This window comes from Phalacrocorax aristotelis, chromosome Z (assembly GCF_949628215.1).
Source record: "Phalacrocorax aristotelis chromosome Z, bGulAri2.1, whole genome shotgun sequence".
In the NCBI taxonomy this organism is placed as follows: Eukaryota; Metazoa; Chordata; class Aves; order Suliformes; family Phalacrocoracidae; genus Phalacrocorax; species Phalacrocorax aristotelis.
In genome coordinates, this window is record NC_134311.1 from 4,288,231 (window position 1) to 4,360,319 (window position 72,089).

General features: G+C 39.8%; 1 long non-coding RNA gene across 1 annotated transcript; it reads left to right on the forward strand.

Annotated features, from left to right (window-relative positions):
- Positions 1-46,231: 46,231 nt before the first annotated feature.
- On the forward strand, positions 46,232-53,064 carry LOC142050432 (uncharacterized). Its single transcript, XR_012658035.1, has 3 exons — positions 46,232-46,356; positions 51,682-51,950; positions 52,339-53,064. It is a non-coding gene; the product is annotated as an uncharacterized LOC142050432 (long non-coding RNA).
- Positions 53,065-72,089: the final 19,025 nt, after the last annotated feature.

A 72,089-nucleotide genomic window follows, 5' to 3' on the forward strand; every position in this document is an offset into this window, starting at 1 on the left:
TCTGTGTTGTTTCTACACAGCTGCAGCTGTTTCTAGGGTAAGGTGCAATCGGACGTGAGCAAGACTGGCAGAATTGGGCCCTCGGTGGAGAGAGCTAAAGCGAAAGTTGCAGGCTCCATGCCACTAATCTGTCCAGACAGGGAGGCAAACACACAGAGCCAGAGTTCAGCCCTTCTATATTTAGCTCCAGGGTGGCCATGCAATCTGCATGCCACTGCTGAGCAGTGGGATTGCATCCGTCCAGCCTGCTTTGTGTGGCTTCTTACCTCATCCGCGTTTGTAAGAGCATCTGAGGTAAATAAGTAGGAAAACTGGCAATAAACACTCACCCCCAGGGATCCTCTGGTGTTGGCTGCAGCTTTGCCCATCCGAGGGGCATATCTCCTGCTCACAAACACGATGACAGATCCTGGCTTGTTTTCTGCCCAGCTTGCTTTTGGAGGCTAAAGAGCACATGGCAGAGAGACCCTAAGTAAAACGGGCTGAGACACACCAGCTGGGAGCAACCCTTGCTTCAGGAGCAGCTCAGGAGCCTCTGAACACCCACAAAGCCCAAGGGCTGCAGCTGTGGGCAGATCTTTACGTGGGATTTGCGAAGAGAAAAAAAGGGTTTCTGGCTTCTCCCCCCATCCTGGCCACTCCAGGGCTGGAAACCAGCCAAGCGGAGCTTCCCGAGGAGCAAGGGGGCTGCTCTTGCCACTTCAGTCCTAAGCAGCAATACCCACGTGAATGAATTAAAAAGTAATAAGTTCAACGAGTTTGACACAATCTATGGATTCAGAAGTAATTAACATGGATAATTAACTTTAAAAGGGAAACCAGATGATTTGTAAGGGAAGAGTGAAGAAGAGAATCAGTGTTATTTATCCAGCTAATTCCCTTAAATAGATTAGCTTAAACTCCTGTTACCAAGATACTGTACCACCATCAAGCACATCTGCTTTTTCCCTGTCCCTGCCTGCCTGGTTTTAGATCGTGGTTGTATCTACACGATCTTGGGAAAGCACCTGAGCTTTTCCCAAAAATCAATCATTCATCAAACAAATATTAACTGGACCTGTAACTGAAGTAACTGATGTATAGGCTCATTAAAGAAATCATTTAACATTGTGATTGTTGGTCCAGTCATTACATTAACTTTATACTGTTACCACAGCTGGCAGGATGTTAGTATCTGAAATCCATGATCAGGCAGAGGTTTTGCCTTCTTTTCATAGTACTTTTATTTGCATGATGGCTGCATGGATGGGTCCCTGTTACGGACCAGCATTCGTCTGGGTTTGCTTTTACATCCCACCTTCAAGTTTCTGGAAAGGTAAAATTCTCCTTTGTGGCTTTTATCCCATGCAAGGAATCCTGTGAAGTTCCTCATAGGAGTCCTAGCAGTTTTCTAACCGAATGCTAAGAACATCTAGAAGCACAAAAAAAAAAATTTTAAAAATCCAGAATCTCTTTTTCTAACAATCTCCTGCCTGTTTCCATATCCAGCATTTTCTGATTGAGTTACAGTCCTCTAATCATGACTGAAATGATGAAATTTTGAGCAGCCTATCTGCCAGCATTGCCAGAACCCTTATTTCCTTGATTTCTCCTCCCCTCAAAATGTGTTTCAGATTCAGCGTGTCTCTGTCCCTCTTCCACTCCATTTTGCTGCTATCTGCAGCCACTGTGGGACCTTCAAAAGCTAACACTAAAACGTTACATAAAAACACTATTTTCTCCAATTTTCATCTCTACTCCATTTCATTTAAGTATTATTATTTTGGTGAAAAGTGGCTTTTTGAAAATTTCTGCCTCAGTGTTGGTTCTTTTTTTTTTTCCATAGCTGCTTTTAGTTAATCCAGTGTGTGGATGCTATGTAGGCTGATTATGGCCTCAGAAATATTCAAAAGAAATTTTCCTGAAATTAATGGGAATTGTGGAGGAGGCAAAATTTGATGATTTCCTTTTCTTAGGCTGTGCTCCTCAGGGCAGTTCACATTTTTTATAGTGTACAGCCAGTGCAGGAGACAATATCAGATGGAAAATGAAGCGATTGCCAGATACTTTCCATCCCAGTTAATAAGCCCCCTGTTCTGTGTCAGACTGAAGCTTACACCAAGGGCAGGCAAGGATTTTATTTTATGCTGGAAATATATTTCTAGTGTTCTTTTTAAAAAAGAATTTTATGAGCAATTCAGTCTTCATATTTTTAATCCTTAAGTTCTTTCAAAGGCTACCGGGGGTTCAGGGCCAAAAGTTGCGTGATTGCATAATACAAAAACAAGTCCAGCCTGGAAAAAGTACAGAAGAGCAAAACCATTTGGCTTTGGACCTTCTGTCACTACTTGGTACAGGGACACTGAGGTACTGAAAGATAGCCAGTGCAACAATTCAAGATTTGAATAAGCACGTTACTTGTTAGGTGAAACTGTGGGTATTTCATGGTGCTTTACAAGGCTGTTTTACATACAAAATAATGATATATATGCAAAACCTAAATCCCATGACAAAGTTTCTGACTCACTGAGTTTTACACTGTTTCCTGTTAAGAAATGCTTCCTTTATGCATGTCAACAGTGCTTTCAGTTATTATGTTCAGCTTGCTTTTACAGGCTTCAAAAATAACTTCCCATTTTTTTTCCCTTTGCTTTCCCCGCACTTTCTTAATTTATTGATATGGTAGTTATCTACTTTTGGAAACAATATGTAATAATATAAATTATATTTTTAATTTTTCAAAGGTATCAGACATTTGCTTTATTGTCGATTTGTCCAATTTGACACCCGTCATACGGTATGTCAATAAAAATCATATTTCACAGGGTGGTGTAAGTGCCCTTTATTCTTGCTTGTTATAGACATTAGAGGGAAAAGCACCGCAAGCCTCAGATAAAAATTTCAACAAGCCTTTGGTTTTCTAATGGTTTCTCTTCGTTACTGCTGACTTTTTTGGATTTGGGGTTGTTGTTTATTTTTTCTTTCTTTCTGTATTTGTTGTGCATTTACTACTTGTGGAAAGTGCTGGATTAAGAGCTCCAGTGTATCTATCTACTCCTGTTTTCAGTGTCACCACAGGAAAATACAGGAATCTGACTTAGGAGATGCTAAAGCCAGGTGTGAGCCCTTTTTCCCAACAACTGTGAGTAGGTCCCTGCCTAGTTCTTGACAAGACCAGGGATGGCTCTGGGTAGTTTGTAGCAGACAGTGGACAAACCATTGCTTTTTTTTAATGCAGACTGGCCCAACTCTGCTCAAGACAGTTGGATTATTCACATTTTCAGTTTGGCTTGAAGAGATGATTTCAAGAGAAACAGCATATTTCATGATAGCCCATTGGCTGTAATGACTCACACATTACATTGCAAGTGCTGCTGGAAACCTCCAAATATATGGTGCATTTCTAGAGAGAATAGAGATCTTGTCAGTGAAAAACTCCTCTGACCTATTAAGATGAACAAGGTCCTTTGATCTTCCCAGCTCCTTGGGTCTGAATCTCTAATATGTAGACTTTTGCTGTTTGTGGAGGTCTTTTTTTTTTTACTTTACACCAGTATCAAGTGTAAGAATGACAGTACTTGAATATCCTTAGTTACAACAGGAAATGTTAGGGCTTTTCACTAATACAAGTCCCCAGATATGTATGCTTCCTTTCTGTGTGTGTTTTTAAAGGCTTCGATAGCTGAGATTTGTCTGCCCAGAATTTTGGGCATGGGGCATGAAGGCCAGCTACTAAAACCAGGTCCAAGATGCAGGCAGGTTAACGTTCAGTTTAAATTAATTTACAGTCCATATCAGATGGGAAAAATTTAGAAAGCATCATTGTGCAGATGAATGTTTGACTTATTGTACAAAGTACTTAGTGTAACAAAGGTGGGATCGACAAATATTTGAAAATTAATATTATTACAGAGGTAACATAACGTAACCAAACAAATACAGGTTGTAATCCTCATAGCCAAGATCACTAATTTTCCAGTACCCAAACAGTTTTGAGATTGCAGCTAAGAGTATACAGGGTATTTTCTCTGCCTGTTCACCAAAGTTCACACTACTCAGCAGTCTGGCTTAGCCTGCGGCATTGTAGTAGCTGATGATGGTATGGATGAATGAATTCGTTAAACTCTCCATTGCCTTTCTGAGTAACTTTGCCTACGAGGCTTTAACATGGATTCATCAAATACATATTACAAAAGCAGCATGGGACTTGAATGCTCAATCGTAGCTGATCTGATACAGATGAATCTTATACACGAGGAAACCTTAGTGCTCTTTCATTTTTCATGCATTAACTTTAAAGGAAGCAGTAGGAAAATGTCAAAGAAAATAAAGGAAGCAAAGTAAGGTACTTAAGGCTTAAGAAGGTAGCTTTTTTCAAAGTGATGCATGGGTGGTACTGTATAAACTCCTGTTTGTGAATAAGATTTGTGTATGCCTCCCATGCACCATTTTGAAAAGATACTCTCTGTCTTAGAACATTTTTATTCGTCTTTCACTAAGAAAATGTAACCCAGTGAGTCACCTATTGAAAAGAGGCCTACAGAACCACTACTGTCAGAGCCCAGGGCTGTTGAAAAGAGGGACTATACATGTGAAATATCACAATTGCAAACTGCAGAATAATGTCTCTTGCTTCCTCTCTCAATTCAAAATATAGATATCTGTGCTTAAACTCTCATCGCATTATTGATATTATTATTATCAGTCTTATTATTGTCATTTATTTATTTGTACAGCTCTGCAGCTTACTAGGTACTTTACATGTGGGTGAAATGCACATTATCTGCACTAGATAACATGCTATTTTTCTTCTCTGTTATTGTATTTCAAATTATTCCACAAGTCACAGTCTGTAGTTGCTGTATGCCATTAGCTAAAATTTCAAACATTGTAAACATGGAATTAAGATTTCAGTCAGGAAGAAGAAAAAGGTGAGGAATGGTTGAGTCAGAAACTGTTTGTCTCTTTGCAGATAAACACCTTAATAATTAGCATTTAGAGGAAAGAACAAAGTGCTCAGAACTAGACTGTAATGTTTAATCACTTGTTATACACAAAATGTATTGTTTCAACTGAATTTTAAAAACTGTTGGTGTTTAAGGGTGAGGCGGATACTTGCTTAACTCAGTTGCAGGCAAACTTGGCTACAGGTGCAGGTCCCAAAGGCAAAAAAAGAGAACCAGCAAAGGGAGGTGAGAAGAGAGCAAAGCATTGATTCTGCTGCCTAAAGCACCACTAAGAAACCTGATTTGTTGCAGGATGACACACAGTTTGTGGTCTGCTGCAATCGTCTTCCTATCAGTCCCAAATGCCATCCAAATTACATCTTGCTAGTTGCAGGCTGGCTCTTACTGCGTCCTTCAGCAGCAGGATCAGGTAGAGCCCCTTGCCTGAGACCCACAGCACCGACACAGTTCTCAGCCTGAGGGACAGGGAGAAGCTCAACCACCAAATGGTTGTTATCTCCTTGAGAAGGTACAAAAGCACAGGTGCACGCCCACTCAGCAGGCTTGCTGTTAGTACCTGTTTGTTAGGATCTATAGGAGCTAACCTATAGATTCTAATGATTTTTTTCTCTATTAGAGATTTGGTAGTTTTGTTCTATTTTGTTTTGCTTTTCTGTGCATCATCAACATTGTTTGTGACACTTAAGTCATAATCAGTTGTTCTTGTGCAACATATTTAAAAGACACCATAGTCACAGCACAATGCTATTATTACTTTTCCTTTCTTACTGCTCCAGAATGGGACTGCCTCACACATAAAAAATGCCAAACCTTTATCTTCTGCATCTCGGATGTGATTTTCTGGCTGACAGTTTAAATTACCACCATTTTGTGTCTTATCTACATATATACCTCTTAGCTGTATACACTTGATACTGGAATCTATATGCAAAGAATGTTACTATTGTAAAAATGTTGCTATTAACTATTATGCTAAGTTGGAATTTAAATTGCAGTAGGAAAAATATGTAGCAAGCCTAAACCAATATCATCTTAGGAAACAAATAAAAAAAAAATAAAAGCTGGTTTATGGCAGGCAATGTCTGGAAAGACAAAAGCTGTACCAAAGTGACACCACAGTAACTTATTTTCTAAGCTAAGACTTCTATGAGAGTTTTCAGAGCTACAACGCAGCTACATCACTTGCAGGGCATGGTAAGAGCATTGCCTTTTAGTATCTTTGGTACACGATCTCACCTCACACCACAGCTCCCATGAAGACCTGCCCCATGGCTGGGCAGTAAGGATACACCTTTGTAACTCTTGCACCTGCTGAGCGCCCCTAACCCTATTTGACTTGGGACAGTCTTCAAAGAGAAGCAGCACAAGTCCCATCCTAAAAGCTGAAGAGGTGCACAGGCCTGTAACCACTGCTAGAGACACTCCCTGTCTGCCTGCTTTGCAGTACCCACATGGGGGGGACAGAATGTCATCCATAACAAAGGTACACAAACCATACCTCCCTGCTTAGGGTCTTCTACACAAGCATGGGGACTCTACAGGCCAGTACAGGCAGACATTTTCAGTCTTTTCCCTAACGAAGAGCTGCACAAAAAACAGTGGGAAATAACGTCAAGTGTTTGGCAATAGTAATCTCCTGGAACGTCTCATTACTGTATGGCAGAACAGATGTAAATCTCTTATATTTCATAGGTATGGAGCTTTTCTGTACCCTAGAATATTTCTTTGTGGTGTCTGGAAATAGAATATTTGCCTCTTGTACCGGAAGGTTCTCATCAGTAGACTTGAGAAGTCAATGCAAAGACCCTTTGGGGCCTAACTTAGTTCTAGCACATGGTTGTCCACCATCTCATCAGTCTGTGAGTCAGTCCTTTCAGCAGTACAAGATAATACCCATACAGAGAAACAGTATTTAAAAATAAGTAAATATAGTCCATAATAAAGCCCAAATTATGATATAAAATTAAGCTGAGGCAATAAAAGATTAGTTTGTCCCCACATACTCACCAAAAGAACATTACTGCATTCTATTTAAAAGCATGAGATATGGAATAAATATTGTCAAATATTTATGTCAAATGTTTAAAGAAGGAAAACCTCTTCTAATACTTTTTAATTTATATGTTTTCTTTTCACTAGTCCTTTAAAAATAGTAACCACAGATTTTGTAGTCTGTCTGGACGCAGAAGATTTATTAGAACTTACAAATGTGAAGAGGTTTCTATTACTGTATTCACTATTGCATTCAGTTTTTTAGGTCAGCTACTCTGCAGGTCAGATTTCAGGAAAGGCAAATATCTTTGCCCACAGTTTCTCTGTTTTCAATAGTCATTGCAGTTTTTGTAGGGTGGGGGAATAGCAACTTCACAAGACCTTCCCCACGGCTCAGTAGGTAGTTTCCCATGCACAGTGTCATAGTTCAGAGCAGCTTTTTCAGACTGCCTGTGAAGTGTGCTTCAAGATGTTAGTCTTGAAGGAGAGTGGAAGACATGCTAAAGAGACAATTTTCTTATAGGAAATATAGCAGTTCATCATAGGGTGATATAACATAGGCTACCCAAACTTACTTCATTATATATTTACTTGTAAGTTACGTCCTTTCAATCAATAAGTACATACACATACTGTATTACCCAATCTTCAATTATGTGTAGTAGTATTTCTGAAAATTGTCATAGTAGAGGCCTATTCTGTAAGCAGTCATCTATACCATGAGGAGAGAAACCCTAAATCCTTTTACTGACTTTTATAGGGGTTGGATTCAAATTGGTGGTGTAGTTGCAGCTAAATTGCTCTCATAGGATAGAAATATTCTGCCGGAGGACTTTGAAATTGCTGTGTTCATACAGATGTCAAAGCCATAATAAGGTAGGTCCCTTTGACCAGATGTCAGAAATACCTTTTTACCAGGCGGCTGTGTCATCTATTCTCCAAAAGTGTAATTTGTTTTAGAGAAAAGTTATTTCTAAAAGTTTTATTGGCATAATAAAGGCAGTTTATCACATAATTCTGTAATTCATCACAGCACAGCACAGCACTGTTTGATGAATATATATTTTCTTGCCAAATACTTGTATACTTGCCAAAGTTTTACAGTTAATTAGATATTTGGCTTTATTCATTGGCTTCAATAAAGTTACCCCAAAGATGAAATTGGCCCAATGTTTATGAAATGCTAAATAAGAGCTAAGTAAAATGTTTCCTAATTAGGTGGGGGGGAGGGTCTTGTGGGCTAAGTTCTACTATTAATTAGACAGAAAATATCAAACTCACTTTTATATTATGAACCTGTCTTAGATTAGAACCAGGGCTTGATAGCATTCCTTGATTTTCTGTCAGCTGCGTCCATTTCATTTTCATTTTCCAAACCAGAACACATCACTCCCCAATCATATTTATTTTTGCTCCTAATTCCCTATTTTTTAAATCTAATTTAAATCCCATTTAAGAAAGGAAAATGTTTGGGAAATTTTAGAGGCAAAGAATTGAAATGGAATAACTTGAACTGACTGTTCTGAAAAAAAGCTGAATTAGAAAAGCAGATTCTGTTTCTGGCATGGAGTGGGCATAATGTTATTTGAGCAGAGCTTTGGAATAAGGAAATAAAATGGCAAAGAGCAGGAGAAGAAGAATCAAAAGTCTTTGTACAACAACCATTGTTTACTTTAAATGCAAAGGATATTCTTTTGAACTGAATATTTTGTTAAGTGTTAAGCCAAAACCAAAACTATATGAATGGAAAGAAAGTAAAGACTTTGACTCCCTGATGAATTTTTTAAATTCCTGTGGAAAGTTTGATGGCCTGTCTTTCCTCTTATAAACAAACTATAGCGGTTTTTGACATGTGTTGAGTCTTGGTTTATTTAATTCAGAATAGCCAGAAAAAAGGGACCCAGTAGGTACTACACAATATATTGACAGTTAAAGTAAACTGTGGCCAGCATAGTACAGCTAGCTGCTTATGCCAGAGAGATAGAGATATTTACATATATCTACAAAGGAAGCTTGTGTGTACGGCATTTTTTTCAGCAACTCAGGTGGGGATATGCCCTATGTTGCTTGGAGCCCCTGCATCGCAATGATGGCTCCCCATGAGGAAAGATGATCAAGTGGTGGTTGGTTGTAGGGTTCTTTTCTTGTCCCTTGGTGCCTTTTATCTTTAAATCATGAGGCCATTGAAGAAAAAGGGAAAACTTTTCTTCATTTCAACATGGTCAGATTGCTGTGTTGGTGTCACCAGCTTTGGGGTCAGTGCAGAGTGAGCTGTGTGCTTTGTAACATAGAGATGACTCAGAAATGCAGGTTCCCTGTTTTTTCAGTTCTTTTAGCAGTTAAATGATATTTACATACCTAACATTCCACTAACCGCTATTTTTATTCTTAATTTTCTCAATGTGTGTCCTTGCTTTTTAGATTTCCTATGCCTCTCCTGGCTGGTTGAAAGTATTCTTTGAAGCTTTTAGTGGGCTGCTGCTTGAGGATTTTGGGGAGTGTGTCAGAAAATGAATTGAAGAGGAAGGACTGTGTACGCCTCCTGTGGGAGTGAGGACTATAAGGTCAAGGACAGCTTTGACTCCATTTCCCACAGTTCCAGTGAAACATCTTCTAGCAATGCTGCTCAACCCAATTCAAATCATCCTACCCCCAGCCTCCGAGTCTCCAGATGTGCCCACCCGGCCCCCGCCGCCCCGCTGCCGTACGGCTCTGTGCAGCCACGCAGTCATGCAGCTGAACAAGTTCCTCAATACGGCTCCCCACACAGCTGCGCAAACAGCTGCACGGCCCTGGGGGAGGCAGTGGTGCAGGTCAGCGTGGGATGGTGGCCGGCACCACCAGAAGAAAGGTACATCCTTCTTTGGGAGGCAGGGTGTTTGATGCAACGTGCAACCTGCGGTGAAGCAGGCAGGGCAAAACAGTGTGACATGAGGGATGAGCGTGATCTAACGTCCCCGGCACAGGCACAGCTTGTCAGCAAATGTCATTCTGAGGAGTTTTACACATAAGTCTTTGCTAAGGCTGTATGTTTAATCCCAACCGAGATCTTGGTTCTTACTGGCTTCCTCCTAATAAATCTTGGCACCTTTGGTGTTGCTTCTTAAGCACAGTTACCACTGACCAAAATATTTCTCCATCACACACTTTCTTGGAGAATTGGATAGAATAATGTTGGAAATGTTGTGTGGAAATTAAAAGGCCATTGAAGTCATCCATTCACCCCAGGTGAATGGGACACAAGGGTCGGCCTCACTAGCAGAAGAAAGGCAGTGACAGAGAGACCCTAGCTATTCACTGTTGGCTGGGTTATTCATAGCATGCCTATAAACTTTGCCTTCATTGAACTAGTTCTTTGGAGGGACAGCTTTGCTTTGATTATCTAGTGTGTACTGGCTCCCCTCCCCTTGCTTTTCCATTGGATTTTCTGTCCACCTCATCATGGGATGACCTTATCTGCTTGTCCCACCACCTGTGGTGTTTTGAAGGTCTATTTCACAGTTTTGCCAAGGGTGATGCACTTTTTCAATGATGCAGTGGCCTTACGGAGTCTTGGATTGTGCAAAGTGTATCTCCCCACTTGTGTACCAAAACAGGGATCCTCCCTTGTTAATCATGTACCACTGAACACCATCCAAGGCTGCTTCATGGAGAAGGCTCCTTTCCCAACAGCTTGCCAGGAGAAAATATCATTAAGATTCGCGGGATTGGGTTTGACTTCCTACAGAGGGACAATATGACCTGTACCACATGGATGGCCCGTAGGAGTGACTGCAGCTCCAGGGCCACAGCATTGGCTGCAGGGTGCCTCTGGAGGAAGATTCTTCTTCCTCACCTTTCCCTGCAGAGCAGACAGAGGAGCAAACAGCCTGTGCCCGTGGATTTGTCCCTAAAAGCATCTAGCTCCTTTGTGATTGACAGTGATAGCACACGTACTTTGAAAGCTCTAATGTTGATGATTAAGCCTTAATAAAAGCAAATAAGGTGGTGTCTGTGTGTACCCCAGTCAGCCAAGCAGATATCTACCTGGCATCTTGTAAATTAATCTGGGTGTTTATGCTGTAGATCATGATGAACGTGTTGCTATAGCAACCTACATTTCTTCAATTTTTTTGCTGCTAATTATCCTAACATCACCACCAGCTACTAAATCTTTGAATTCCTAATGAACGCGTGTGGAAGGCAGTGTCTTGATATATCTCTCTTACTCTATCAGCAGGATGAGATAATTAAAGATTAATGGATATTGATTATTTAGGGTTTATTGGAGCCTGTCATTTTAATACACATGTGCTTGCGCACCCAGAGGGTCTGCCTGATTGTGCTTGGCTCGTTTTGCCAATCTGCTCTAATTGTTGGCAAAATCATGATAGAAGAGTGCACTTTCTGTCAGATGCTCCACGTACTGCTCCCACAGACTTCAAGCCTTTGCCAGCTTGGGATTTGGGCCCCTGCATTCAGCTCTCCTCACTGGCAGAGTTGTCATAGCACCTATGAGAACGATTTGTTTTTCTGTTGGGGTTTCTTTTTGGTTTGGGTTTTGGGTTGGTTGGGTTTGGGGTTTTTTTGGGGGGGCAGGGGTACATGGGGGACTTTTTTGTTAGTTTTGTTTTTTTCCTGAACTGATCCGATACAAAAGAAAAGTGTTACCTTCCTGGAAGAGTGAAATGTTCTCAGTCATTGCTGAGGTACTGGATGCTGTTGAGGCTGTGAATGTTGGAGAAGACGCTGACCAATAGACGTCTCTCAGAGGTTATTGCTTCATGCTGTTAGCAGACTCAAACACATCCGATGATGTTACCAGCAGAGCTTCAAGCTTTCTTTGTAAGGTATTACGACTAGATATTCTTTGTTCATAGACTGCTACAGTTTTGTTTTAGTGTTTTAATCTCAGGACCAAAGCTCCTCAGGATGAGTCTTTAGTATGTGATTCTTCATCTGATTTTCATGAAATCCCCTTTCCTCTGGAAATCCAGTATTTCTCCATGAGTTGCCATCTGTGCCTAATATTGCCCAGATATTTCAGAGTTGCTAAAATCATTTAGGGAAGAGAGGAAGCATTAATTGAAACCAGAAAATGTACATAGAAACACATCAACTTTGATCTTGTCCCAAGAACACAGTAAAGGAAGAAAATGTTCTTTTTTGCCTTTGTATCTGACTTTTGAATACTGTTTAGTCTATAATTTTTACTTCTTTTTATACTTAGAAACAAGCTGAGATACAGCTATGAAACATGCCCCTTAAAGGTTTTTTTATATAAGAATCTAACTGATTGGAGGAATGTGAAGAGCTAGAAAAAGTGGTGTGAACCAGGAAGCCATAAATGCATCAGTCTCTGGTTTAGGGTTTTTCCCTGTGTTTACACCATAATTAAAGCTATACTATGTATTGCTTTTATTCCCCAGTTAATATCTGTTTGGCTCCAATGCATACACACGATGGCCTGGATGTCGATTCTCACTGAATTTTGCATTGGTGTAAAGAGTAATTCCACTGAGAGCACTGAGGTTTAGATCAGAATCCAGAGTAGTAATTCTATATACTAAAAAGCTTTACAATTTCTATAAAATAGTGGTAAAGGAAAAATATAGCTGAAGAAAAAAGTACTGAAGAGAACTGTTTACTAGCCAAGATCTTCAATACCAGTTTCAGCAAAAAGGAAAGTTTGAATGTTGCATTATATGCTCCTGTAAATGGAATTTTAATATACAGATGCTAGCAGTCCCTTAATTAGTGTTTGCAGTGGTGCAAGTTGGAGTACACTGGTGTTAGGATATATATCATTTCCACCTAATATAATTACTTTCTATTATATTTGGTGCAGTAAGTGATAAAACAATCAGGCAGCTTTTCAGATTTATCAAGGTAGCAGTAGCAGAGAAACCTTTTGTTCCATTTTTACTCTGTGGATCCTGAAGGCTGGCAGCACAACAGTGATTCATGCCACAATCATGGCTTAAAAATCCTTTTTGCACAATGAGCCGATGAAATTTGATGTACCTTCTGGATTTTCTCATATGGAGATGTGGAGCAGAGGTCAGAACAAAGGAAAAAGCCCAGTTCCTCAAAGCAAACAAAGCAAGCTAGAGCCAATACATTTACGATAGACATGGTTTTTTCTCGATGTACAAGAAAAATCTCTCACATATCTATTGTTTTGCTTAACAGCTATATTAGAGAAATATTATGAAGCTATGCAAGAGAATTTTAGCCTTATATGGATTTTACAAGGTCATCAATTGAGTGCCCTCAGCTTAAAAAAAAACAGGAAAATCAAATTAGAGTCACTGAAAAGCTACATTGAACCTGAGTGCTAGGTTTTGATCTAAGCTAAATTTATTTCAAACATGGAACAAGTTAGGTTTGAGTGGAAATGATGTCTGTCTCTGTTTTTGCATACCTTCCACCATAAACCAAGAAAAGAGTGTTCCAGCTGAGTTTTGCTTTGAGTTTCTTAGTTCATATGAAACTCAAAATGAAACTCATGATTGTGTGAACCGAAACTGGAAAAAAATGCACACAGCTTTAGACAGCATGTTGCTTGCAGAACGACTGTGTCATCACAAACATTAAGGGCAATGCTTCGTTTTTCCTTGCATGCATACAACAAAGAAGGGAGGGAAATATTCTGATCCCCTTATATTTTTGGTGAGCTCCTGTGCAAAATTTGGGTAGGATTCTATTCACCTCCCAGGTGTAAGCTCAGGACACCTCGTAAATACATCCGTGGGATTTATGCATAAGGGAAGCAACTCTGCCATGCTGTGAAGCTAACAGTTTCACAAGCTTGGAAGTGATATGCTACTTAAAAGTGCAAGCCTGTTTTCCTCACATACACTTCGAAGTACATTTAGAAGCAATTTGTCTGATATATTTTTAGTGGACATGTGAAAATGATGAGAGAGAATGAAAGTTTGTAATAATAATTTCTCTTGCCACTCCTTCCACCTCCATATACATCCCTAATTTCTCTCACTGGTTAAGGCACTAGCTATTCTTACTCCTCCCACTGATTTCCTGTTTTATTATAATTTCTATTATAATAGCGCTAAGAAGCCCATAAGGGTTTGTATTTGGCTATGTCATACATCAATTGAAAGCCTGTCTGCCTTTAATATTGGTGAAGCATAAGGTGAGGGGTGGGCTAAAGAGAGAGGAAAAGCACTGCCTAAGGCTATTAAAGCCAGAGGATAACAGAGTTCCTTATGTGATGGCCTGTGGTAGTACATGTATCTCTTATATAAACCTATAGGAGTGATGAGACACTCCCCAAACTTTTGCAGAGCCAAGATGTCTCCAGTAAGTCAACCCTGTGCAGCATCTGTCTCTGCTCTCCCAAATGCTCATCTCCTGAGACCAGTGCTAGGCATCCAATAATTGTATTTGCCAGAAAACATGCCAAATAAAGCAGATCCACCACGGGAAAAACAGAAAAAAAGAAAAAATGAAAAAAAAGAAAAAAGAAAAAACAATAAGAAAGAAGAAAGGAAAAAGAAAAAGAAAAAGAAAATAAAGAAAAGAGAAAAAGAAAAGGAAAAGAAAACAAAGGCCCATCCTAATGTTATTTATAGGTTCAAGACTTTGTGCTGATTTTAATTGAAGAAACATTTTAAACATTTATCCAGGCTTTCAAAAGCACGTATTAGTCATTGACTTATATATTCTTCTACATGTGCTCAATATTTAGGCAATTTACTATTTTTATCTTAATTAAGATAGATCTTCTCAGCCAGCAACAAGCTAAGTCATCTGTACTGTCATAGCAGTCAAGCCGCCGAGGCGCTGAATTTTGAGATGTGTCTGCCTCAGTGGGAGGGTTCCTAGAAGAAACATTCATTTCTGCGCCGCTGTCATTTAGAAACAAACATACGTAAACCTGCCTCGCAATGAAAGGCTGAAGAAGCTCGGTGTACCCAGTTTAACAAACAGAAGGTTAAGGAGCAAAGTCTATTAAAAAAAAAAATGTCAGGAAGGACTTTTCAATCTAGCAAAGACATGACAAGACCCCTGTCACTAAAGTCTGCTCAGGGTAGAAGATGCATTTTTTTTTCCACATACTTAACCATAGATACAACCAATGAGATGTTCACTGTCATATGATGTTTCTGAGTCAAAATGGATATGTTTCCAAAGGTATTCACCAGGTCTTTTGTATGCTTTGGGGCTGGATTCTGTGGTGAAAGTCCATCATGTCTAGGCAGACTGGATGGTCAGAGTGGTTGTCTCTAGCTGAAATATCTATATATCCATGCCTATTTGCAGTGTCATCTGTGTTGTCTATTTAATATACAAATATTCTGACACTTAAGGAAGCAGTCCATCTGAAATATTTTCATATTTTAGATATAATCTTGGTAATATAATATGGAGAAACAAATTTGATAGCTCATCTTTTAAGATAATTTTTGGGTCTTCAGTGATGAAACAGGGAACTTAAATTATGCTTATCCATGTATTACTTGTTTATGGTAACATAAAATCAGCAGCCTAATAAAAGTTATAAATTTATCTGATATTTTTTTCCAAATTTACCGGAGTGTACTTTACAAAATTAACTTCATGGTAACACCTCCATAGACTTTTGTAGCGGAGCATAAACTAGTGTTAAATCTAAAACTGTTTACCTGGCTCTGGCAAGCAAATTTCACAAGTTCTAGGAACCGATTTCCTCAGATAAATGCTTTGGGATCAGTCAGAACTGGTGGAGTTTGAAAGGAACCTGGCCAGGCTGGAGAGCTGGGCCCAGGGGAACCTCAGGGAATTCAGCCAGAGCCAGTGCAGGGTCCTGCCCCTGGGGAGGAACAACCCCCCCGCACCAGCACAGGCTGGGGGGGACCTGCTGGAGAGCGGCTCTGCTGAGAGGCCCTGGGGGTGCTGGGGGGCAGCGAGGTGACCCTGAGCCTGCACCGGGCCCCTGGGGCCAAGGGGGCCAGCGGTGTCCTGGGGTGCATGGAAAGGAGTGTGGCCAGCAGGGCGAGGGAGGTTCTCCTCCCCCTCTGCTCTGCCCCAGTGAGGCCACAGCTGCAGGGCTGCGGCCAGTTCTGGGCCCCCAGTTCCAGAAGGGCAGGGAACTGCTGGAGCAAGTCCAGCGCAGAGCTGCCAAGGGGATCAGGGGCTGGAGCATCTCCCTTGTGAGGAAAGGCTGAGAGACCTGGGTCTGTTCAGCCTGGAGAAGAGAAGGCTGAGGGGGGATCTCATCAATGCCTATAAATACCTGAAGGGCGGGTGTCAGGAGGATGGGCCGGGCTCTTTTCAGCGGTGCCCAACGCCAGGCCAAGGGGCCACGGGCACAAGCTGGAACACGGGAAGTTCCCCCTGAACATGAGGACAAACCCCTTCCCTGTGCGGGTGCCAGAGCAGGGGCACAGGCTGCCCAGAGAGGCTGTGGGGTCCCTTCCCTGGACACATTCACCCCCCACCTGGACGCGGCCCTGTGCCCCTGCTCTGGGGGTGCCTGCTCCAGCAGGGGTGGGACGGGATGAGCTCCAGAGGTCCCTTCCAACCCCCACCTGTCTGTGATTCTGTGAATTCCCATGTAACTTTTAACATTTCTGAACCTGTGCAGATCACACCACTATAAAAGATTTATTTGGGATACTTTGCTAGTTCTTGTCCTATTTCTTAGGGAAACAAATAAATATGGAAAGAAAACAGTAGAAAGAAATTAAGAAAGAATGCTTCTCCTGAATGTCAAAAGAAACATTGTGGGAAAAAGTATTTATTAGGAAGTACTAAAGAAACAAATTTTTGTTTCATTCAGGGTTGTTATTGTTCTAGTCTCTTGCTCACTAATGGTACAGAGTGTGCTCTGAAAAATTCACTTGGATAAACCATGTAAATACATATTTCCCCTTTAGTTCCCCTTCCATCTTGCAAGACAGTGAAGACCATGATGTCCTGTGGCTAATGGCATCTTAGAAAGTATGGGAGGCATTTCCAGGATTGGGTCTTTTGCTTTTCTAGTCTGCTCTCCGTGCTTCCATCTGCAGTCCTGAAACATGTGGCAAACACGAAGCCTCCACAGAATCTTGCACAATCGCCATCTCCCCTATTTAAAACTCCAGTCATCTTGTTACATCTGTGGCTTCCTTCAACCTTGATTTGTACCCTATGTTTAGTCACAATCCTTACCATCCAAAAGGAGGATGATGCACACAGCTAGATATAATATATATAATTATGTGTGTATATATATACACACACACATGCACACGCATATATACACATTTATATATATATCCTTTATCTCCAGTGATAACAAGTATAGCAGTTTTTATTTTTTCCAACTGTTGCTCACAAAGAAGACTACAGGGAAAAACAGCCCTGAAATTGCCAGAACATAAGTTAAACAACACTGTGTTTTGTTATAAAAATACAAATTGTTTACAGCAATTTATAATATGCAGATATGTTTTAAATGGGCAAATCCTAACATTGCCTACTTGAATTCTAGTAGCTAAGTATAATTCAGCACTACTTTAATTTTCTATTATATTCATGCTAAGTGATTTTCATGCACATCAGGTTCAGTATGCAGCCTGAAGTAGCAGCGGATAGAGAAAACTAAAATCCTTCTAGCTGGTACTGAGAGATAAAGAAACTGAGTTGTTTTTAATATTAGAAGTTGATTTATGGTAAAATTAGATGACGGGCTAATCCCCAGACACTATCCACACTCCCTTCATAGTAGAAAGAGCTCTTTTCTCTACAGTCTTTGCATATGTTCATTTAAAATGTTGTCTCCTCAACTTATCAGTCTCTGTTTAAGCAAAATTTGATCAAGTGCAGGAAATACCATGAAGCAACTATTGACAGGGCATACCCAAACACCAGCATCACACAGATTTTACTATATCCAGGCCTAATTTTGTGGTTGCATAGTGAATGCTGCCACTGGAGTATGTAAAGCAATTCTTGAGCTCTCCATGAGGCTCAGTGGGGGCTCAAGGAAGCTCCACTGTTCTGGACATTGCATTATAAAAAGAGTTGAATGAAGTCATGATAGTGAAAAGCACAAATATAAGGGCTCTGCCACTCTGCAGTTGGGATAAAGCATCGTTGGTGGTAAAAGTCTCATCTCACTGAAATCAGAGAAAGGAATTGTTTATCCCACAAGGACATTCCGGCAGAACGAAAAAAGAGACGACATCTGCCTATCAATGTGTTGATTTTGTTTGTATAAATAGTTTTACTATCACTGTTACTAAAATTTCTAATATTACTTCTGGGGAGACTCTAGGCTTTCATCAGTGGCTGGGTACTAACAAAACACATCACAAAGAGTTTTGTCCCTGAAGTGCCCTACTGATCTACAAAATTAGATGAGGCTGCCCTGTGAGGAACATTCAGTTATACACCAATGGCTTCCAAATGCACTTTTACTTGTGTCCTTCTTAGGGACCCAGCCTAGGAGACCACAGACAGGTTCATTTTCAGCGTGATCCGTGGGAACGCCAACATCAACACGTGGTGCAACAGAGCTCACAGAGATGACCCCAGCAATAGCACCAATAACGGGTGCCGTTGTGGTGGTAAAGGCACTGAAGTTTTCTGTTGCCCCCAGCATGAGCACAGAAAAGGTGTACTGTCACACTGTTGCGATCACAAGTCTTGAACTTCTCAGATAAAATCAAAGCTGCTGCATGCACAGAAATGACATCTTTTTTATGTACAAATCTAACTGAAAAAAACATTTTTCCAGAGAGGCTATACTATCATTCTCTGAACTTTTATTACAGGAGTTCCGTACCTATCATTTTCATATGCTTCCTTAACCAGCAAATGATGTGGTAAAATTGTGGGTAGTGGGAGCATGAAGAACAGAACCATTTTAATTTGTCCCATCTGGCATATTAACATTAATAAAAGATGTTTAAAAAGAAATGCCTTGAAAGGCTTTCACCTACTGATTTAACAAGATAATAAGGAAAGCTTGCAATCTGCCACTAAATATAACTGATAAGAATAAGAGTGAGTTTAAAATGATGATAACAGAGATTAACCTCTGAAACACTGATATAAAAAGAAAAAAAAAAAAAAAAACCCTGCTGATTGCAACATATGAACATTAGAACTGGCAACCAAACTGTCTATTATTTTTGGCTAATAGGGTATATCCGAGTATAGACTATCGCCAATTTAACAAACATTGTGAACCATCAAGGGACTTTACACCAATCAGGTCAGCGCAGAGACAGAGCATTCCTAACCCTATAATTGCCCACCGAGGGTACCCCATGCTGGGGAATTAACTGCTCTTTGATTGTTCCATTAAAATTTAACCAATGAATCGTCCTATTTTCAGGCTGCTCTAAGGGGGAAAGCAACATTTTTAATTTGTCTAAAATAATTATACCATTACTTATTTTGGTTATTTGTACTCCAGTATTTAAACACCCTGAGTGGTTTGTCAGAGGCAGAGAGGGTTGGCTGTGGAGACCAGTACTGATAATTGCCCCCACTGCCCCATTTAGTCCCAGATTTCAGTTGTTTGTGCCCAAATTTAAATTCAGTGAAATAAATGGAGTACTTGGGATTTGCACAAGTGTGGTAGCGAATTTTGTGGCAGCCCCCCCTTCCTTGGGCAACCTATTCCAATGCTGAAAATGGGTTCACTCTCTCCATTGCCTGCTTCAGAGCCACCTTTTGTCCCTGCCTTGGTCGGTTTCTCAGAGCAAAACAATATTTTTGCCTTTCATTGTTCACAAAGAGATTTGTATTTAAGTCTGTGAGAAGGTGCACACTCAATTTTCATTCCCAGGAAAACAACAGTTGGTATACGGCATGTCTGATACTGGAAGAGCGAGATTCACCTTCTGTGTTCCTAGCTGGGATGAAAGAAGCTGGTGGCATCCAAGTATGACTTCTGGGGTCATAGAGGTGTGCAATAAATGAGTATTCAGCATTATTGGCTAAGCTTATATACAACACTCACCTCTTATGCATTACTTAAAAGCACTCATAGTGCAGGGAAACAAATATTTTAATTCATGTGAAAGTGAGAGGCACGTTTCTGAGCCAGACCCAAGCGAGTGCCGCAGCAGAGCTGAGCCAGCGAAGCAACAGCCTGCCCTCGTTGCTGCCCTTGTTGCTCCAGACCTCGTCCTGCCTTCCTTCAGCAGATGCTGTCCATCTCTCCAAGCAGCTCTGGATGGCACACAGATCTAAATGATCTGTATGTCTTGCCAAACCCCGCGATGCCCTATCGGGAAATTATGGATCAAGATGCAGGAGTAAAAAATCACGTGAAAAATACCTGAAACTGATGTAAATGCCAAAATATTTTAAAATATAATCATTTCCGTTAGCTATATAAATAGAACAGAAAGAAAGAAATTACAATGGCTGTAACATAGCTGTGACAAAGAGACAGTGAGAAGTAATAGCATGTATCGCTGTTTACAGAAATAATGGGTTTTATTTAGCATATCTATTTTCAACCAGTTAGACAGTGTATGTATTTCAATGTGTTCATGTCTCCAAACTGGGGATCCGATTACGGAATATGACAGATGATGAATTAGGGAGATGGGACAATAACAAGACAAAAGTTTATTAAAAGGTTAAGAGCTCTTAAAACCAGACTCAGTCTAGACAAATTATGCCAATGAATGCATGAGGAAGCTGCAGGAAAACTGCAGAAAATATCAGAAAGTTTAAGAGACGGTTTTAGTGCTTACTCAGTGTAGGAAAATACTATCTGGGCTATAAAATGGCTGACATTGATGGTTATTTAAGGACAGCCTGAAACACAAGAATTTTATGAACCTTTTTTTTCCTGTTCTTTCATCTATGATAGTAAATATCAAGCCTTGATGTGGATGGGTAGAAAATATGAAAAGTGGCTCATGCCAAAGGAGATTTCCTAAAATAAGACAACGTTCTTAATTGCTGTGGTGGCTCAGGTGCTTTTAAAGGCACCTCGTAGGTGGAGAAACAAAGTTATAATGGCGTTTCTTTGAGAAGTATTTCAGGACGTAATTTCTTTCAACAGTTTCTGGTATATTTCCTTTTTCTGGTGGGGGGAAGCTTCCTTTGCTTCTGCATTCAGATGTTTAAATGTGAGCCTTGGATGCCTTTTCTCTCACCAAGCCAAATGTCTTAGTTCATTGCTACCAGTGGTAACATCATCACGTGTTTTGCTTTACAGCAGATGTTACTATCTTCCTATATTTTTAGCGCTCAGATGTCTAAACTTGTCTAAGCCTGGTTAAACTATGTGATGGCAGAACTTAAGCAGCCACCAGCATTTTGATCGTACTAATGTTCCCACCACCGCTACCACCAGAGTAGATTTACTGAAGTTAATTTGTTTGACAAGTCCAATGAATTAGAGAAGCGATTTGTCATATAGTGTCATATTCCTTCGCTGCGTATTTGTACCTTGCATAACAAAACGGGAACGTGGTCCAGTTCTAGGGCTCCATCACCCACCCCCTCCTCCTCCTCAGCATCGCCAGCACTACCCAACACCGTCATTCAAAAAGGTAAACACATTTTATTTCATAACATATTCCAATATGTTCAAAATGTATTTTGACATGTTCTTCTTCCCTAGCTATGCCTATTTTCTAAACACCCTGGCACATTGTCAACACTGCTGATTCACTGTGGTCTTTCTTTGATTGCTGTGATATCAATTAAAATTGGAAAGATGTCACAAAGAACTGTTGGGGAGGGAATTGCATTTATGTCCTACAACACAAATGTATGTGCACGTCTGATTATTCACAGGATTACAAATTCATAACGTAAATTTAACCAAGGCTTACATACTGACAGTTGTGTAACTGACAACCAAACCCTTAAAAATGCTGCGAAGATTTGACTCAGTTACATAAATGAGCATAGGTGAATAATCAAATACTGACACACTGATCTGCCAATTTCTTTTTCTCTTTCATATGAGCCTTTTTGTTAAAGAAATGGGAAATGTATGACACACGTTGCAGTTGCCACCAATAAAATGAAATAAATGCTCACTTAATGCACATGTTAGAGACCTCTCCTTATACTCTGTAAAGGCAGATGGCCTTCACATGGAAATTAGGGTGGACAAAGAATTCAGGACTCTCCCCTCTCTAACAGAATATGGAGGGGGTTTTGAGACATCATCTAAGTTTTCTGTTCATCCAGGCTTCTCTAGCTCCGATTAAGTCGAAGCAGTCACACGATTACAAGCAGCTTACGCTGTAGCCTGCAGTGTTCCTGCCTCTCATAGAAACATTTTCCCACATTAGTCTGATAATAGCAGTGCAGCAGTTTCCCTTCATACACCAGGATCACTGATAAGGTGGGTGTTAACTCAAAGGGTTTAAGTATGATATACTTTGGATCATCTAAAAATCTGCATGCAGATGAGAAAAGGGACTTAAAAGGCCGAAGTGTGTAAACCTACTGCCGATATACATAGCCTTTCCTTTCTTTCCTCAGGAACTTTATTCATTGCACACACTGTTCATGTTTAGTAAATGATACGTGATCCTACTGAAGTGCAGATAAAACAAGTTTATTGACAACATCATGGTGGATTTGAAGTTGCTGACCTGGAGTAGACAAACCTGCAATCAAGGCAATTAACATTTACATGGAAGACTCAGACTGAATATTAACTGTTTTGGGGGGATAGGAGATTGTTTATTCAGACCTCGGAGGCTATTGGTTTTTTGCCTGTGCTTAGCAATATTGATACTATCACACAGCATTTGATCAGTGCGTGTTCACAGCTTGCGAGAAAAAAAAAAACTAGAACATATGCTTAGAGAAAGCGTTTGTAATGCAGTTATCCTCAGAGCGCACCGGCACCTGAGCGTGCCTAAACATTGAGGAACTGGACCTGGTGCCTAGCACATCATCCTCTATAGTGGTCCACGCTCACAGCACTCCATATTAATAACTGTCACTTACGGACTGAGAGAAGGTCCATAGAGATGGTTGTTTGGCTGTTACTGTTCAACACTGTATCCTCAGTCTTATGGGAAAGTAAAAGTTACAAAAATATTTCCTGTATATCACCATCATTGTAGGCTTCTCTGAATATCATACAAAAATTGCTAAATCTCCCATATCCTAAAGTAATATAGTAAAAACATAAAAAGTTGCAAATTGCATGAAAATTCTTGGTTGAAGCTGGGACAATTGAGTTCCAATGTAACCTTCAGCTTACTTCATGAAATAAACTTGCAAATGGAGGGTGAAAAAGAGCTCCACAGAGAACATATCTTATTTCACCAGGATTTTGCAGCATTTTATTTTAGTTTAAGATGCTACAAAATAGTCTCGATCAACTGTTTTTCTCCCCCCTCCCATAAGGTTCTACTTTAAGACCTCCATATGCTCAATTTTAATAATTTGCTTCCAAAACCCAGGAATGATTCCAAATATGAGTTATGGAAATATTACGCTTTTTATTAAAAAAGAGAAATCCAAAGCCCAGGTACCAAATCTTTGAAATATAGGACACGGAAAAAAATATTTTTAATCACATTCGCAGAGTCTGTCCCTTTTCCTTTAGAAACAGAAACCGCTCTAATTACATCACTGTAAATGCTATGGGGAAGTTTCCTCTTGTTGCAGTGTGGTTTTGTGAGCTACCTCAGCAATTCAGCATTGCTAATCTTCTCTTGCCACGCGGCTGCCACTCAGGTTCCTGGTAGCAGCGTGTCTCTGCAAAGGGAGGTGGACAGTTCGGACATTTGCTTTTGCAGAAGTCATTGCCATGTTAGAGAACCAGGAAGGCACTTATGGAGAAGGATGAAATTTCTTGTTTTGTTTTTGTATTAAGACTAAGTACTACATCTTTGGAAAGGACTGTGGAGGAAGACTCACTGGGATCAGCTGTTTAAACAGAAAAAAGAGAGTTCATTAACTTTTGAGTACACTGCTTAGTGAAATGTTCCACCTACTAATTTGTCAGAGTATATTGACATACAGCTCCAGAGCCTAGACACAAGGTGCAGATTAAATCCTTTTCTCTGTGTGGGCAAAGGAAGACTACCTACTAAGCACAACATAGTCCTGGTCATCCCAGCAAGGCTGCTGAGATCTTGCAGATGTTCTTGATGCTGACCCTGTAACTGAGGTTCTGGGACCAGGAGTGGGTTTTTCTCAACAGCCCTCCTCCAGCTGCAGAAACTTTGTCCTTGGCTTGGTGTACGACACCTGTATTTTAGCCATCTTCAGTCACTACTGGCAGATTTGAGTGAGAGAAGGGTTTTTGAGCAGGATTTTGCAGCACCAGACCTCTCCCGTAGCTACTCTCCTACTGCACATAGGCATGGACGGAGCCAGAAATTAGGAGGCCACTGCTGCAGAGTGTGCTGTGTTACAGAACACAGCCACTGGCATCCCAGCCAAAGCACGTCATCCATCTATAGCAGTGGAGAGTCTTCTGTTTGCGTTGCTCAATGTATACAGGAAAGGAGCTAAGCCAAAATTACATGTGGATTTTCAAACAAATGAACCCACTGCCAGTATTTTATATCATGAGCAAGAAAGTTTGTAAGTTGAAAAGTGCTCTAGGAATCCATTTTTGGGGGTCTGGACAAGCTGGAATAGCCATCTCCTGAAGATGGCAATGGGAGGAATATCAAGCTGCTGCTGGTCATTACAGCAATGATGACAGAAACGACTGGAAGCTGGAAGGCACCATCCAGAGCTTGTTGAAATCAGTGAAAACATTCCTAAAGACTTTAATAGGCTTTGGCTCAGTCCTGGAGAGAGTGAACGGGGAAAAGGGAGTTGTTTCCGAGTCAAGTCAGAATAAGGGAGTGTAGCTGGAGTGAACACATATGTTCCTACCATATGGGTGGAGAGCTCTGGGATTTCTGCCATATTGGTCCTGAAGTCAAATACAATTTGTTTTTCTAGTTCGGATAAACTAGATCCTCAAGCAAAGAATATTTAACTTCAGATGAATGCTGAGTCTGGTGTCTTCAGAGACCGATTTGTAAGACCACGAGCCCATCTAGACCATGAGAAAGAGAGCACATCCTAGGTTGGCTGGGCTCGATTCATAGTTATAATTGGAAAGTTGAAGAAATCTCTACCAGAAATTCTGTATTCTCTTTGCCTGTATTCATTATTTTTAAAGAGATCTGATTTGCCTAGTTTTACTTTTCACAGATGCAGAGGACACTTTTCAGTGGTTCTGTAGGGATTGTATAGTATAGGAAATACTTTGGATGAAAGGGAAGGTTTAGCAGGAAGTTTCGTGCAGTATGAATCACCTATACAGAAAAATTTGTAGCTCTACTTCAGTGAAGAACTACATTTATTCCATTAAATTAATGTTCAGATTGATGTCCAGGTAACTTAATTATATGTGTTTCTCAGCATATCATCAAGTTAGTGCCCTTATAATAATTATTTTTAATTATTTCAGGACCAAGCCTTGCATCCAATAGGTTTTCTGGCATTAGCAAAGACTAGCTAGGAACTTGCACTTTGGCCAGTGGCTCACTGACAGTTCATTTTGGGTCCATATATTTAGCAATGGGTGAATCATTAATAGTCGGAAGATTAATTTTGGAAATCCAGAATTTCTATGCTGAAATACATCAGAGCTCACAGAACAATACACCTCATTATTCTGAAAGCTCTCCAGTACCCATTTCTGTAATCACCAACATAACCCTTTTCCTGTAATTTTAAAAGCTTCCTCTGTCTTTTCAGATGAGGGGTACTATAAGGATCACCCCATGCAATGATAATTTTATATTTTTTATTATCCAGATATGTACAAAGATGCACAAAATTTTAAACACCGATGTTGGTAATGAAGTTATTCACACTTTCAAAGCTGAAAATTTCAATTTAGTTAGTGAAAAATCCCAAAGGATTCTTCAGTTGTCTAAGACAGTTTATCTATCTGTGTATAGATGAACACAGGCAACTACCACTTTAGGTTAAAACAAGATGTACAGATTTGCTTAGATTAATTTAGACATAATTCAGATGGACCAGGGTGTTGTTTGAGAAAGTGATTAGCACAAAGATTACTAGCCGCAAATGCGTTTGATTGACATGTGTTTCAGACTGCAATTAATTAACAATATGTTTCTCTTATGTCACCAAGAATTTTTACACACGACAGCGAACATAGAACTTTAATTCAAACAGCACCTCTGAGGTGGGATGACCCGAATAGTTTCCACCCGGAGGACTATTGCATTTCTTTTCTGATCCGTGCCAGCTGGTCGTGGAGCAGCAGCCACTTACTCCTCACTTGAGGAAGGGTGATAGGTAACAGCTCCGGTATCAAGTGGGTGGGGGGGAGGGAAAAAAACAAATGCATGGGACATGCAGATAACTCTGGTGACAGTAATAAGGAGGGCTGATAACATGACAGAAAGAAGGATAAACTAATTTCAGGGAACCCTGGCAATTCTATTTTTTTCTCTAATAGTGATGATCCAATACATTTTCTCTCAGTGGTACTACACATTTTTGCGTTAAAGACAGGGTCATCCAGCCAAGTTGAAAAAAAGATGAGGTCAGCACAAGACCTTGTTAGATAGGATTTTGTGGTGCTTTCTGGACACACCACAGCACCGGTTTGTAAATCAGCTCACGAAGAAGTTGATGGCTCTGTGGAGAAAGCTGGATAGGAAACTCCCATTTTGAGTTGCTACAGTGTGCTGAAAACCATTCAAAAGTGCACAGATATTCCTGATTCAGTGCAAACAACTCCATGGCTGCCATGGCAATCCCAGTGGACCGCAACAGCCATAGGAGTGGTCTGCAAGGCAGATGCTCCAGGGTGTCGTCTCAAAAATGTGCTTCTAACCAAAAAAATATTTAAGACATCTACAAAGCAACTCAATGAATTTCATCACCTACAAAATAAATAAAATGTAGTGTTACCCTATATTTTTCAGTTTCTCCAAGCTCTATGAACGTGGGTAATGCATTTGCCTTCCACAGGAATTTTCAAGACTTTCTGTAGGAGTCTTTTGTTTGGAGACTGAGGATTGCTCTGTCTGGGACAAGCTGGTGACTAATGGGCTTACTATTGGGGCAGCCAGTCCCAGTTCCTTTGGTTGTTTAATGCTTCCCATTATGAAAGATACTTGCGAGTTTTCCTGAGAAGTTGGAGAATTTTTAACACCTCTTTTGGAAAGAAGGGTTTGGAGTTTGGCAAGAAGAAAGCCTCTGGGCTGGAGAAGAGCCTTTGTTCCAGATATAAATATCTGAGATATAAATATCTGCAGTGGTTTGTCTTCCTCAAGAAAATTTGGGCAGCCTGTCAAAAGAATAACTGCACATGAATGTGCTCATCAAAGTCCAGAGCTCTACCGCCGCCAGAGCAGTAGCAGCAGCACTACGTGCTGCAAGGGAAAATCATAGGTATGGCCTGGATGCTCTAGCTGGGGTGGGAAAACGAAAGCAAACAGGTCCAGAGCAGCTCAGACTGTGCTCTGGACAGATAAGTATCTCTGAGTGGATGCTTTGCTGGAACACGAGGTTGGAGAGTAGGCAGAGGTTGTGTGCTCTGTATAGCCATTGGTCTGCATTCAGCGCTCACTTCTCTATGCTGCTGCTACACCTCTGGCTTTGGGAAGGGGAAAGAAGGAAAACACTGCCAGGCAGGTTCCCTGTCATGAGAAACTGGAAGAGAGAGAAAGAGAAGTGTCTTGTTCATCATCAGTGTATGCATGTGCATTATAATATAGGCTTTGGGTGAATTATAATGATATATTTTTCCACCAGGCAGGTTCTGTGTCCTCTGTGTATGAAACAGAATTAATGTTGCAGGGGCTCCCATCAATCTGATGCTGTTGATTGTCCATTGATCAAGAAAGACATCCACTGTCCTCCTGCAAAGGGCTCAGAAGTCCTTAACTGCCACTTGGTTGGCCATCAGAGCCAAGCAGGAGATACCTTCACTCAACATCTTAGCCAAGGCACAGCTCTTCTAACAGCACAGCCCTCCTAGTATTACACTGCAATATTCGTGTTGGATCTGAGCCCAAATCCTGATGTGGGATTTAACTCACTCTTCTGGCCCACAGGCAAACAAGTAATCCTGGCAATACACAGTAAATGGGCTAAACAGACATAAATCCTGGAATTATTAACATGCATAGTATCCAAAACTGTCCTAAAAATACAAAGCCTATACCCTTCTCATATTAACACTAGAAAATATTCATGAAAGAGGCAGCCAGCCCATGAAAGCTGATATTTTATCCATATATATAATCTGGGTTTTTATGTTTCTGCTGTTCAGTTTTGTAAACAGCTGGTAACCAACTGTAATTCAGATTTGAACCTGATAACTTTACTTCTCTTGCTCATTAGATAAAAATAGCAAAATTGCTGGGCTGTATTTTCTTAAATCAAAGAAAATATTGAAATTCACATATTTCTCCTCTTAACATAACCCTCTGGAAATGCCTTACATAACCATGTAATGAAGATTACAACTGCATTGTCAAAAGCAGCCCAGTGCTAAAATTGTTACAGAGATATTAGGGTAAGTGTTCCCAATTGTGAGCAGGTGGTACAAACACGAACCCTACTGAGATATAATGAGATGTGTATACATGGGAAGTTTAGGAACCTCCTGTGCATCTTTTTGAAAACGACATAAACCAACTTGCAATTAAACTCTATTTGATGCCAGATGAGAAACAAATGTTTGGGGGAAAGTAGCTTCTAATACAATAATAACTCACTTTACATGTGCATGCCAGCAGCTTTGCATGCTACTTCCCCAACCAGCAAGAAGCCTTACAATCATCCAGCAGGGGATAAGATCTTCCATTTCACATATCTTACAGGGATATTTCCTCTGAATTGTTGCATTTGCACAATGGCAACAACCTAATGTGCCAGGTCTGCTTTTACACTTCTGTAAGATCCCAGCCAGCAGAGCACTTCAGCACATATTGAACTTTAAGGGATGCTAGTATTGCTCATTAAAGGAACAAAACCAGCTCCCTTGAAGCCAGAGGATGAATGTGCTTTGATGGGCTGAAGGCTGAAGGTGCAAGACATGCCATTTTCACACTGCTTTTGTGAGTGAGGTGCGACTGGGAAGTGTCACTAGTGTTTCCTATAGAACTGATTCTCTTCTCTTCCAAGAGCATTCAAACCCCACAACACATACCTACAAGCAGTATCTATGATACACAGAGAGGCATCATCATTTTTCAAAGCACACAGTTTTTCCTGTCTATGAGTGAAATTCCCTGCTCCAGTGGAAGGCATAATTTCTCCCACCCAATATGAATATACCCCGTGGGGTGCAGCACTCCTGCCTACCAGTTGCACATCTCATAAATGCTGAGTAGGAGATCATACTGTTATCTTTATGCTCCTAGGGCATATTTTAGTCCAGCGCATATTCTTTCCACTGCTTTCCCAAGGTGGGAAAATGAACCCAAATATTAATAACATATTGAATCTGCTTTTGCAAGTTTCTCTGGAACTAAAACAAGGTAACTGACATAAAATATGTATACAGGGCCAGGCTCCTGCACTAAGGAGTTGCATGACCACAGTAAACGGTACAGTTAATGGTACACAGCGTTGCAGCCACCATTTGTTTCTACTAAAATTCTTAGAAATATTAGTTTCTGTACCATAGTTTGTAACTAATTGGAAAAAGTGAAACAAAAGACTAGGCAGTCTGGTAGGTACGTTAACAAAGGATTAAGGATTAATATATTGCTGAAAAGCACACTTCAGTAAACCACATTTTTCCCCTTAATTCCCTGCAGATCTTTGTTATATTTTCATGCTTATAGACACTCCTAAATATCTGGAACTTTTCTCAGCAGTGTGAAACACTGAAGGAGAAGAGATGAGAAGCTGGAAGAAGCTTCTGCAATGCATCATTTGACAGGAAGTCAAGTTATCAGAACGAAGCCGTAAAGGTATCAATCTTACACCCATATATGGTGTACGTCCTAGTTACCATACAGATATGAAAGGGCCATTAGGGCCTCTTATCAGCTGTATATTGGTGTAATTAAAGGGTTTGATAGCATTAACCTGAACTGTGAAAGTCTCCAGACAATGCACTCTATCAGTCATCTGACCCTTGAGTTTAAACAGCTACAACAAGAAGACTTTCTCCTCTGCTTTCCAAAGGACACACCAAGCTGCTGAGTTCAGTGGCCTTTTAAAGGAAAAGCCTTGATTTTTTTCCCCTAAAAGCAAACTGATCTTTTTAATCTAGACTTCTATTTCAATGCAGCAGCAAAAAAAAAAAAGCATCTTCTGTTCTCCAATATATCGCTATATTCTGATGAAAATATAATGTAGGGTACTGTAGAATTTATGCTTTTTTTCTTCATGTGTTATAGTAGCTGTACTGTGGTTTTGATTTTAGCTCATGTTGTTTTGTGGTCTAATAACGTGAGAATTTAGTAACAGTATATATTTCTAGGGTCCTTTTTAGCTCTTTGCCTCTATACCCAAGAAAGACTAATTCTTTTTATTAGATGCTAAGAAGTTCAGATTTGATCTAGTAGCCTGAGCAAAATCTGGAACTAGGGATTTAATTGCCTTTTTGTCCTGTTGTTTTGCAGGGTGTGCTAAAGAAAACCTATTATTTGCTGTCCCAAAGGCCTGCAGAATTTACAGCACAGATGATGGGGGACAACAAAGCTGCTAATCGTCAGGAAGATTTAATCAACATTTTACCTTGGGAATTTGGATACACCTTTAATTCTTAGCAACAACTAGTCCATGATCTGGTTTAAAAACAAAATTAAAAAAAAAAACAACAACAAAAACAAATAAAAGGTCTAGACAAACTGAAAATAGGTCTGCTTACAGTTGTTCCTAAAGGGATTTTTAATTTTCAACTATGACTTTTTGAAACAAAAATTTAAATCATTTCTGTGGAAAATGGCTCTTTATCAGTATTTTCGTTTCACACATTGTATTGTTGAAGGACTGTCTGAACCAGAATAAATAACGAAAAATCATTTCCAGTTTAGTAACTAGGTATCTGTCTTTGGGTAATTCCCACTGCTGTCATCTCACTCCTACTTTATCACGGTCAAAAGTAACCTCAACCTATCCACAGTTGGCCACACCTCCGCAACACCTTCTTCTCTAAAACTCTGAACAGTTCATTAAATTTCTAAGGAATCTTCTAAGTCCTGCAAAAATTCCTTTTTTCTTTTTCCTTTTTTTTTTTGGTTCCTGTTCTGTAGCATACTGATATTTCATGGGGTTTTGCCCTTTCTGCATCTGCTGCATTGTACAGAAAGTCTTCAGTTTATATTACATAAAAATATATGCACCACCCTCTCCCCGAATAATCTCACCGGACTGTAGCCCTTGATGTACGGAGGGAATACCAATCTTAAATTTGCAGAAATCCTCTTTACCTGCAGACAACTAGAGTCCAAATATCATTCACCAAAAGCCCTCTATTTATCCATACTTCAGTGTGTCTATCTATTTCATATTTATATTAGACACAGTACTGACAGGAAATGTAAAGGAAAAAAAAACTGGCAGAAGTTGTTATATCCAGATGTAATGTATGCTTTTTCCATATATAGTAATGCAGTAAAAACATAATTTAACTTTACATTAAACTAAACATCATGTTTAAATTTTTGTCTAATAGAAACCTTACTCAAAATCAGTTACTATGGATCAAGTAGCATGAAACTTTAAAATAAGAATTTTAATTCAGCTGGAAAGCGATGAAGGAGACTTTGGTAAACATTATTGTTATCTGTGCAATAGGCAACTTGAATGTTTACGAACGGATTGTAAATTAACTACATTAATAAAACAAACAGCTGTGCGTGGTCTTACAAGATTGGGATGGAATCATGTTGCCCTCAGCTGAAGTATAATATCTGTCCTATAGGGTAACTGTACCTTCATTGTCTAAACAGAGCCTAAACAAGCTTGCCATTGGTGTGGTAGAAGAGATATTAATAAAATTTACTCAAATTAGTATGACTGTATCTTGATCTTGCAGCTAGAATGGAGGAATGATGCTCCGAACAGCGAATCTGCAGTTAACGAGATACACTCTAGTGATTTTGATGGGCTTTGGATAAGACCATCCAAAAGTGTGCTTTGCATTACATAAGCATAAGTAAATGATAGCGAATGTCCTTTCAACATACGTTTTAACTCGATTGAATGTATGCTATATGACAGTCAAATTTATTCCAGAAAAATTTATTTAAAGTCAAGTGAATGCGGCTGTTGAATCTGAGTATCAGAGGTGTTTGTAAAAATACTTAGGAGCAGATGTCCTTAGCCAGTAAGGGGCAGAAACCATACCACGAGACTTATCGGCCAATTGCCACTAACCAATATAATTCCAGGAGCTCTGAATATGCATAAAGGACCATTTGCCATTCATCTGTCACATTAAAAAGATAATAAATGAAGGATGTCACATTAAACCATCAGCAGAAAGAGTTGGTGTTTGCAAAATATTTCTTGTATTGTGATTTCTTTAACAAAGCCCAAAGTTTACACATGAAATTCTGGTGTTTACTGGACACCGAGTACCACGTAGAGATGGAAATTCATGTGGAATTACCACAATTATTATTGATAAAAACAGAAAAGAGACAGACTAAGTTTATTGCAGTTCTCCCAAATGCCACCGTTACGCAGGCAGCAAGAAGCAATGAAGCCCCTTCCTCACACTGTTGCAAGCGTTAACCACCGAAGAGGGAAACAGGCGTTTCCAGTCTTGCCATGTGCTGTTAAGATTTGCTGTTTATGTGCTCGCACATTGTTTGGTTGGTTGTTTAGTTGGTTGGTTGGTTTAGTCATGAAAACTTTGCAAACTTCCTACATCAGGTCGCAGGAAGTACTGCTGAGGAGCTGAAATATTTCTGGTGTCCCAAAAAACTGCCTCTACACTCCAAGTAGCACCAGATTACATCTGCATCAACATAAATCCTGCAGCAATGAGTTGGGTTCCACTCCTTACTACTGTAAAGTAACACCCACACCTCCTGCTAAAGGCAATGGGAGGTTTGGGGTGTAAGAAGGAAGCCAATGAAAGCCCGTAACAACAAGATATATGTCATAAAAAATTTTAAATAACAGGAGTAAAAGTATTTTTATTGTACAGGAGATGGGGGTTATAGCTTTGAAACAATATATTGCTGCACAGTAGTACAGAGTTAGTATTATCTCTGTCAGACTCAACAAAGGACTCGAGGAATAAGTGAGGATAGAAAATTTTTCAGCTAATACTTTTTCTAGAACAGAGGTAGGAGCAGAAGCCATAGAGTTTGTCTGAGGCAGGGTCGAGCCACTATATTTCTGTTGACCTGAAGCTGACCTCGCTGTTCAAGGCAGTCATTGCGTTACCATTACCCAGCACTAAAATACAGCCAAGAGATACAAGACATTTTAAAAGTGGCATTTTTTTAAACAATACAGTTACATCAACTGTAACTTTTAAGAAAAAAAAAATACAACAGGAGTGCTCTAGCAAATACACTAAATAGTTTGGGTCTGGTCCAGAATCATTTTAAATCTGGAAATTAGTAGTCTTAGGGAAAAAAAGAGGAATTAGGGAAAATAATCACATATAAAGAGTATGATTAGAATCATTTAATATTCTAGTTACTAAAGAGTGCTTAATTTTTAAAATCTCCCTGCTGTTTATCACAGTTAATAGAGAGACGTATGAGAGCAAAAATGAGGGTGTCAATCCATTATACTCATTTTGTTATCAAGAGTAATCACCGTGTGAAAACCAGGATTGAAGAAATGATGCTAATTTGGGGCCTGCAGAGAGAGCAGCAATACAACCTGCGGCTCCCATGGACCGCAGGCTTGTTCAGGGTGGGTTGGGACAGAAAGAAAGCAGTACTTCAGCATCTCAAGCAGGGGGACTAACGCACATAACATGAGTCAGTTCTACCCTCAGGCTGCTTCAAATTTATTATTTTTCTAGAAATTTATTCTGAGATTTGTTCTTATTCTGGGACTTCTATTTTTTTCTTTTATTTGGCTGTCTCTTCTTTTTCCTGCTGCCGATGCACAAAATGCCATTCCGACACATCTGGGAAGGCAATATGCTATTTTTTTGCTTCGGTAAAAGAAGCCATCACTGGTTTTAAGTTATATGTTCTTTGGCTCAACCTTTGTATTACAACGTAATTACAGATAAAAGTATCATAAGAACTTTTGCATAGCTTCCTACTTCGTGCCATTCTCGCCTTCTCCAGAACTGGCTACGAGGTGAAATACAATAATGAAAATACTTTCAACTTCTTAATTTCACCGGTTCACTAGCAAGTTGTGAACATCAAACATTTTAGTCAGATTCATGCCTTTTAAGAATACACGCCATTTTGCATTCAGCCCTTTGTACATGTAATAATTCATATTATCAGATGTGCAGGAGACAATCAAAGAAGTGAACTTTGAGACTTATGAAGTCTTGTTTTATGTCATTTATACTGTTTGGTTAAAACCTGCCTGGCTGGTGTCTGATATTGGTTTTAGAATTTTCTATGTAAAAGACAATATATTGTACTATTATTAAAGCTGCTACTACTACTTGTAGTAGACTACAAGAAAAAAAAGTCCTCAGACAATTTCTGGTGTAATCATTAAGCAATTAATTATCTCTCAAAATGTTTTCACAGTCTACAGGCATTTCTGATATTGAATTATTTGCTTCTGACTAGAGAAGAGACCAAAACTGAACCAAATCCAAGCCCTTGAAATCCTCCTTTGCTGCTGACACCTCCTTATCAGTTACTCCATGGAGTTCTTTGCCGTGGGTTTTTTTTCATGCATGGTATGTCTTTTCAGGATGTAATGCTCCACTTTGCAGGGTGGCATGGGAGTGTCGGGAACAAAAAGCAGCTTCATAAAAAATGATAGACTGATGAAAAATGTAGCTTTGATTTCTCTGTCAGTTTGCATAGGTGAGGACCAGGGCATCAAATCAGTTGTAGGAGAATGATGTAACCTTGATGCAGTTTAATCAAAACCTAAAACATGCGCATTGATGACTGTTATACTTTCCATAAGTTCATTTTAGAGCTAAAAAAATAAATAAATCTGAATAATTTTTTTCATAACCCCTAGAAACAATGCTCAGCCCACTCCAAGACTGAATACAAAAGTGTCCAAGATATAAGGGACCGAATTCGGTGCTTATAGCAAAGCATTATGGATAACGTAACTGTTAGACTGCAGATCTCTTCACTGCAGTTCAGAAGCAACACATCAGTTTCAGAACTGTGAACTCTAAAGTATGTCATCTGAACATTCTGGGGGCTTAGTAAATCTACTAAAGCAGAAACAAGATATTTTCCACAATGTTATTCTAACTGTGTGTATTTCACAGGGTATGTAAAAACATCACTCATCCCCTCTCTTGACCTTGCATCTCTTGAGACGGTCTTCATCACTAGCTACAGGGTGAGGAAGGGTGGGTCTGAAGACTATAAATCCACAGAGCAATACGGCCTCAAGTTGGGCAATAACAGACATGTGCTTTGAATTTATACTGGCTTATCTGCCTGATACTGGCCCATAGATATCTTTGAGGTCTATAACTTTAAAGCCAGGAATGGCCTACTACAATTATCTTGTTTGACTGTAACACACATGAGAGAACCTTATCCAGTAATTCCTGCCTAAATCCCAAATAATTAATTGAAATCCCTCTACATTTTAGGCTTACTCATCATTTATTTACAATAAAGCAAACCTCTGGCACTAGGATTTTGATTTCCATAGAGCAGGATTTTTAGTGCCAAGAAATTTCTTGTTTCAGTTCTCACAGAGCTTGCCACTGTGGAATCTGCGCAAAAAATGAAGGAATTATTTAACCATTGGAAATGTCCTGAAAGCGGAACATGCTCTGAAACCCCAGGTGTCCCTAGGTCGGTTGGCAATGTAATTCAGTCTAATAAAACAGCATCCCAAGCTAGTTACTGGAGGGTTTGAGATTATCATTGCTTAAGTGATGATCTAGCATCCCAACCTCTTCTGAGGGGTGTCACTTCAAGAGGGACTTCAGTCCTCACACACATGAAATGGAGAGCAGCCAGCATAGCAAAGGAATGCCATTTGCTATCATAGTTTGAGGTCTTCCTGATAGAGAGATGTCTTCTTCCATACACTGATAGGGCCTGGGAACTTCTTGCTTGAGTTAGAGTTGACAGTTTGCAGAGCAAAAACCCAGGTTATGTTTTCAGCACTCACAAGGCTCTGCTCGCTTTGATGAGAAATATGAATCCCAGCATTTTCCAACTATCAGCTCCAGCTGTTTATGGGAAAAGCATGGATAGTGGGCTATGGTAACACTGTGCTTTCAACTTGCCATCGAAAAGAATCCTGTGCAATCCTAAATGGATTCCAGATTTACAGTTCTCACAAGATAAAACCAGTAACAAAGTACATGTGTGTGCTTCACTCGGGAAGGGATCTCACTCCGCCTCCTCTGTTTCTATGTTCTAAGAAGTGGAGTATCTTCAAATTGCATTCCCAAACCCACCAGCAGATTGTGCAGATATGTCTAACTGACTCGCAGGTAGCTACTCAGATACTGACCATGGCCTGCTGGGTGACAACGTGAAGATCAGCTTCAAAGCTTGCCTGAGATGCTGGGTAAATCCTCAGATGGCAAATTTAAAGAAAGATCCATGTTGCCATGGCTACACTTCTGTTAGCTCAAGCAGGGGAGCTTGGGGATGTCGGCCTGATCTGAGGTGATATTCTTTCTTCTTGCAGGTGCACTTTTGTATCCCTGTCCATGCCAAAGGGCATCAGAGCATCTCTAGTCAGAAGAGGGCTCAGGCTGGAGCTGGGTAGGTGCTGGTGGAAAAGTGAACAGCAGGAGCCCACGCAGACACCCAAACGGGCACTCAGGTCCTGCATTCTAGCACAGCAGTGCTATAAATTGTACTGGGGCCAGTCTGGACATTAGCTTTTGAAGGACTGAGCTATTCAGCTTTAATAAAAGCAGCCTTTTATAATTTTCTTTTTGCGTGTCATTTCAGTTAAAAGGCTTCGGCTACATACATTGACAAAAAGAAACATGTTCATTTCCGTGCATTCACTGCTTACGGTTTTCTCTCTTCTTACTTCTCTGGAGCCAGAAATGCAATTCCTACCTAGCACAGAGCAAGCTGGGATTCCAACTGTCTTTAGGACACAGGAAAACAAAAAGAACCATCTAAACCAGTAAGAGTTACCTTTATTTATTTAAGATAATGGCATGTTGGATACTCAGCACTCTCAGTATGTTTTTGGCAGACTCCTTGAAAGCCATTAACGGGACTCTGAAAATTGAGCAAGAAATGTTACCCATAAAAAATCAGAAGTAACACATGAAAAACTATTCTCTTATTTCAAATAATCAGGAATTTTGCCTGAACCGCAGGGTGTTACCTGTGCCTGAACATTATCAGGGTGATACAGATATCAGCAAAGGACCCAGGAAAACTGAATTGAAAGTCCAAATTGAAGTGGCAAGCAAGCAAACATGAAGAAATTCTTATTTTGTATTGCTTAGGAAAATAAGCTGTTTAACACTATACGGTCTTCTGAGGCTGCTGGAGCATCAGTATTTTAGGCCACACGACTTCCAGTTTGATATACGCAGAAGAGGTGATAGAACAGGCTGTGAAGACAGGTTTGGTCCACCAAGAATAAATGTGCATGGCCAACAGGTGGATTGCTGTTCAGCGCATGAAGCTGTTGGCTCAAAATACTCTGCTGTAAAACCAGAAGTCCTTATAAAACAGGTTCAGTGAAGAGTGCAGCAAAGGTCTGGAACGATCAGGGACATTGTAAGGGAGTTGGTAGCAAGGCATTGGTTCTCCGAGCCCATTTTGCTGCTCACATCTGCCCTCAGTGGCCTGCTCAGTGGGTGTCGTAAAGCACCTTTTTCTAGCAAAGCAGAAGGCAAAGGTTAAGGGCTGGCTACTGTACAGAGTTTCTTGATCTCACAGGAGGATTCTTACTATCTGTGTTTGACTGCTTAGTGAGAGCCTAGAAAGCATAGCACAGTGTGAGGATCACACCTAGGATTTCCAGTTCAACTTTTGTTTCCTGTCAAGTGCTCCATTCAGTCTCCACTGAAGGTAATGGGAGTCTTTCTCTTCAGTTCCATTGACTTTTGGATCAGGCTGTAGTGTATGCTACTTAAGAAGCCACAAGCTTATATCATCTTTAAAGCCGGTTAGGCACTGCTTAATGGATCAGTAATGGCCAAGGGCAGAATAATTAAAGCAGTATCTCAGTGGACTTAAGGAATTAGAAGAAAATGGAAATTTATGGAAAAAAATTCATTGTAAGAATGAAAACAATTTTCCTGCAATTGATCTGATATGCAGATGAGTGCACCTTTACTCAAATTCATCTCTCTCCTCTCTCACTGTTGTGGACACTTACTTAACAGAGGACTTGACCCCAAATCCATTAACAGAGGGAAAAGACAAGTATAGGTATATCCATAATAATTCACAACCTTCTAATTCCTCATTCAGCTTCAATCATCTTCCCATCTTCAGCAAATACACTTCTTTCTGTGAATAACAGTAATGCCCAAAATTTTGTGTCTTTGAATATCAGATATTCTTGCCCCACTTGTATTACGACATTGTATTTCAGGTGTACACTATTCAACCTGAGACTCCACCAGCATTTAGGTATCACAAATGAGGGGAGAAACTAATAACAGTGAAAAAAAATTGTGGATTTATAAGCACAGCAACCACGCTGCTATAGCATTACTCTCCCTGATTACACGAGGCTCAAAGCCATGGCAATAGAGCAAGCAGTGTTACAGAAGGTTTTGGAGATCTGCTGTACAGTAACTTAGGTATGCAATTTAATTAATTGCGGATGAAAGGGATACCCCAGAAATATTCACGTATTCAGATCAAGTGATTAACCTGACGTGAGAAGTACGGTACCTGCTCGATAGCCAGCAGCCAGGTGTACCAAAGCAGGCTGAAAGCACACATGAAATGCACACGCAAGAAATGCACACACATGCTCACATGTGCCCACGTGGCACATCCTTTTGTGGGTAGTGTTTGAATACAACAGATATCTTAACTTCAAACCACTGATGGGAACTGGAGGGGTTGCTGACCAAGGATAATTCCTCCACATAGGAGCTGTGATGTGGGTACTTACTGAATGACATATAATGGTACCATGCTATTCAAGACTCAGAAGATGGTGTGGTCTGCTGGAAACGTAAGTCAATACAGCTTTCAAAGTACAACAGAAAAATGCAAACACCCACAAGCACATGGTTTTCTTCCAGGGCTACGGTATTTCTGACTGCCAGATCAACCACCTAAACCAATCTGGACCAGTCTGGAGGAAGCATAATACGTTGTCGTACACCGCATCTGAACTAGGCTTTTGCACTCTTTAATGTTTGGCCTCTCTAATCTACTCCACTAAAGCTGGAAGTTTCTGAAGAAAATAGTTTTCATTTCAAAGGCTGGGATGAAGAACATACTTTATGCTGCCAGTCATGCCAGCCATTATTGATTGATTTGTGCAGTAAAGAAAGCTTAAAGTTGTTAATTGCTGTTTTCTGCTTGTGTGTATTTTTATGGTGCGAGCTAACGGCAGGAAGAGATGAGGATGGTTCTGCTGAAGGCCGAGAACAGTGCGGACTGCTAAGCAGTAGCATGTGTGAGCAGAAATGAATGACTGAGAAAAGAAGATCTAGCGAGATGTAATTAGCTTTGAACTACAGCTTCCTCTTCATTTTCAGTCAAATGTGTTCAGAGGAGTATGTGTCTTTTGTTGGGAAAATGCCAAGTAAAGACGGGTGGTAGCATTTGCACAGCACTGGAGAATGAAGCTGAGCAACATTTCTAGGTTTCATTCCAAGATATTTGGACAAACACGAAAAACATTTTGAAAGTACTTATGGGCAGAGATTTTTTTTTTTTTCTATGTTAAAGTTTTGCTCATTCGTAAGAAATTTTCAGTCCATTCTAAAAGACAGGCCACCTCTTTCCTAAAAAAAAATAATATCTGGAAATCTCTGAAATAACCATTTTCCTATTTTAATTTTTAAAATTCCAGTGGCTTTACATTAATGTCAACAGGGAAATATGCAGATGGTCATTCTGATTGTTTTCTCAAACAATCCAGAAAACAGAGCATTTAGTGGCTATTTAGGACTGCAGAATTTCCTTCCTTGGCTTCTCTGTATCCGAATCCCCTTCACGCTGATTCTATTGTACTTAATATCTCCCATTGTTCCTCCTTATTAGGGAGTTTTATTTCCACCCATTGATTAAAATGACCTAACAAAAGGAAATTTTGAATAATGTAACCTTTTTTTTTACATAGGAAACTGTTTTCCATCTCTTGGGCCTAGGTGATTCATTTTATTTTGCTCCATTAATCAGAACATCCTGTTCAATCACTGGTGAAAATGAAATCCTAAGCAGAATTCAGGTGATACCATAGCATTTTTCCAGCTGTACTCTGTCTCTCCCTGCATGTCCTCACCAGGATACCTTTCTCCCAGACGCTCGTGGATTTCCACTTAGAGAGAGGGTTTCAGGAATGGAAAAGTCTTGACTTCTATTCACTCCATCCCTGTCATTTTCACCTGGGGCAAAGAGAAGAAAAAGACCTTTCTCCAAATCTTTTGGGATCCCTAGTTAACAAGTCTTCCCAAATATAAGAGAGGTACGTATTTATGTTATGAGTTGAAATAGATGTTCCAGAATCTCTCCGTCCATGAAGATTTACAAACCTGGTTAAGCCAGTTGCATGAGTCATTACGCTCTTAAGAGCAAGTGGTAGCAAAGAAAAACTTCTGTTCAATTCCCTTTTGACAGCAAATCCATTGCTGTGATGCACCACAACGTTCACACAGCCTCTGATGAGTGATTTTACCATTCCAAACTGTTTAAAACACTCACACTCATAAAATATTAAACAACTTTGCTTTCTCCTGCAGGAAAGTAGAGGGAACCTTCCTAATTCATTTACAAAGGTCTGTCTCAACTGCCACATTCATTGCATTACTTAATCAATTCCCATACTTACAAAAACTTATTTCCCACCAAATGTGTCCAAATTAATTGTACAGTTTGGTGTAAAGTACATAAAATCTATGGCATACAAAAAGACACATGGCATGTGTATTCTGATACTAAATGTATTTTCAGAGTATTTTGAATTGTTTCCAAGAAATTATATGTGGATTTTGAACTTTTTTGAAGAAGCCAAGCTCTTTAACCAACAACTTTATATAATCCTGTTAAATAAAGTTTTAAAAAATGATACCATCTAACTACAAGCAGGGTTTGCCTCTTAGAATAAACTCAATGCATTATATGCTGGCAGTAAGTGAGCTCTCTTATTGCATGAGTTAACTGTGTCTAACTTACCACAGCACATGATGTTATGAGTCAGCTCTACAAATCTGATGTAGTTAGGAAATTCTCCATAAAAACTAAAGTGGAAAAGCATATTCTGTGTCTACATACAGGAATTCATATACCTAATTCAGATTTCTGTTCTACTTTATATTTTATGCTTGCGTACCAGCTCCCAGACCATCTTCTGTGAAGGCTCACTGCTATCTGGATGTATTATTCCAAAAAACAGCAGAACTAGAGTCCTACTCCCATTGACTTCTGTGAACTAGCCAAAATCATAGTTGGGCTGAGTTTTAGGCTGGAAGGCTCCCCAAGCAGTCATCAGGTTCTGTCCTTCCTCTTTGGCTTGCAGCAGTGTGATGGGTTAGGGAGGACTTAAGCAGCGTTTTCAGTGAAAGCGTTGTAGCTGGAATTTACTGTCACCTGTTCATAAGCCATGTATGGCAATTTTAGCTTTATATTTCCATTTACTGTACTGTGAAAGTAAGCCTTATTTCTACCTCCTCCTCACTTATGATTTCTTTTCATGTTATAAGGTCTTCTCCCGTTATATTATAGAAATAGCCTTTCTTAGTATGATCATTATTCGAGTACTAAATTAACCACTTTAATCCCAAATTGCTAGCCAATTTCAGAAAACTCTCCCATTTTTTAATCTTTCTTCCTTTCAGAAATAGAGGCAGATTAAGGTATACACCAAAGATTTCAACGTTTGGCACATTGGATTAAATCAAATTCTCAGCATTCACTTGAAGGAAAACAAGAAAGTAAGTCTCTAAAATTTTCACCTTTATTACCTACTCGTAATTAGGAATAAGTGTTTAAAAGCTTCAGCTGGTTTAGTATATGCAAGGTCACCTAAATTAACACAGCAGTGACAGAGAAGTGTGACTAGTCCATGTGTGTCTGGGAGACAGTAGATCCCAACAGCAGATCTGAAGGTGCCCACCAGCTCCATGGCCTCTGCTCGATGCCTGTTAGCAGTCACCCATTTCTCTGCTCAGATATGCTCTGACTGCTGGATGTCCTTCTGAATCCCTTCCCTTACACCAGGGCTATCCGTCCTGCAAGGAGATGGGACCCTGCTATTCCTGAGGATGCTAAAAGACTATGCATTCATAGTCCTGCTGTAGAAAATATTTCACTTATTTAGAATTCAGCCTAAATAATTTATAATATTGCAGAACATGACAAACATATGGCCTCTTTTCACTGAAAAACTTCCAGCAGGTCTGTAACATTAAAAAAATTTCTCTTGCAAGTTTATTCTTTTTTTGACTATTCCTGAATGCTCAGCACAGAGGCCCTATGTGAGTTACTAGGGCTCTAAATGAAAGTAAGTATTCTTTTAAAAGTAAATTCAAATTAAATGTAATCCTTTTAGCTTTGCCACTTTTCAAGAGCAAATGTGTAACAACTCTACAATTAGCTGCCATTTCGTCTCTATAATATTAAAGGAATTCACAGATCTTCAGTTGCCATTGAAATGTCTCTGTAAACTGTGCAACCTTTCACACAAAAGATAATTATGAAAGCGCTAACATTCATTTGACCACAACCAATAAATAATTTATGAACTGGGTGTTTGAAATTATGCAAATATTATAAATACTTTTTGTTGCCTGTACATCTGAGTAAGTATGATTCAGAAGAAAGTGTGCTATGGATTAATAGATTCAACATTTAGCAGATTTGCATTTTTACAGTGTTCTTTTCTTTGCTGGTTCCTACTATCTTTAGTATCATAGCTCAGAAAACAACTCCTGACAATACTGTCTCTAAGTGTATTTGAATATCCTGGCATCCCTATTCATCAGTCTCTTTGATGCTTAAAATATTTTTGCCTTCCTTCCAGAGCTTTATATAAAGGGAGAGAGAAGTGCTAGTATCAAACTCACCACAAGACTTTTGGCCCCCCTACCTCCTATATTTATTTACTTTTTTTCAAAATATATTTGATTTGTGTACTATTTTGTGGTAAAACTAGTTCTGGTGCTGCTGTGAATGTAATGCTAGCCTTCGGCAGTCTGGCTATTGTTATCCTTATTGCCTAAGTACTGCAAGAACATTGATTAATATATTTTAAAACCAGGATAGACCATTATGGTTAATGGGTCTGACCTTTGGCATGATGCAGGTTGTGAAGTTCTCCCAGTAATTCCTGCAACAAGGCCAGTCATATATGACTGATAAACTGTGGTTGCACTAATGACATTTTTTGGCCACTGTCCTCTAACCCATGGTCATGCAGAACAAAAGCTCATGCGAATTAAATCTGTGCAGAAGAACACTAGAGTTGAGTGCTTAAGTAAGATTAGCAAATTCAGCGTGGCCTATTGCAAAGGTCAGAAAGCATTTTTTATACGCTTTTGCAGCATTATGGATAACTATTGTTTGATCTTCTGGCCTTCAGTCATACTGACACAGAGGAGTTTTGCATTCTGATTGTCAAACACAGGAAATATGGGAAAAAAAAAAGTGCATTTACAGTGCAGTTTGCTAAGAAATCTGACAGAGCTCACAAGTATTCTTACTTTCTCTCTTCCAGATGATTTGCAATTTGCCTGAGCAAAATGACCTTCCAGTTCCAAGCAAATGCTTAGAAATATATACAAAGGCTACATACATTCATCGTCCTGTGTAATGCATTTGCTGCCAAACCCCAAATCACAGGAAACATATGTAGTTTCATCTTCTGTTATAGCAATGAAGAGTGAAGCTACGAGAACCACTAAGGCTTTATAAACTATTCAAGCAAGCCTGTGCTCTGCTTCATGCGACCACAGGTCTGCTGGTTGTCTTTTGACAAATCCGTAAGAAATTCATGCCTCCATTTGGTTGGCTTCATGTTCCCAGCCCAGCTGGATCCAAAATTCAGTGTGGAAATCAGTACGGATGCAAAATGGGCTGGCATTGAGGAAATCATTCACACACACAACCCAGGACACTCCAGCTTGTGAGATCTGCCCAAGAAATTGGGTGACAGGAGCGTAGTATCTCTGCTTTACATAAACTTTCCTGTTATGCTCCTACTCCAGTGAAAGGAGGATGCAATGATATTTTATGAAGAAAATACTCCAGCAAACAGAAAAATCGATCCATGGAAATATAAAATCCTCTTACAATAAAAGCTTCAATTTTTTTTCGAAGCCTCTTGCTGACTTCTGTAGGAATCACCGAGCTCCCCATACACAGGAGGTCTGGTCTTTGACTTAGCAAAGGTCACCACTCTGTATGGAGAAAAGCACTAAGGACAGAGGCGGTCCCAACAAGTATAAATAGTTTTCAGCACACATTGGGCAACTATTTGGAGAACAAAAATAGTCTGTGTGCGAGGCTGTGGGGGTGGGTGAGGGTAGTACAAGTGCCAATTCAAAGCCAGAGACTGGCTGACCTAGATGGGCTTCCTGACCTTTTTCCATCCTGAAAGCCTCCCCGTTCCTTGCTGGACTGGAAGTCGTCTGGCTGTAATTAGGGGCGGTTGCTGCTTTCTCTGGCTTCCTCCTTCTGCACGTTAGTTGTGTTTGGCGTGAAGCAGCGATGTTTGAAGAGTGCTCGTGCACAACCCCCCCCAACATTTGGTTAAGCCAATCAGTGGAAAAAATGACAATACTGTCTGGCATGGAATACAGGTGTTAAAATACCTTTATTAAAATAGAGGAAATAACACCTATTAGGAAGTGACCCTGAACTCACACATTTTATTATGGGTGGGAGAAGGCATTTTCCTTTCAGCATACTGTAAATGCTCTTGTTTCTTTCATGGTACTTAACAGTAGGAATGGGTGCAATCTATTTTTATTGCATACAATTTTGTTGTAGATTCATGGAGCGCTGAGCAATGACTTAGCAGGTTCCTTTTTTTAAAAAAAATATTTTTTTTGAGGAAATTTAGCCAAATCATAAAAACAAACTTTAACAAAATTCTGCTGGCAACTTTCCGGCAACAGTGTACGAGGTTGTTCCTGTAGAGCTACAAAGAAGAAGAAAAATCATCAGTCAGACACATTTGAGCTCGACGACCTTCTTCAGAGTTTCTTCTGAGAAATTGCATTCTTCTCTATCAAGCAGGAATGAAGGCGCTCAGGAGGAGGGAGCGAAACCTCACTCGTGCTCTTCTGAAACGTGTCCTTGCTGCTGACTGTGTGCACGCCGAGCTGTGGGTGCAATCATGCATATCAAGCACCCACAACCATACAAAACCGCTTCAAAAGCGTAGTCAGTGCCCTCTCCTCCATCTCCAAATGAAAAGCACACTGGGTGATTCAAGATGTGTGTTTCTGCTTTGGGCTTAAACAAGAGCGCATTATTTCAGAACGATCCCAAAAATATGTTCCTAATATACAGAGATGAAAGAGTATTTCACATACAAGAGGAAACATTAAAATGTCCATCCATTTTACTTCACGTTGTTAAACACTCGGGCTCTGATTCAGAAAAGCATTTCAGCACGTACCTAAGTGCTAATGCCTGAACTGGAAAAATTAGACCATCCAGGAAAAGAAGATACAACTTGCAAACACCAGTTATTGTCTGTACATGTGTGTGTGTACACGTACGTGTGTCCTTGTGTGTATATTATTCACCAGGAAAGTAAAATGTGGAAATCAGTGGTACTGAAAAGATCAGGAAATGAAAAGAACACCAAATTAGGTATCATTTTTGCAATATATTTCTGATCAGAAGAGGAAGACTAATTTTTGGCTGAGTGTGAAACAATAAAGCAAAAGAAAGTAATTCTACCCTGCGTTCAACCCAGTAAGACATCTCTGCGGAAAGAGGGCCTGCATTCAGTGCTGCGAAACCCAGCACTCGAAAACGTTGGTGAATTCAGGAGCGTTCAGGGAATAGAAGAATTGCCTATGGCTTTGGAAGTAAATTGTTTACCGAAGAGGGGGGCATAAAGAGCCCTGTGATTGACTCCTCTGCAGATCACAGCAGGGCAGACAGGTTTAGCACGAGCCCGCCGCTGCAGCTGGCACCTTTGCAAGGGTCAGCTGCAGCCCCACACGGGTTCAGCACGCAGCGTGGTGGCCGTGCACGGCCCGAGGGGCACAGATACCTACAAGGTAAGAAAAAGAATTAGGTGATTAGGTGATGGGGATAGGAAGTAGCTCACAGTCGCCTTGCAAACTAAGAAATGGCAAAATGTGTGGAGATATCTGTTGTATGACTGGGCGAGACAGGAGGAAGAGCAATGGGAGGGGGTGATAGGGGGCAAACAAGAAGGCGAGGTCTGCCATGGGCTGCTGAGGTACACCCAGGGTATTTTTGGGTGGATAAGCACAGCTAAGGTCAGCCTGGCCCTGAGAATCAGGGAGACATAACCAGAGCCCAGGAAAACCGCGCTCTGACAAAAGGGCTCCAAGCCTTTCACGATGTGCACAGTAAAAAATTTATACTTGAGAGTATTTTCACACTATTCTTTCTGTAAATGGAAGAGTTTCCTGATCTTTCTTTTTTTCCCCTCTTACATTATTACTGCCTTTAGCACTCTTTTTGGCACCAGCAGTTGCTTCAAAGAGGATTTTTTAAGGTTTGTTTTCTGTTTTGGTAGAAACCATGCATCCGTTCTGAAATATGAGAAAGGAGCTAGGACTGGGGACTGGACGTGTTAATAAGTATTGGTCTGTGTAATATCTATGCGTCTGAGAGTTTGTTTTTTGCAGACTGGGATAGATTTATTTTGGGGGACTGATGCTTAGAAAAACCCTTTCATCTCCTAAACTCTCAGAGACCCTTACTTGCCAGTCCTTGTTAGTCTGGCATGATTATCACTATGTTTAGTTTGACTTTTAGAGTTTATCTATGGGAATGTAATAGAGAAAAGATGTTTCATGGTCAAAATTCAGATATCTAGTGGTGTACCCGTATTTGCAATTCAGTGTTGTTCAATTTTCTTTCAACTGGTTGCCTTAAGCTGGCATTCCCCTGCAAATTACAGTGGATTCACTTCTTCAAAATGTAGTACATGAATAGAAAAGCTTTATGCTAGGATTTCCAGCCTTTCCACAGCTGTACAATGACAAAAAGAAACCTTCATTATAAAATACTGCCAAATGACCTCACTCTTTCATTTAGTCAAAAGGACTAAAAATTTATTTATGTATTTTTCAACATCAGAGACTGATATTATACCCTCATTTCTTTAGTAGAGAACACTCAGGAAGATATGATACAGCATAAAAGTTAAGGTGAAGTACAATGTACAGTCTGCAAAGGGAAAAGTAACTTTTGGGAACATAAATTTCCCTAGGTTTCAGTGAGATAAAATAGTCTTCTGAAAAATTGACTAGCATGTTTTGGCTGTGAGCACCAGAAAAATACCACAAATAAAATATTTGCATAGCTTATAAAACACTCAAGTTGAATATTAAAAGCATCTGTTTTCAAGGAATACACTGTAATTAAAAGGACCTGAAGTGAATCAGAAGTTCAGATTCCCCAAACATTAAGCATGTCATAAACAAGTCAATTGATTGGTTCAATATATAATGTAATGAATGGATGGACTGCTACATTACAAGGCAATCATTCTCTCCCGGGGCTCTGCGCCTCACATAAACCACATCAGTAAAGCAGAAATGGTTCACTGGCTTAGCCTACCCTCCAAGATTGCATTAAGCTAGATTACTACTGTAGCATGATATGGAGGATTATTCTGTCTTTCTCTATGTGGATTTGTGTGTGAGCATGTATGGGTTCTGAAGCTTTACATATTTCAGTCCTGAGGAGGAGCCAATATAGGAAATAAAGATCTACCTCCTACAGGCATTATTTACCACCAGTATGGGAGATAATCTGGTGTACGGGACAGCAGAAAAAAAAAGAATAAAAATAAGAAAAAAGGCAAAAAATGGTAGCGTAAGGATATTACAATACTGTGAGGGAACTGGATGGGTACTTTGGGATGTAGCCTGAATCCCTGCTGTTCTGTGAAGGAGCTCCAAAACTCAGTGAAAACCATCCTTAGAAATTTTTCTTGCGGCTCTGAGACCAACAACTCTTGAGGACTTCATGAGAAGCAGAACTGTCAAATGATAATGGCAATGCAAAGTGTTTTGTCATTACAGCACCTGCTACCTGCGGGTCTTCTCTGGATACCTGATGTCTAACGTACACTGCTGCCAGGCATGCTTTGCAGAAGGAAATTACAGCCTTTTTCCTCACCTGTGAAAAGTAACCACATTGATACTCAACGTAGTTTCACATGCATCTGGTCTGAAAAGGGAGTTGTGCTCTTCTGGGAAATCTCCCTCGTTGTGAAGAAACAGCAGTTCTGGAAGCAGTTCGGGCTTTTGTGAGGATTTTAGAACAATCTTTAAAAGGACGGTTCCTTAACAGCGCACACAAAACCAAACATAGTTTCAAGCGTGCATCAATTTCTTGTGTGCAAATTCATTGGCGTCTGTAAGTCACCCTGACACTTCTGAGACCAACTTCTTCCACCTTAAGCTTTTCTCCTCACTCAGCTTTAAGACTTGTTGGTACTGATGCTTGCAAGTGCACTTGAAGGACATGAATCAAAAAGATTGCATGAGAGCAACATACATCCCATTTAGGTTAGTCTAAACCCATGTTGGCAGGCCTGCCAGAACACCAGCCTCACCTGAATCCTGGGCACCCCTCAGTCCAAGCAGAAACATTCATTCTCTAGATTATAATCACACCGTGACTCAGACAGGCTCTCTTGCAAAACTAATGCAAAGCCTCAATTCATTTTGAAGGGATCTGCCCTCAATTTGTTCATCACAGCAATCTGAGCATTCGCACAGTGAGAACGTGGCATTGCTGCTTTTATACATGCTGCGAAATGTAATGGGGAAAGGGCTAGCTTTTGCAATCGCCATGTTCCTAGGCCTGGTCCCGGCTGCAGCCATTTTAGCAAAGCAGTGGAAAAGCAACCATTTTGCAGAAAACTGTTTTCTGTGGCAACAGAGCGATAGAGGAAAATTTCATTCTTGCTTTGATTTGGAGTTAAAGAAACAAAAGCATATTAAACGATTCAGGCAGCTCAAAGTGCAAATATAGAGGGTCTTTATTTTTCAGTAAATTTCTTTTATTTCGGAAAGAGCCATCAGATGTTAGTGTGCTAAGACAGAAGCTAATTCTAAAATCTGTTTAAATTGTTAAACTTATGTTAAACTTGAAGGGATTCTGCTTCACACTGAACTCATCCTGCCAGTATCACAGTTTTTATACTACACTTCTAAACGGTTGTTACCAGCTGTGAGATTATAATGAGTCCATAGTGATTATAGAGCCTGATCCAACTTCTCATTGAACTTAGTGGCAATCTTCTCGTTGACTTCAAAGGCAGTTGGACCAAGCTCTAAGTTAGGACTTCAAAATGTCAAGTCCTGTGAAAATTCCTTTGTACAAGCCAATGATAAATGCAAATGCAGATAATGCACCAAAGAAATATTAAAGTTGAAGACTTAAACCCCCCAAAAGCAAGAGAACTGTAAATTAATCCTATCATAGCAAATTATCCCAGCCCTCCTGGGTGGTACTTGTAGGCTATATTGCAGTCGCTTGCATTTTTTTTATTGAAATTTTAATTGTATTTCTTTTTTTCCTATTTTCCCTGATATTAAACAATATATTAATTGGCTGCTGAGCAGAGCTTTTGATCTGGCTGACCTTTGGAGCATTCCGATGTGTAATGATAGCAACCCGCCCCAGCCCAAGCAAGATGCGCCTGAAATTCTAATGACAACTTTGAACTCCTTCTCCCTGAGCTTCTTTGATGGCGTTAGCTTGACTGCCAAAGGGAACAAAGCCTTTTTCATGACACACTATTCCCTGCAGAAGCAATGGAGGAAAAGATTGTTCTTGAAACTGGAGTCTAATTTGATGAGCAAGTATTTATTCCAGAAATTACTTTGAGAAATAGATGACTACTGCAAATGTGTTGGGACAGTCAAGGGATGGGATGGTTTAGAGTCTGCAGCTGTCCTGCAGCAAAACTGGGACTTTTTGTTAAATACAGGGCACTACACCTGCTGGAGAAAGGCTATGACATGATATGGCCAATCACTTGACACTTGCCCTTCCAAGCATGCAAGACCATCCTACTATCTACAGCCACCTACACACCACCCACATAAGCTTCCTGCACCTCAGTTCTCCATCTATAAAATGTAAGAACAGCACGGCACTACTTCTCAGGAGGCCTATGAGATTGATGACTTCGAATGTTATAAGTACCCTGATACTGTGTTTAACAGTATTATTAAATAGCAGTATTAAATAGCATTAGTAGCCAGGATAGATTAGAGGCTGGTGATTCTGGAGAAGAGAGCACAGCATCCCAGTCTGTCTTAATGCGCTAGAGGAAGGGAAAGGGTCTTGTCCTAATGTTCGTTCTTAGTTAAAAATCTGTTCTTGTGGTATATATCAGCACAGTATGTGCCATTGATAAATAATTTTTCTTGGCAGTGAACCAAAATGTTCAAACTTTTCAGGTCTCTCCATCTGATGTAAGTATTTCAACAGGCTAGAAATACATGCTGTTAGAAGGGCATACATGACAGGACATATTAGCAATTCATCTGCAAATTATTTGATTTCATCTGAACCCTGTTCTGATTAACCAGGGAGAAAAGCATTGCATTAGTTAGAACATTGCTTGAGACTGGGCAGAGAACTGTATCAGATAAAATCCTCTCATGCCTTTTCTTTTTGTTCCTTACCAGCTCTTTCTAAAGAATATTAGCAACTATATTGGTATATTATGTTCTCCTGACTCTTTTTATACTTAACAGTGTGCTAAACAGTGTTACAAATAAATCAAAGGCTAACAGATTTCTACCTTTTAACAATAACAAGTTACACTTGTCTTCTACTGCTTTCTGAAATCTACATCAATTGACATCATCTTTTTGTCAGTATAAAAGGCTTTCTGTCCTCCTTCTCTGTTTGATATCCTTAAGCTATTATTATTATTTGTTTGTATTACAGTAGCCATCAAGCCCCAGTCAAAATTAAGACCCACCATAATATGCACTGAACATAGCACAGTATCAAACACTCCTTTTCTCTAGAAGTTTATACGATAGTAACCAGAAGAAATATTGTAAAATAATCCCTATTTTAAAAGTAGGATAGTAAAGTGTAGGTCTTTAATGATACTTAGGTATTTAATTCTCTTTGTAAAAGGAAGCTGTATTGAATGCTGGGGTCCACAGGCTTTCATTTGTGTGCCACAGATTGTGAATACATGGCACAGATACAACCCAGAGTAGTTGTTGGGTACTGCTTGGAAGTATTTCAGATACAATGATTAATATGTATACTGCAGCCTAGTAATTTCTGATTTAATGCAATCCTTTGGTCTGTTTTGAACAATGACACACTCAGTGAAAAGCCTTTTTCCTGTTCTGTCTGAAAAGCAGCTGGATTTCAGTGGTTTTCAAATACCTTCAAGAAACTGGGCTGCGACGTTTCAGCATTTCACGGTAAGTCAGCAGTTAGACTGGACGTGAACCTAGATCGTCTGTCCTGGTGACAGAAGCATCTTCTTAAATATTTTCCTGACAAACCTTGTCTATTTAACTGACTCAAGGTAATTCTTTACAAAAGATCAAATTCTGTCTATGGTGGATGACTAAAAGCTGTCACTCAAGCATTCAGAAACCTGCACATCTCCTTCATCTTGGAGGTACGCTATTTTATTACTGCTTTTGCTTAGGAATCCCAGTTGCTGCTGGGCATTTGTGCCGTTCAGCTGTTACAGAGTTAGGGTAGAAGACAGAGGAGCATGCAAGAGCCAAGGTTTAGGGGCATGGGGCACAAGAACAGGGGCGTAAGGTTATGGAATAACAATGTCAGCCATCTGGCAGCTATAAAGCACACAAAGTACCTTTCTGCTGAGGAAAGCTACAGTGACACGGGAACAGATGTCACTTATACATATCGTGGTGCATCGAGTGGTCAACTGCTATTGCTAAAGGGCAAGCGTTGAGTGAGGAGTAGCTAGTTGCGCTTACGCATCAGAATTTTTTATTTCCTATATCATTGCCTTTGATTAATTACCATTCACTTTGCAGAACCTGCATGTGATTTGGATGGAGAGAAACAAGTTTCTCAGATCTCACATATGAAGCTCACATGATAAATTCTCCTCCAGCTCTGTCTGACAGGAGCTTCAAATCTAATGAGACCTTTCTGAGATTTCATTGGCAGCTACTTAAACTCAGAAGGCAAGGGAAAAGAAGTGGTGAAAGCAGGCTAATGTGGAAACTTGATAGAGACATTTCAGAACTGTAGTGGCGTATCACTCTCCATCCTTAACATTTCCCACAGTGGAGATGAAAGGAGCTTGTGCGAACGTCTGTCAGACAGAAGAAGTTGATATGGTGTACATCATAACTCTGCCCTGCAAAGCACGGCCATGCAGAAGGTACGTGACCAAACAGATGAGAATTTTTGAAGGGGAATGAGCAGGCAGGAGTGAAATGTGTCCAAAGCCTGCTCCTTGCAGCTGGACCTTGGAAATGGGCACCGGGAAGCAAAATGTGCCTTTACACTAACTCACCAACCTGTTGAGTCACAGTGCAAGAGGAGCTGAAGGGCAGCATAGAGCATCCTGGCTACCACACAGCTCCGTCAGCCCCATCAGGAGTCCTGAAAACCTTTCAGGATGAGTGCTGGGGCATCCATGTGTGTAGGCTTTGCTGGATGCTACTGCAGGTTTTCAGATGACCTGTTAGCAGGACACTCATCCCTCAGCCGTAATAAAGCAAATGATTGCCTCCTTTCTGTTTTATTTTGTTTTGTGGCACACAACACACTATTTAATTCTCTAATGAAACATATGACAACATTATAACACTGTTAATATAATATGCAAGGCATAAGCAGGCCGGTCCTTTACTGTGTAACCACTCAAGAACATTGCTAGTGTGCTTCAAATTTTCCCTTTACAATCAGCAGGAACCTTTGCCTAAAATCTTGTTTTATACAGGAGAGTAACACAGAACAAAGAAATAGAGCAAAGAAATATGTCTGAAACCAAGATTAACTACCAATGCCTTGTAGATTAGACATGGGCCTAAGATCTTGGAGGTTGGTCTTCAGCTCCTGCAAGCTTCCTGGAGACCTCCAGAAAGTCTCCATTGTTTATATGATTTTATCCCTTTAAGTGAAATGCAATGACAGTATTGTCATCATCTTTTGTCTTGGCTGGTTCAGCTGTGAACTTTTTGGACGCATTGCCTCTTATTTCAAGCTAGTACAGTAGGACTCCGATGTTCATTGATGCTTCTTTGAACCTCTATAGCTTTATCATTTTCTAGCTTTTACCAGGATCCTTATTCAATGTGAACCTTAGCTCACACATAAACTCCTGTCATTCTTTCAGTGTTTCCTAAATGTGTTGAATAGCATTTTCATTATTTTTTAAGACCGTGAATTTTGTACCAGCATTCAATTTTCTGAAGGTCATAAAAGAATCAAAGCTGATCTAAAATATCAGCATAAATTATCCTGGATCTGCATTTCCTTGAACTGTGTTTTGAGCAGAGCTAAGTAAATGTGATCATTTAATGTTCAATGTACTAGTTTTTCTCATCACAGTTACTTAGCTCATATCTGGTAAAGAAATAATAAGAGATGGGCTACAGCTACCTAATTTATGGACACATAATGATAAATAAAAACTATTGACAATAGAAATCAGGTTGGAAAAAGACTGTTGCTCTTCCAAAGAAAGGATGTGCACTTTCAGATTCTTTCAGATATTTAAACTGCACTTTCTCCAGCCCCTGACCCACTTTCAAGGAGTTTTTAAAAAAATTGTTAGAGGAAATAAAAATGTGTTTTTCATGGGATTTGACAGTGTTATGTCCAGTACAAGGTAAAGGAAAAATGTCTGCTATCTGCTTGAACATTTTTCCTGCCGTGTCAGTCTGATGAGAAAAACCGTGTCCTGAAGACAAAAAGAATAGGGGGTTAAGAACAACACAAGAGATTGATTAACCCTGTGTTGTTATCTAGCAAGTGTCAATAACAAAATGCTACTAGGCTCCTGCATTGTTTCCTTCTAAATTTCCAGTCTCACACCTGTCACATCTCAAGATAACTATCCATCACAGAGTCAAAGTGGCAAACAACTGTGTGGTCCCTTGATAAGGAATAGTGACACAATTTGTCTCCTTCTCCTCCCACAGATTGCAACTAATGGGCTAACAGCAGGTTACAATAGCACAAGATGGATTTGAATGACTGTCAGTGCTAGAAAGCAAGAACAGCTGCAGAACAGCCTAAAGAAACACTGCAGTTTAGATGAAAATCTGAAGCAACGTACAAAATTGAAACCTAATCAATCCGCTTTAAATGTATTTAATGGTAGTCTTAAAAGTTAATTATTGCACATATTGGAGGGTTATTTATGACATGCTCTACCCTGTTAGGAGCACACTGTTGCAGAAGGCAAGACACAGCTCCTGCACAGCAAATAACGTTACAGTGGAAGCAAGCACAGAAAGACAGAGAGCATTAAGCACCACAGAATGCCTGTCTGGGATCACATGGCATGTTCCAAATGGATTCCATGGCATGACATTTAGAAATGTTGAGTTTATAGCAGGAAAATATGAAATCAAATGTACAAATAATGAAGCTAGGAACTTGGACCAAATTCAGCCCTGATTCAACAAAGTTTTGTCAGGGTTCATTTTATTTAAGCCGAAAACATACATTTTCACAACAATAACTTCTTGAAATTTGTTCAAGCCCTCCTTTTTCCCATAATGGCCCTGCTAAAAAAAATTATGCGCATAGATCTATATCATAATGAGGGGTGATGTTTCAGTCAGACAGGCCCAAGGAGCAGCATTAAAGTGGATTGAGAGGTAAAGAACATATTAGTGATTTAAAAGGAAAATAGTTGTTAGCATACTTATCCACAAGCCAGAAATTACAGATGCAGTAAATTTGGTCCCATGGTTACTCTGAAAAAAAGCCTATTGCATTAAGATATGATAAGCACAGACACAAGGTAGTCAAATGACCTTAACTTGCCGCCATAGTAAGATGAGAAAAACCCTAAAACCTGGTCTACCTGCACACATGAGTCTTTTCTTCAAGCTCACTCCAGAGGTGATAGGATCTGGAGAAGGAGCTGAAGCAACCGTCCTGGTTTTCAGGCCCCAAGCTGAAGCGAGTTGCTTCAGCTGCATTAACACCAGCACATCCATGACTTTGCTCAAGCGAGGACATGCCCCTCAGCACCTCCATAAGGGAGGTGGGAAGGGGTTAGCTTTGAGGAAGAAACCATGACCCCTGTTAATATGGGAACTTGGTGCTGCTGCTGGATCTGCCTCTGATCCTCCTGTTCTCGGTTGCCAGAGTCCTGTTCACCTCTCTTTTCGGCCTGACTTCAATTTAACACCTTCCATTAGATGAGGGCCGCGTTGAACACAAGCCAACAACATCTGGATTGCATGATACTGACATCCATGTAGGAAGGTAGAAGGATTTTTAAAAAATCCCCAGGATGGCTTCACACCTGAAAATGATTGTCCTCCATCTACTAGGCACTCTCTCGCTCTGATGCCTTTTGTTCTCAAACTACCAAAAACTGCAAATGAAAAGGGTTTCCTTGGGGAAAACAATGTAGTACAGTTCCCAGAAGTATTCTGCTCATGGAGCATGGACTGAGGCAGAATATTACGAGGCTGCAGAGAGCTATGAGATAAGCAGATGATTTGGGCAGGAGGCTCAGCTTGTAACCTGTTGTGAGACAAAAAACCACGGACCTGCCTATTTTAACAGTAAGTAGTGCAGTCAGCCAGCACTTTTGCAATGCATCATTGCAGAGGAAGAACCGGATGACCTTGAAAAGTGAAGATAGAGAAATGTCATGAAATTTAATAGTACAAAGTGCAACAGCATGAACTTGGGGGCTAATAGCAGGAATTCCTGCTATCAGCTGGAATTCATCAGTTGGAAATAATACATCAGGAGAAAGACTTTGGTATACTAATTACATACTGTATGATTATGAGTTAGTAATACTGCGGCCATAAAAAATGCAGGGGTGAGGTATTCCCGTAGAAATGCAGAAGTATTCGCTCCATCATGCAAAGCACCGATGAAATTACATTTGCACTATCGTGCACAGCTATGACCTCAAGCCAGATAAAAGGTTCACCAGGACTGGCACAGGGACAGCATGTTAAGACAGACATGGAAACCAATAGCCTGGCTCATGAGCGGGGATGAAAAGGGTCTGGCTTCTTTCAGTTTGCAGAACTGGGACCGAGGAGGAATATGACTGTAGTCTATAAATACATTAGTAGTAAAGAACAACTGCTAGTGAAGGACAGCGTTGGCACAAGAACAAATGTGCATAAACTGCAACGAATGAGTGCATGCTTGTAATCAGAGGACTCTTCCCTACCATTAGGAGACTCTGCAAACTCTTTCAGTAGGAGTAGAGCAGTCTGCAAACTGAACTGCTTTCCTGACAGACATTTTTACCCATTTCCTAAAGTGACTGCATGACCTAAACATATAATTAGGTCTAGGACCTGCTGTCCTAGACCTGATCGTCTGGGAAGTACTTTTCCATGGATAAAACTAGTAACCCAGCGAATGGGGGACTGAACCGTCACTCCTGCTACGAACACAAACCTGAGGTTCACACCTCTGCCTAGCCGTATACTGGGGGCATAGAGATATAAATCAGTCAACATCCAGCTATGTTTTACTGGGCAGCCAGGGCTGAGGCTGCCCTCCAGGAAGTTTACAAGTTGAGCTGATAAGAGAAGTAAAGACAACATATTGGTTTCCTTTTCCCAGAAAATCCCTTCCCATTTTCTATCCATATTCCTCCTATTCTAAGTGGATTTAACTTCCTGATAGTCTGGAATTAGCGCTAAGGTCCACGATCAATTCAGCTTTAACCCAGTCAAAAAAAAAAAAATAATCCTGGGAGATGATAAATTTTTTCTTTTCTTTTCCTGAGTCCCACTTACTACATTACTGCCTCAACTCACTTATGGGTGTTTTATTTAAGATTTCCTTCCTGCTTGTACTCCAAAGTGACAGTAAGGTTCAAGCCCTTGCGTTCTTTTCTACACCTACTCAAGGCAGGACGAAAATGTGACCCTGACAAAATGGGGGAGGAGAAAGTGCCTTGTTGAATTAATTTAATAAAAATCTACAGCATTGAAATAAAATCAACAATCACTTTCCTCTGTGCCCTTTCAACACTATGCAGAATAAAATTCTACCTTGTCTGAGTAATGTGATAATATAAGAAGATTGTGCAAAAGCAACCAACCCTTATTGGGACAAATGAAATAAACAGCAGTTATGCTCTAGCTCTCAAGATCAGTATTAATGCTTCATGTAAGCTGTAATGGCATCTTTCTGATAAATGGCCCAACCGCATGATTAAAAAAAATGCATCACATAATTTTGGGGCTTATCATGCCAATTTGACCACCTGACTTTGTTGGAATTATTTCTACCATTCCTGATCACAGAGCAACTGCAGACAGACAGCACTTTTTGATTGTATGCAGAAGTCATAAACAGCTTTTTTTCCACCTTTCAAATGTCCATTTTTCTTCCCCAAACCTGGCAATAATTATTGACTCATACAGAAACACTACCTGTTTTAAAATATTACTTATTTCAGCTTTGCATAGTTAAAAATGGTATTTTACATCATTGGGGAAGGGAAACATGGTGTACTCATATAAATCAGTCTTGACTTAGACCTTTTGAAGGACTTGGGTCAAAAATATTAAAATTGTATTTTCTGTTCTATTTGACCTGTTTTGTTGGAGTTTCTCATGGCAGAAAAGACCCTAAGGCACTTTTTACAAGGCAGAAATCCCTGTCCAAAAGGGGCGTTCCTGTTTTCTTCTGTGTCCCAGACTCTCAGCTGAAACAGGAGGAAGGACATAAAACATATGAGGCCTGTGCAGGATATATAGTATGGATGTGTAAAGATTACCTGCATAAGTCAATTATATCTTTGCTACGCGTGACTAATGTGGCTATCTATCATACCTTCTTTCTGACAAACCCTCATATTGCACCTGCTATCATTTTCTTTCCCTTCCTTTCAGATATTTATGCCTGTAGCGATAGCCAGGTGAACAGCACAGTACGACAATTACAGATACATGAGTTATGTCTTGCACTTTGTTTGATCAACTACCAGTTTTACAGACAGGATTAGAGAATTTAGGATCCCATTTTATGTTCTACTTTTCTGGACAGATGTTGAAAAAACATAAAAAAGGGGATTTTTTAAAGTGTCATTACAAGTAAGCTATTGCAGTGTTAACGTCTTCTGTACTGTAGCAACGGAAACTCCAGGAAAGCATCTTCTCTGTCTGTCTCTTTCTCTCTTTAAATTTTATTTATAGCCTTGCAAAATACTTGCATCCACATAACCCGCCCTTGCCGACTCACCAGAAGATTAATGATATCGCAGTGTTCTTGAGGACAGAAATGTGTCTACCACCCTGGTGAATAATCTCTCCTTTCACACGTTAAGAGTGAGATGGGAACCACGCTGGAGAGAAAGGACGGAGTGCCTCGCAGACTGGCACACGAGCAGCTGTGGCCCCCGCCCCCGCTGCTAATTGCGACACACGGGTCCTGCAACATTAATCAGTACCTCCACTCTTGTGCCTCCCTGGCTGTGTGGGATGGAGGCTGGCTCCCCGTCGGCAGCACAGAGGATGCTAAACAAACATTGTGCGAGGGAGGCTGCACCGGCAAGAAGAGGCATCCAAGGGACCACCCCGAAAATACGTTTGGTGTCAGCAGCATGCCCTCCAAACAAAATCTGAGAGCAGGTCCTGGTGTGATTTTTCCTCTGGGGGTCATGTTTTCTAATCCATTCGTACAACTCCCATGCAGTAACATACCTGAAAAGTGCATTTCAAACTGGTTTGGGTTTTGTTTTTTTATAATCCCTTGTTGCCTTTGCAATAGCGTGGTTGGCGGGGCCTTTAGATTTTGATTGTCTGGCAATGGAAGGAGAATATTCTTTTCACTTTTCCATGTTCTTGTCCCTTTTCCATGCTAATAGACCCTGTTTTTTGCTTGTGGATGGTTTCATTTAAAAAAAAAAAAAAAAACCTTTTTTCCTGTCCTTTTTTCTATTGCGAACCTGGTTCCAGTTTCTGCCTATCTCTCTCTCACTTCCTTTGACCTTTTCCTCTCTGTTTCTCTCTCTCTTCTTTGTCCACGTTGGCAATAGTCTTTAGCTTATGCTCTTTTATGAACCTTCTGCTTCTTCTCGTTTCAACTCTCTGGACCTGATTTGCAGCTGCTGTGTTCTTCCTACAGTCATTTACACATGTGTGACACAGGTGTAAAATACTATCATTTTCATTTGTGCTGCTTGTAAATGTCAGCAGAAGAGAAAGGAGAACCTGTCCTTCGCAGGGTGAATCAGCAGACTCTCAGGAGTGTCAGATACATATGAGCAAAATCTGTGTGAGTCACCAATCATTCCTAATCCATGCCTGATCTCTCACAAACCATCTCATGCTATTGTTTAACCCTCCAGCTCTCTTGTTCCCAAGGGCTCCTTTAATCCAGATTTTTCTTTAAACAAGAGGATGTTTCACTTTGATTTGGGGGAACTCTTTTCTTTTCTTTTCTTTTCTTTTCTTTTCTTTTCTTTTCTTTTCTTTTCTTTTCTTTTCTTTTCTTTTCTTTTCTTTTCTTTTCTTTTCTTTTCTTTTCTTTTCTTTTCTTTTCTTTTCTTTTCTTTTCTTTTCTTTTCTTTTCTTTTCTTTTCTTTTCTTTTCTTTTCTTTTCTTTTCTTTTTTCTTTTTTTTTTTTTTTTTACAGCTTCCAGACCCCAGGAGAACTGAGCTAAAAATACACACATGGAGCCAGGTATCCACGTGTCGTGTTTACCCTCTCGAACAGCAAGCAGTGCAAGAGCGACTGGAGATGGAAAGAGAAACCTTACGCGTATATTTGCATTTAATGAAAGAAGCTACACCACGTTTTGCTTATTCTAGAGCTTTTCTGAATTCATCGGAACACCTGACAACCTCACAGGATCGGGGTTTTTTGTGAAATTCTGACCACTTCTGGGTCAGATGTACTTTGAGAAGCCTCCCTCTTTTTTTTATGCTAAGTTCAGAAATCACTTTAAAAAAAATAAATGCAGGAAGCAGGACTTGAACTTTTAAGTGGCAAAGGTACAGCATCAGATTGCCTCGAGTGCTGGTACGATCCCCACTCTTGCAGTCCCGCGGTGTGCCACAGATGCAGCGGGAAGGCGAGCTTCAGGTACCCGGCACCTGGCGCCCTGCTCCAGGTCTGGGGGCAAAACAGCGGTGCAGAGCGTGGCAGATGAACCCAACAGCCCACAGGAGAGGGTCACCGACCGTACAAGCCCGTGTTATTAGCCCCCATCTCGTTGTCAGGCTACAGCATCCCTTTAGATATTTAGCTGTTGCACGTTTTACCGCAGGCCGCTTTGCTAAGGGGCTTATTCATATGTGTGCCCCTGTGATAAATTTTATCAGTGCTCAGCTGGGTGGTTTCACATGAGGCAGCTGCACAGTGGCTTTTTATCTGTCATGGCACCCCCCGAACCAAAATGCAATTTTTTTTTTTTTTTTTTTTAAACTTAATTTATGTTGTGGCATTTCTGTCTGTAGATGTGGAGTCAGCAGTTTGTGCTCCCAGAGGCAGCTTACATGGAAACAGGAGCCTAGCCACAAAGTAAAATATGGCTGGGATAAAAGCAACAACAAATCATAATTATAAAGTATTAGCGGCAGCCTGCTTCTAAAGAGCAAAGAAGATTTGATATCTGCTTTCTCACTTGTCTCACCCGTTGCACTCATGGTATCCACAGCTGTCTTAGGTGGCAACCGGGTCGTTTTCTCTACGTTTTAATTCACTCCTTTTAAGTAAAAACTGCTCTCAGTAACAACTTCATTTAAAAGGACTGCTGACCAGAGTGAGAGCGTGGAAGCTCAAAACCTAAAGGCATTTTGCCTGTGACCAGTGATGGTTTAATATCTATCTTCCTGTCCTATATTTACCAGTTTTCTACTTCTTTCCTTGAATTTGATTTTTAATGTTCCTCTAGAAGCTTTTCCATCAATGGCGTTAGTCAGAACATTTATTTAGTGTTCATTTCTTTAATCATTCTGTTTTACAGTTCATAAATTAAAATATCTTCCTGCAAAGTTCCGCAAGGTTTCTCTGCCAACAGGGGTATTTTAAACAGAATGAATAATATCACATATAAGTTTCCCATGTCCATAATAGAGAATTTTAAGGATCATGTGCAGGATTAATTTCACTTTTTCAAGCTACTTCAGTTTTATTTTAAATGGAAAAGTGTCACTTAAAAGCGATTTTTTTTTCAAGTTTCCTTTCTTAAATTTTATCATCCAAGAAATTATATGGCAAGTAAAATTTTGCCAGCCATTCATCTGTCCTCTGGATTTTCAGGCAGTGACTATATAATATGCTTATTACAAAGGAAACAGCTGTTTAAATAACATCAATTTATTTCTATAAGCATCATCCAAATGAACAGTAGTTGCTAATGTTATTTTGAGATTCCATCAAATTTATGAGGTCTTATGTCACTGAACTGAGAAAAGACTGCCATCCATGTACTGAAACTTGGTAATTTCATACAATTTTTTGTTATGATTTGCTCAGTTTTGATTTTTAAATTTTATTCCTGCAACTGCCAAATTTGTAAACCAAGAGTTGTTATGGCTCTGAGGTAGTATACCAAAATATATATATTCTTCAGCTACCAATATGTATGTGTGTGTATACATAAATATATTTAACTCAATAAATATTCCTCTAAAATACCTCAATATTTAGCCTATCCTGGATATGTATTTACCCAGTCTACCTCCTGTATTTACCTAAGTGATTAGAAAAGTCTCTCGGGCAAACAGTGTAGGTTTTATAACCTTCCATGGAAGTTTTTGTAAATTTGCTTTTTGAGGAAAAAAGATCACTTTGGCTTCTTACTCTGTTAATTTCCTTTTTTTTCTTTTTTTTTTCTTTTTTTTTTTTAATATATAAAATTTTCCTCCTTGTCCTTCAAGGGAGACTGGATAAATAAATGAAAAAGTATTCTTAGTGTCTGGATGGTTTTGGACCAGGATTCAGCAAGGGATTTAAACTTTAAAAAACTGGCCCCACTGACTGCATGGGGAATTACCATGTGCTCGGAGGAAGGCTTGTACTTAAGATCCTTGCTGAAGCAGGAGTTGCAGTGACGTCTTTTGCTAGTGGACAGCAAATAACTTAAGAGCATGATATTAATAGCAATAAAAGAGAATTAAAAATTAGGAATGTTGTTGGAAAATACAAAAAGGATACCTTCGTTTAACATTTTGGTCCTTTTGTTTAGGGATGGATGCTTTAGATGCAGGGACTTAGCTGATAACGGTTGATTTTTGATGCACGACACCCTGGAGCCATCTTTACTTCCTTATCTAGTGAAAGTAAGGCCATACCCTGTGGGGAAGAACAAAACCTAAACAAAACAAAATGTCTCTAAACTAGCACCAGATTGAACAAATAAAACATGGGGGCTTGCTGTTCAAAATATGTTTAAGCAGGAATTGTGGGGAAATGTGAACATATATAGTAATGAACTCGCGGTACAAAAGCGGGGCTTACCGCAATTCAGTCTCCAAACAATAGCATTTTTTGTGGGCTTGATCCTCAGAACTGCTGAGCACTTTAAACAATTTCCATTGACTTCTAGGGGAGAAGAAAACAGTCAGTACTTCACAGGACTGAGCCACATGTTCAAAGTGAGTACGCAGGAGCCAGCCAGGAGCTCCAGCCAGAAGTGCTGGCTGCATCTTGTTAGCTGCAGAGAAAGCTTGGATATTAGACCTTGAGTACGGAGCCTATTGTGAGCGTGGAGAAGTTACAGTATTTATGGAAATCAGCCTGGAAACCTTCCCCGAGTTCACCTTCAAGCCCTACCAACTCAGATTATGCAAGTCCTTTAAGATAATTTGAATAATTACGGGCAATTAAGGGATATAAGCCAAATCTGAAACCTTTGCTTATTCCTTTCATCAATAAAATGCTCAACATGGCTTAGATGGAAAACAACAGGGGGGAATCTGCATCTTAGATAGCCGTGTTTGTTAGTACCCCTTGGCAATGGATTTTTTAATAAGCTTGAGCCTATCGAACTTTGCAAGTTGTAGCAGAAAAGGATTAAATGTCCCAAAAAACTGACCTTAGGGGAGAAAACAAAATTCTGAAAGGCATTATTTCTAGAGGCCTCAAAGTAGGCACTGAAAATTGCATTCCTTTTTTTGTGTGTGTTCAGCATCTACAAGGTGCAGAATCTACTAGTAAAGGAGCAGTTCATGAATTCAGGAACCTATGGCCAAACTTGTCCCTCAGTTATGCCGTGTCTCCTCTAGAGATCAACAGGAACTCTGCTGCTCCTGAAATCAGATCATGCCCCTTATGAATAATAATTAATATAATTAAATTTTTTGTTAAGCTAATCCATAATCTTGCTGTTGTTGAGGAAAGGGAGGAAGATTTTTTCTTTTAGTTAACAATGAAATACGTAAAATATGAAAAACACATATAGTTCCAAGCAGAATCTACTACACAAGAACAGAAAGGTCCACTAGGAACCCTTCTAAGATGATTACATTTAATTCACAAAACAGTAGAATAATGTGAACAGTGAGAAAGTTATGAACTGTAGAAAAGATCCTCAGGCACATACGAGTCTTATTTTCAGAAATGTTTAGAGACCTACCTTACTGATGTTTGTAATGCATTTGTGTGATCCTTGAGTACCAGAGATAAAGGAATGCAAAATATTGCAGTTAAATGTCAGATACGGCTGAAATGCAAAACAAACAAAACACAGAAGATTTGCCCTATACTTGCACCTCAATAAGCAGTCATCTATTTGTGGAATATTTATATTATTCTTATTAATATACATGTGGAAGCTTTCTTCTAGAGTGGTTATTTGCAAACCATCTACAGCCTGTGATTTCTAATGCTTAGAAAAGCACCAGAGAGCAAAATTGCAATACATTGAATTCATGGCTTTTGATAAAACTGTTCTAGCTATGCAGCACAAGGTCTTCAAGTACATAATCTCAGATGCATCCTCTTAAAAAATAGCAGTATATTATAAACAAATGCAGCTGTGTTTGGAGCCCTTCTGAGCTGCATATGAAGTCTATAAAGCAACCATCTTTCACTTCTTGAAAATTACAATGCTAATTAAAAACTGCCTGGTTGATTCCTGGTTGTATTAATAAATGAGGAAGACTTTATTCCACTGAAATGGTTTTCTGAGAGATGGCATATATGCTTTTGCACAACAGGATCCAGATAGAAGACTCTGAAGTTATTGTCTGTCTTTCCAATACTTCTTTGTTGTTACTTCCAAGATTTTCTTTCCAGTTCAGGACCTTGCAACTTCTGAAACTTTTCAGCAGCATTTTAAAGATAAACAGATTGATTCCAGATTGTCTGCCAGTCATGCTATATCCTGTGTTAAAACTGCTGATATATGGATGAGAAGAGATTCAGGTAGGACCTAAAGCACATATGGTCAACATATCTTGTATTCAAAGGAAATAAGAATTCAAAATCCAGTAAAACACTTTTGCCTTTTGAATCTTTTGGCTTACACTGCACACTCTCCCTCATTGAAGAATATAACATAATACTTTTTACCTGAAGCTTTCTATCTTTGCAGTCACCGAAGAATAAAAATCATTTTAAGAACAGACTGAACATGGGAACCATTGCTCAGTGGCATTATTGCTGCAAGTATTTATTAGGTGTCACATCGCTCAGTTGTAACCAGACAGATCCAGTCCTCAGAAAGTTACCTGCAATCATCAGCACGGCCTATTGGATATGAGATGTTACAGTTTTGCCACAGCATCCAATCTTGTGATCTCATTGCTGGAAACAGCCATCATATGTCTTCTCCATTAGTGCTTACTGCTGTTCCTTCAGTTTGAGGCATGCCCAGCTCCGCCATGTAAACCTTATAATTGCTTTTCATAAATGGGTGCATATTTTTATATGACTGCTGGTACACTAGTTAAAAGGTACTTCTAAAATTTTAAATAGCGCTTTATTCAAAGCAGCAGTAGTTGAAAGAATGAGTTTTGAATAACCCCTCTGATTTGGAGCACTCTGACAAACACGCCAAGTAGCAGTGGTAATATGGTTACTCTTCTTTCACTGGTACATAGGAATAAGGGAGTATGGGGGTAAAGAAATACAACTTTTGCAAAAAAAAGCAACTGTGGAGGGACTATTTTCCCCTATTAAAGTACCAAGATGTCTTCTGCCAGGTATTTGGGGCCACATCGTACTTTTTGAAGTAAAAATCATCCACTGTGACCATCTGAGCTCATCTTTGAGAGCCTAAACCATGACCGCATATGTGTAAACCACCATCAGGCCGATGGTGAAGGTAACAAATATTATGACTATAATGTCTGCAAATACTTGATATTTAGGGGGGGATAAATCCAAACTTTGTTTCTAAGCAAGAGTTCACAAAGTTCACTCCAGAAAATGTGTATAACACTGAACCGCTTCATCACGTGGAAAAGGTTCACTCACATTTTGCACATATGTTTGCACATTTGTTTTGTTAAAATAAATGATGATATCATTCACCTATAGCAAGATGAAGCTCTGCTGTATGACAAACAGCTGCTTTTGTGTTAAATCATCATGCCTGGCCTCCCTGAATTTATTCCTCTTGTTTCAAGGCTGTTCTCTTTTCAGATCCATACCTGCAGCATTTCATTCATGAATTTAACCTCTCCAGTGCAGTAGAGAGGCTGAATTTCATTCTCCTTGCCTTAACTTCCGTGAAAGGAGGTTATGGTGTTTCAAATAGATGATGTACACTTCTCCGTCCACAGCACTCGCTGAGATGATGGGGCCTGCACTCAGACCTTATGGATCTTTCCAGTCATTGCACATCACGTCTCAGCCCAGGAAAATTTAAACAATCCCAAAGCAAAAGGCCTCGTCACCACCATAGCTAGGTCAGTAGGTACCTCCGAACGTGCTAATCCCAGAATATATTAGGAGGGACAGTTCTTCAGCTACCAGAGACCAGGCTGGCTTCTCCAAAGTGATGGAGGAAGGGGTATTTTCAGCGTACCTTGGGATGGCTGCTTGGCACTCACAGAAGAGCTCAGTCTGTCCACTTTAGGATCAAAGGAGTGCAGATCACAGAATCACAGAATGGTTTGGGTTGGAAAGGACCTCTAGAGGTCATCTAGTCCAACCCCCCGTGCAGTGAGCAGACAAGAAATCGAGCTCTGGAAAACAGAGTGAATACTTACAGTGGCACATAGATGACAGACAGCTAATAGGTGATAATTGGAACTTTACAATGATAATTTTTCCTACATTTGTAGTAAGAACACTAAGAATTTTGGTGGTAATTTCCTTCTTTCAAATTTCACAGAGAGCTGATGCAGCTCCCTGTACAGAAATCCTTGCCTGCAAGGATTTTGTCAGCAAAGGTTTTGAGTGCCACGGTTCAAAATAGCCTCTGTCTCTCTAAGAAGGCTGGAGGGAAATAACAAAATCACACGGACAATGTTTTTGGATCTACCTCTTACTTTTTCATTAAACTCATACCTCTCTATAGTAAAGGCAGTCACACAGACAATGCATTCCTAGTGATCTTTTGCTCATAGGGTCATTAAGTTTTCAGGCCCCTGCTGTGATTGCTGTATTTGATTAATACTTGCTAACAAGATGATTTTTGCAGTCAGTTCGTTTCAGCCTGAAGAACACTGGTTTAGGTTTGGGGGTTTTTTTCATTCTTTTTCTCCTTGTGTTTCAAATCAAGCTAAAGTTAACATGGCCACCTTTGTTTAACTGCTTCTATTTGCCAAGAGGAGATCTCAGTGCCCCAAATCCCCCGTACTTTCATACCAGAATCTGTGAATACGTCACTGAAACTGTGAGAGTAACATTAAAAAATCAGATATCACTGTAAAAACATGGACTTCACCAGCCGTGTTTTTTATAGGTCTTACAACACTATATATTTTTGTACTATGTTTGAATAACAATAAAATAGTTGTTGAATAAGTTTGGTATTTGGACTATCAGAATCCCATAGCATTAATAAAATTAGACCAAGATTTAGGTCTTTGTACTACTGAGTAATATTTCCAGGATTCCCACTACTACTCTGCATTGACTGTGTATCATTGAAATATTCTTTTTCATTTTCCAAGGCTGAAAATTGAACGCAGAGTTCCCAAAATCCAGCTTTTTGAACTCTGAACTGTATGACCAAGCAAAGTATCTGAAATACAGAGCCAAGACATTTCTTTTTTCTTCTCTTGTAATTGTCAATCACTCTGTTCACCAGAAATTTCCAAATATAGCATTATTTTGTCTAGTACCCACCACCTTTTGGCCAGCAAGACAAATTCCTCTCCCTGTAGCAACATTAATGAGGAATGCAACCTTGGCATGTGGTGTCAAGTCCCTACCTCATTCTTATTCTAAGTTACCCTCCATACACACTCCAGTTTTCAACTAAGTCAATGACAGACCAATTAAAACCCTTTCAGATAGGCTGAAAGATATCCCATATGGGTGAATGTCTAAAAACACATGCTCTTTGGTGCAGTACCTCTGCCTGATGTTTGCTCTCTGCAAGCATATGTATGAACTGGAGCCAAATTTTTCTATACTTACTAATAATCTCAAGGGCTCCGGTTTTCAGATGCCCAACTTGAGGCAATTAAAGGTGTGCAATTCCTTGCCTAAGAAAGCAAGTATCCTGAGCTCAGCTTCCAAAAAAATAAGACCCCTAATGTAATTTAGTTCCTTGCAACTCCTGAGCCCTCGATTGTATGTGGTGTGGAATTTTTGGGACTCTCATACAGAGAAAGTGGCAAAGAGGGAAATAACATCTCTCTCTTTTTAAGTTTGAGCATGGACCCGTCCCTTTCAGGTCACTACTCTAACATGCTGAGGACACGCAGCCACAAGCTGTGTGTCCCCCATCTGTCACGGGATGCCAAAAGCTTTCCTTTCCACCTAGATTATCAAGAGAGGTGAAGTTCTTCAACAGCATCTTTAACAGCGCTTGTCTGTGTCTTGCTCACCCCTTACCCTCTGCCAAGGCTTGGAGGGTCTTCCACTCCTCACAAACTTATACAGAAGCACCAAGAAAGGGAGGGCATGCAGGGCAAATTCAGTTTTTATTGCAGGTATCTTAAAAAAAATATATTTTGTCAATTAAACATGCATTTAAACCAAAAGAAAGTGTAATGTTCAGGCTGATCCATTTTAGTTTGTTATTTAACAATCGTCGTAGCTGTGCTTTGACAATGACAACTGTAGTACAATGGAGAGAGACGAATGACAAATGTTTTGTTGAAGTATAAAAGTATCAGAAAAAGCAAAAATCATCTTAAGCCAACTACTCACTTCAAAAAGATATGAAATAGTGTAACAGTTGAGGAAAAAAAAAACAGCCAAACAGGCCTTTTTTTCTATAATATGACCCCTTTTGTCAGCTAGTCTACCCTCAGAAACTGGGTATTTCCTCCATCCCCTTTTCCTTTCAGGGTTAAGCTCTAGTAAAATATGATTCTAGTGTATCTCAGCAGAGAAGATTCAGTTATTGGTCTTGCCATGCTCTAAGAGGTTCTCTGAGGCCACCTGAAAGAAAAGTGGGGGTTTTTTGGATCAGATCATTGCACAGACCAGATTTGGAGCACAAGCTCTGAAACAGCCAAACCAGCACAACCCCTTCTAAAAGGGGTGGGTAGAGACCTCTTACAGATAGTGGCGGGTTCATGAGCAACTCCTCATTGCCCAGCACATATCTGCCTCAGCATCAACTTACTACCCAAGGTGCTGCTTCTGTGCTCTAAGGTCAGGATTTTTAACTCAGAAGTTTATAATAATGCATTTTTAATAAAGTAACATAAAAACTGACATGATAGGGAGGAAAAAAATTAAGGGGGAGAGAGGGACAAGTGTATCCCAGGTGTGCCAAGCTGCTAGCAGCAGTGGACCACAAATATTTCAGACCAGCAGGTTCAGGTCTTTTGCATAGCCATTCGCACTCTCCACCTCAGCAGCTAATGCAATATTCCTGAGATTACAAGCCGTTTAACAAACAAAAAGACCCGATGTTTTTTGGAAGCGTTGCTGGTTATTTTTTGTCACTGGAAGTAATCCTGGCTGGTAGATGGCTTGACAATTTTTGGCTGCTGCTGCTGCCACAGGCGACTGCTTATGGATCATGCTGGTGGGAAGACATCTTTTCATAAATGTCAGGTTTCCTGACCATGATGTTTTCAGCTAGAAAAATCTCTTCTCTGCCCAGAACTTTAAATACTATAGGTAACTAAAATGCAGAGATAAGACATCGGAGTAAATCTTTTTTATTAACCGTCATGAAACTTGGCAAGTAAAATATATTCTAGTATAAGAGAATGTAAGAAAAGGTTTAAATATATTCTTTAAAAATAACAAAGAAAACCTTAAGTGTGAAAATGACAAATACGTGTCATGAAAGATATACACCGCATTCAAAACTTTACCTTTTTTCTAGAAATGTCGTTACTGGACTTTGATACTCAAGAGAAGTCCCAGAGGACTTATTTCTACAAATAAGTTACTTTCGCATTAATGATTTCTTGAGTCAAGACCTTTCCATCACAAACAAGTCTCAGTTTGCTGTACCTGTTGGAATCTGAGGGAATAATGCAGGTGATGACTTTGAAACTGAAATGTGCTTATCAACACTGTCTCACAGAGCCAGCGAGTGTTGATAGTAAGAAATGACAGCGTATGGCCCAACTGCACATACTCCACTGCTGTCAAATTACTCAGTATAGATACATCAGGTAAAATGGGCACCCAGCTAAGTGAATTCTTTGCTGATACAAGTTTCACTGCCTGTTATTTCTGTATTTTTTGCAGCGTGATCCAAAGATCATTAAAATCAGCAGAAATGCACCCCTTGACTTCCATCCAACCTCAAGAGCCAATAAAAATCGAGGGCATAAAGCACATATGTAGGATCAGGTCCCGACAGCAGTAAAGTAAATTATACAAATTAATCTTTTCAATCACCTTCCTAATATGGCAAAAGGCAGGTGATTGATTACTGTTTGCTTTTAAGATAAATGTCCAGTGCAAACGATCAGCATTTTTTTGACTAATCCTTCTCTGAGAAAAAAAAAATAATTATACCTTTTCACAACTGCAATTAGTTAAAAATATGGGGACTTGTACATTTTTCCAGGTTGGAGGAGAATAACTGTGCTTCTTTGCAAGCAATGTACATGCTGGATCCCTTCTAGATTAAAGGAAGTGAAACAAGAGACAAGGACTTTGCTCAAAAGCATAAGATCCATCTTAAGGCAGGAGATAGCCCAAGATGTCCCTCCGCAACAGGCATGGTACATTACTACCATAACCAGGCCACAGGATGTCTTTTTGGTCATTTTTATTATTTCAGTACTCACTATGCTGAGGGTCAACAAAAGTAGACCATTTTCTCCACCCAGGTCACGAATCTGTCAATTTTAAAACTCAAAAAAATATATTGACTCTGGCAAAAATGTCCTTACAGTGGCTTCTTAGGTCTGTTGGGCCATGAAGTGTCTGCATTCATCCTCTTTCTCTCTCATTGAAATTATTTTCCTTGCTTTCATACAAAATAAAAGAAACAAAAAAAAACCACACCTGGAGACCCTAACATTTTTATACAATGAAATTCTTGTTTTCTGTCAAGTTCCTGTTCTCCATCACTCTATGCCCAAACCAATTATGTTGCCATTAAGTAAAGGAAACTGGAATAAGGTCTTTTAGAACTGCATACTAAAGAATATTCTAGTCTTAAAGGACTTTTGATAAGACTGCATTGGCTACTACCTTGTTGAAGAACAGAGCTCAAAAAGCTCTAAAGAACAATAAAAGAACAATTTGTAAGCGTTGTTTTGAAACATGTAAATAGTGCTGTCAGTTGTGAGGATTTTTTTTTTCTCATTTTGTACATTTACATTTTCCAACTGCAGTTTTAGAACATTTCACTGCATGCTACTATCAATCATCCTTAGCCTAGAAATGCACTGTACATTAGTAATGCTTAATTGGCATATTTAAAGTAAATAGCTACTTAGTTTTGCTGTAAAATCTTTGGGAACAATTTTATGATACCACACGGCATTGTTTGTTCCAAGAGCAAATATTCAGGTCTTGAATGTTTAACTATGATAGGAGGCAATTAGAAGTATTAAAATACTCGGCTTGCCAGGCTACCATGCAACTAAATATAGGTCATTGGGATATTGCCTGCCAATGAAATAAATCCATCTCGTACTCCATGCTTGAAAATTATTTGGGATGTAAGAAGGAAAGGTTAGATGTAGAATAAAAATAATTGATCAGTCTTTGGCATGGCCAGTGAAAAAGATAAAATAAGCATTTACAAAGATCAGAAAAAAAAGGGAGGGGGAAAGATATGAAAAGGGAGGCAGTGGGAATAGCAAGCTGGAGAGCAGGAGGAGAACAATGGCACGAGGCCAGATCCTGCTGTCAGTTACACCCAGGCAACATCGCAGGCTGAAACTGCATGGGTGTAACTGAGCGCAGAATGTGCTTCCCGGTCTGCTGCTTGTGTACACCAGCTCCCAAGGATCTATTTTCACATCAGGTATAAACATCATTCTCTCCACATGCAATTTCTGCATTTTATTCTGCGTAACCGTAGAGGAGGGAGTTTGCTATAAACAAGCAA